The 72089-nt window shown below is 32.3% G+C and overlaps 3 protein-coding genes and 1 long non-coding RNA gene across 5 annotated transcripts; all 4 read left to right on the plus strand.

Annotated features, from left to right (window-relative positions):
• Positions 1-9093: 9093 nt before the first annotated feature.
• On the plus strand, positions 9094-32475 carry LOC132752537 (uncharacterized). Its single transcript, XM_060742870.1, has 12 exons — positions 9094-9180; positions 16393-16425; positions 19133-19165; positions 21136-21168; positions 22152-22184; positions 23270-23309; positions 27988-28040; positions 28532-28586; positions 29214-29312; positions 31569-31618; positions 32104-32164; positions 32441-32475. The coding sequence occupies exons 1-12, from the start codon at positions 9118-9120 to the stop codon at positions 32473-32475; spliced, it is 588 nt and encodes a 195-aa protein (XP_060598853.1). The 5' UTR covers positions 9094-9117.
• A 156-nt stretch (positions 32476-32631) lies between these two features.
• LOC132752538 (uncharacterized) lies at positions 32632-34825 on the plus strand. Its single transcript, XR_009628825.1, has 2 exons — positions 32632-32730; positions 33986-34825. It is a non-coding gene; the product is annotated as an uncharacterized LOC132752538 (long non-coding RNA).
• A 2735-nt stretch (positions 34826-37560) lies between these two features.
• LOC132752539 (baculoviral IAP repeat-containing protein 7-B-like) lies at positions 37561-44247 on the plus strand. The gene is made up of 3 exons (XM_060742871.1): positions 37561-37815; positions 38533-38742; positions 40431-44247. The coding sequence occupies exons 1-3, from the start codon at positions 37677-37679 to the stop codon at positions 40655-40657; spliced, it is 576 nt and encodes a 191-aa protein (XP_060598854.1). The 5' UTR covers positions 37561-37676; the 3' UTR covers positions 40658-44247.
• Positions 44248-45459: 1212 nt separating this feature from the next.
• On the plus strand, positions 45460-51538 carry LOC132752535 (uncharacterized). 2 transcript variants are annotated; one of them, XM_060742868.1, is made up of 9 exons: positions 45460-47533; positions 47971-48264; positions 48453-48661; positions 48886-49059; positions 49217-49492; positions 49788-50013; positions 50247-50446; positions 50795-51016; positions 51229-51538. In XM_060742868.1, the coding sequence occupies exons 2-9, from the start codon at positions 47979-47981 to the stop codon at positions 51490-51492; spliced, it is 1857 nt and encodes a 618-aa protein (XP_060598851.1). In that variant the 5' UTR covers positions 45460-47533; positions 47971-47978; the 3' UTR covers positions 51493-51538. The 2 variants fall into 2 exon arrangements, with proteins under 2 accessions (XP_060598851.1, XP_060598849.1); XM_060742866.1 differs by having other exon boundaries at positions 45460-48264.
• The last annotated feature ends 20551 nt before the right edge of the window (positions 51539-72089 follow it).

The raw sequence follows: 72089 nt of genomic DNA on the forward strand, positions 1-72089 counted from the left end.
AATTTAGTCGAGATAAACAAAAGGATAATCGTGTGAAAATAACTGTTGGGGCTAAAATTTTACATCAAAATACTGAAAATATCGAAATAAAAATATCGAGATAAACAAATATTTCCAATAAGGACAAAGAAGGAAGAAAATTGGAACTTTCAAAATTTCATCGAGATAACGAAATATCGAGAAAAGCGATGTCGAAATAACAATAGTTGACTGTATATTAGGCAAGTCGTTGTCAAAATCATTAGTAAAATACATTTCTTAAACATTAAAGTCATTGTTTGATCAAGAACGTGTACTACTTGTTTTCTTTTTTTCTTTGGTATATTTTCCGTTGATGTATCTTAAGACAGTTTGTACTTACTATTGGACTTATAATGATCCGACACGCAGAGCTCATTCTTTTATGAATTCTAATTAAAGAATGAAATAAAATTCGGTAAGTACCTTTGAAGATCAAAGCGTTGCTGTTGGAAATTGTATCCTTTGGAAGACTCGTCTCATTAGAAAATCATAACAGTCTTGAAACCTATTTTTATAAAACAAGTTGTTAGACCTAACTTTGCTGCCGACGGGTTCTACGAAATTGTAGTCTACAGAGATATACGTTGCCCTTCCACAAGCACCATGGATCACCTTGTTTAATACAAGAATATAAAACTCGACATTTTCTTTTAATATTTTGCTTTTGTTTTCATCGTCTCTATGTGACTCGTCTCAACTGTAAATTACGTTTTTTACGTTTTCTGAATTAATTAAGAATGGAGAATAATAGAAGAATTTTGTTGATGAATAGGTAGACATGTATCTTACCTTTTTTACAGACAAGTATCCACTATTATTCATTGTTTTCGTATGATAATAACAGAACAATAAGAAAATTAAAAAATTGCACATGAAAAGCAAATGTTTATTGTTCATTCATATTGAAGTATATACAACAACAACATTTATTCAGCATAAAGCAATATCTAACACCACTTCTAGCCTACATATTAACATCTGTAGTGCTTACACATGAAATATAAACACTGCCATAAGACAAAAGAAAAGTCACAAATAAACAAGAACAGTAATTTAAGAGAGAAACCTATTTTGTATAATCAGAATTGGAATAAATGATTTAGTGCAAAATGTAAAAAAGGAGAAGTAAAATGTATGAAATAATAATAATTTTATTCCAAGAAAAACTAGAGGAAAGCTGATAATTAGTTATTCAAGTTCTTTTCGAAGTTTATTTGCAAAGTATATGTATTTCGAGAGATTTGCTATTTCTTTTTTATTTTGTCATTATCAAATGATCAAATTTATTTAAAGATGACCATGTATAATAATTACGTCGCAGATATTTCTTTCTAATATTTGAATATAATGGACAAGTTAATAGGAAGTGATATTCGTTTTCAATCATATTTAGATAACAAAATTGACATAGTCTTTCATTTCTTATTACATTATCATACCTTCCTCGTTCAATTTCTAGGTTATGTGATGACAAACGAAACCTAGTTAGTGCTATTTTGAATTTTTTGTCTATCAAATAATTATCAAGATATGATTCACGTTCAAATGAATGTTTAAATCTACTATAAGTTAGAAGTCTCCGTTAGTTATTAATTTCCCTGTACCAAAACTGGGTGTATTGATAAAAAATTCTTTGTTTAATAGCATTCAATATATGTTCCTGGTTTCCTTGATTTCGCCATATATCTGACATCCCTAAATTATCTAACATGTTTTTATTTGAAATGCCCAATTAGAACCGTTATATGTAATATTTTTTTTATCTAAATCACTTTCTATCATGTTATATATGTGTTTAACAGCAGAATTTCCATTCAATTTTTGTATTCTACAACAATACCTAATCATATTAACATTTCTTACTATTTTCATTGGAAATCTACCGAGTTCACCATATAGTCCGATTAGGTTTGTGGAATTATTTACGACAAGTATTTTTCGACAGAATTTAGTGTGAATCAGCTCAATATCTTTACCTTCGTTTCCACCCCAAATTTCCGAGCAGTAGTTTAGTATAGATGAAATCATTGTATCAAATAATTTACATTTTTCAGAAACCTTAAATTCGAATTGATTAAACACAGAAAATAAACGATATAAAGCTTTTGACGCATGTTCTGCAATACATTTTTGCGTTCTATACCAATTACCGTTTTTTAGAAAATAAACACCCAAGTATTTAAAGGATGAAACAACCTCTAGTTTTTCGCCATACAAATAGAAATCGTGATTTGTCGGTCTTCCTTTTTAAAAAATCATGACTTTCGTGTTACTTGTCTTTATTTTCAAACAAAATGTATTGCAATAATTTTCTACATCGTTTAATAAATACTGTAAAGATTCAGATGTGGTATTAAATAATACTTGGTCATCAGCATATAATATTAAGAAAAAATTAAGTTCGTTATATGAAAATATACCGTCAATGTCAATGTTTCTACATCGTTTAATAAATACTGAAAAGATTCAGGTGTGGTAGTAAATAATACTTGGTCATCAGCATATAATATTAAGAAAAATTTAAGTTCGTTAAATGAAAATATACCGTCAATGTCCGTATTAATATGTTCCATTATGTCATTCACGAACATCATGAACATTAGAGAAGAACTCGGGTCTCCCTGTTTGACCCCTTGATCTCAGTTGATGAAACTTGAATTGATTTTTCCATTATGTTTCAATGCAGAGCGAACAACAGAATACATAGATTTTATAGCATTAATCATTTTTGTACTTATGTTTTGATTTATCAATTTTTGCCACAGTATAGATCGGTTAATCTTACGAAACATTTTTCGTAATCAATAAATACAGTATAAAGTTTTTTACTGCTATTTAATACTTTTGATATGATAGAATGTAAAATAAATATACAGTCTACTGTACTTTTTCCCTTTTGAATACCAAATTGACAATTTGATAATTTTTCATACTTTTTTACTCCATGCGGTTAATCTGTTCAGGAGTATTTGCGAGTAGATTTTTGACAAGATGTTATTTAGTGTAATACCTCGATAATTTTTCGCTTCCTTCTGATCCCCAACTTTAAATATAGGCACAATATAACCTAACCCCCATGATTCAGGATATTCTGCTGTGTCGAATATTTTATTGAAAAGAACAACCAGGTATTGTGAAATGATATCGTATGACGTTTTAATAATTTCTGCTGAAATATTATCCGGAGCGGGTGATTTAAAACTATTTTGTTTAAATACAGCATTTTTATCTCCGATTCAGTGATTGGTAAATTTAACTCTTCATCTTCGACATTTTCTGTATATAGATCTTCATCTATTATGTTTTGAGTTGTATTTTCACCTATAAGTTTATTAAAATGATCATGTTATTCTTCAATACTTATTTCAGCATTATTAGAAGTTGACTTTTTATAGGATCGTTTTATAGATTTCCAGAATTTTCTGGGTTCCTTTGAGGCTATGCTTTCTAATTTTTGCCCTTCTTGTACTTTGAAGCTATATTTTGTTTTTTGCTTGACCTTATTTTATTTATTACGGAATTTGGTGAAGTTCATTCTATTTTCTAAAGTATTATTCTTTAAAAATGCATTTCTTGCTTTTTTAAAATCTTTTTTTTGCATAATAGCAATTTTCATTAGACCATTTTGGACGTGCATACTTTTGTGTGTGTTTTCCATTGTGTCGAGAATGTTTGCCAAACGTCGATAATGCATTTGTGTGCAATAAATCTGCTAAACTTGTAACTTGATTATCAATAGATAAATCACAATAATTCCCTGAATATGTTTTACAAATATCATTTAAAATAGATGAACGAAATATATCAACTTTACTTTCATCCCACACTATTTTTGTTTCATTATCACACTTTGAACTATTTCCTTCATTTATGTTACAAAATGTATGATTTTTCAATTTTAGAGAAAAATATTAAGCTGCATGATCAGAAAAATCTGTCCATTCTTTGATAATAAAATTCCAAACAATGTTAAAGACATTTTCTACAGTTTTATGAAAAATTAATCCTTTCATAGAATTTTCTAAATTTTTTGTATGATGAGTAAAATTTAATGACGAATTTAAAAATAAAAAGAAAAATATATGTTGACGTGTTGGATTTCTTGTAAAATGGCAGTTTCCATGGTAACCGTATATCTAAAAACTGTCAAAATAGCCTAACTGTGTTATGACGAATAGAAAATGTGTAAGATAGTTTAAAACACACAACGAGCATTGTTTTATGCAAAGATAACCTTATCTAATGATTCTGTATGAAACAAATGATAATCTGAACATATTTCTTTAAAAAATTAGCTTTCCATGTTCCTCAACCGAACAAAAAATGAGAAAAATAAACATGAATTCTGAGAATAATTAGAGATATTGAAAAAAGTGTTTCAAAAAATTTTCTATTTTTTTTATATGTTGTGTAAAATTAAATAACAAATTCAAAAAGAAAAAGAAAAACATATGTTGGCGTGTTGGATTTTTTGAAAAATGGCAGTTTCCATGGTAACCGTATATCTCAAAATTGTCAAAATAGCCAAACTGTGCTATAATAATGTATAAAATAGCTTATTACACACACAATAAACATAATTTTATACAAAGCTTGCTTTATCTTAGGGTTCTTTATAAAACAAACGATATATTGGAACATATTTCTTTAAAAAATGAGTTTTCATGCTTTTTAACTAAACAAAAAATGAGAAAAATAAACATGAATTCTGTAAAAAAAATAAAGCTATCAAGAAATTTCTTTCATAGAATTTTCTACATTATTGATATATCAAGTAACATTTGATGGTGGATTCAAAAATAGAAATAAAATATATATGTTGACGTGTAAGATTTTTGTAAACGGGCAGTTTCCATGGTTACCGCATATGCCAACTGTCAAAATTACCACGCTTTCTTAAGAAATATCAGTGTTATACTAAATGTATTGTCAAATATACAACAAAAACATGTTGTAATAAAAATTTCTTTTTCTTTTGATGTTATATTAAGTAAATGATACTGAATATCTTTTTAAAACATATCTAGGGCCATATTATTTTTTTCACTCGATTAACATACGCGAACAGTAAGCAAGTATTCAGAAATTTACAAAGAAAATAATGAAATTCGGAACATTTCTTAGATATTAATTTTTTTTTTTAATTCAACACTTTTAAAATATATCATTTTAAACTTCTTTGCCCAGTTGTCTGCCAGTAATCAAGTCGCGACGCACTTTCTTCACTATACCACAAGTGGGTGGGGTAACGCGCGCAGAATTATCATCAATGCTGTCTTACTAATGCTTGGAGAAATCCTTTATGTGATGTAATCTAAACGACCTCTTATTCTGATGAACTGATCTCCTTTTGAACATTTAGAAATATCTATTCTGTATTATTTACTCATTATTTGCTTATAGCCGAAATTTAAACATTATCCGAATACTATTCAACTTTTTTCGTGATTATCTTTCTTGGAAACGCATAACGATGCGCACAGAAAACTACCGAAAACGTCTTTAAATGCATTTTTATCAACAATAAAATAATCTGGTACGCTTAAACCACGTGATGAGCTAAAGGTAAAATTGCCTAATCCACGGTCGCTGTGCATTCGGCCAATGGCTATGACATGATTAGTTGATTTACATAGTAAAGTTAATCTCCGCCCATAAGAATCAATCACGTGATCGCTAATGGTGCGGTCATGAATTATACATTAATCATTTAAAAAAAAATTATTTCATCGTCAAGAAATTTATCATATTCTATCAGATAAGTTCCCTGTCCTAGAATTAAGATCTCCAGTAATGAAGGTTTTCCCTAAATTATTATATTTTTCTATTCCCGTTTCTATTTCGTCATTAATTATACATTAATCATTAAAAAAAAATATTTTCATCGTCAAGAAATTTATCATATTCTATCAGATAAGTTCCCTGTCCTAGAATTAAGATCTCCAGTAATGAAGGTTTTCCCTAAATTATTATATTTTTCTATTCCCGTTTCTATTTCGTCAAAAAAAAAAATCAAAATCTTTATCATACAAAACTTTAGAACCAGGTGGTGGAATATAAGCATTACATATGTATACATTTTCTTCAAGGTCAAGTAAATCTTTGTTAATTTTTAGCCAAATAATACCATACTTGTGAGTCTCTACAATAGAAATATTTGAACTAAATTCATCTTTAAAATAAACAGATATTCCTCCGCTATAGCGTCCTTTCTTGGTGCCACTTGATTTATTTCCATATAAATAAAAACTTTTATAACCGTTTATTTCTAATTTAAACACGTATTTTTCACTAATCCAAGTCTCACAAAATAACAAAATATCGTAACTGCTTATGTAGTCTAAAAATTCCTCATCATTTAATTTTCTTGATAACCCGTTTAAATTCCACACAAGAATTCGTAGTTCCTCTTGCTCTTCCTAGCTTGTAATCTCGTAGAATGGTCCCTCGGCATGATCACTGACTAAAAGTTTTGCTCCAGCCCATTTGACAAATCTGCCACTTTTCTTTTCACGATCAATAATGGAATAGAGATCTTTTTTTTGGCCAGCACAGCTCTAGTTTGTTGATCGCCGACACCTTTCTTTTTCATTTTTAATTCCGCGAACTTGTCATTTGCAGTTTTACGTACCAATTCTCTATCTTTCCATTCCAAAAATTTAACGACAACAGGTCGTATTCCTTTACTTTTGTTTGTTTACCAATTCGATGGGCTCTTTCAATATTTATTTCCTTTTGGTCGATGCCTAGGTCATGTTTAATGGAATTTTGTATGAGTGCTTCGCAGTTTTCGTCTGGTGATTCGTCAAATCCATGAAACAACAGATTGTCCCTTAAACTACGGGCTTCCAAGTCATTGACTTTGTTGTTCAGTTGCACATTGTCCGTTTCTAGAGAGCTAACTTGTTTTTCAAATGATATGCACATGTCTCCGAATTTTTTAATGTCAGATTTTGAATGAATGATTAAGTATGAGTAAAAATTATTGCTAAATTTTGTGGTAAAAATGATTACTAAATTTTGTGGTCCGGATGAACAACAACAAAAACAAACCTAAAAGACATTGTAATACATGTTTGAGTTCACTAGAAAAGTTTTTTTTTTGACATTGTTATTTTGTTTTATTTAACAGTATGCGGACAAAGGAAAAGCTATTGCATTAATTACAAATTACTTAAAAATTTACGTTGTACAATTTTCAAAATTACTTGAAAATGTTGATAAAAAAATTTTTATTAATAAAAATTTTTCCGGCCTTTACGTTTTTTTAAAAACATTTATCTTTCAGCCCCGGGTTTTATCTTTTTATTGTAGTCGACATGGGAACTAATGGGGGAGTATAAAAAAAAAAGAGAGGCAGAAAGAGGTAATTCTTTATAAAATATATTTTCATATTGAGCTTGTTCAAAGTCAACATGCATTGTATATGTACTTGCCTTAGCCATGAATTCGTTGTATTGAGTATAACTTATGGCGTTTTTAAGCATTCTTGTTATTATAAAACAAACCTCAAGATTTTATTTCAAACTTATGTAACAATGTTTATTTGAAGGTATGTACCATTAATATGCTTATGTAGCAAATGCTAGAATAAAGAATGAAAGTTGAAGAGTTCTTCAGTTAAATAATGATATTTAATTAAACATATAATGCTGTTATAAATACTATAATATTTGATTTTTCATTGATCTAATAGCTCAATAGAATGAGAATACCCGAATAGTTCAGAGTTCTGACATTTTTATGTACAAATGTTATTTCGGGGATCGTGCGCGGTATTGTGGTCTCGTCATTTTAGACAAAAAACGTATGAAATATCATTGATATCACAGTTATTTCTTATGTTCTATAAATTGTACACTCGAGGACTTATCAATTTTTTAAAGTAGTGGAAAGCACGGTTTACAGGTCCCAAATACCTGAGAAATTAAACTAAAAAAATTGTTCGCGAAGCTTCTTTAGAAAAATTAGGGATACATACTAACATGTTTATTTACATGGGAAATTCTAAATTGAAAGGAAAAACCATGACACTGTTTATTGAAGTACTATATTTTTTAAAACATAGAAATTTCACAAACGTTATGTCAAAACGCCTAATGATAAAAAGATTAAATGCTCGCCTTGTGTGCAAGCAGTTCTAGACTCGAATCTTGGGCAGAGCCCATTTTTTATTATTCATTAAACGCAAAAAATGTATGTGTGATGAAGTTTAAATATATACTGGCATGAAATTCTTGATCATGACAGTATCATTATGATATAATGTATTAAACAAGTCATATTTATGATGTTATTCATCAAGTAAGCTTTTATCGTATGATGATGAAAGTACAATGAAAAAATGTAAAGAAGATTGCCCATGAAAAGCAAATGTTTTCTTAATCATTCAAATTAAAATGAGATGAGCAAATTTCATATTAGAAACAAACATCAGCAAAATAAACAACAACAACAACTCGAACATCTCAAACAAATCAAAAGACATTGTAATAAATGTTTGAGTTCATTAGAAAAGTTTTTTTTTACATTTTTATTTTGTTTTGCTTAGCACTATGCGGACATAGAAAAGCTATTTCATAAAACAAATTACTGAAGAATATTTGCCGTTGTACAAAATTAAAGAATTTGAAGTATTGAAGTAATAAATTTTAATACATACTTTATAATATTTCTATATTTTTGATTAACAATGCTTTTCAAAAGGTTACAGTACTTAAAATATATAGCAGCGAAAATAAGAACGCGTATCTTGCTCAAGAACCTCGTACTGAACTACATTACAAACCTTAGTGATTGGGCTTAGGTTCATTTTGCAATTATAATCAAAGCAAAACTGTGATTTGATTTTTTTTTCTTTCAATCTGATGTCAGCATAAAAATAAAATTGGTAAGTTAAGTGGCGTATTAAATAGGTATAAATAGCTTATGACAATGTTTTTATGTTTTGTGAAATAAATAGGAGAATTTTATTGATGAAAAGGTAGACATGTGTCTTTTTTTTTACAAACAAGTATCCACTATTGTTCATTGTTTTGATTTCTTTGCACAAACAATTTTGTTTTTCAGCGGGTAATTCACATAGATCGATATGAGATGAATACAGGCCTGTTTTATTCCGACTGGGAGTTTCCAACCCCCATGGCGTTATTACACTTGGTATGAAATTTTATTCAATATTAGATAAAACCTATTTTTTTTGTTTTCTCTCTCTATATTTAACAAGTAATTGACATAACGGCCATGTATTTATAATAGAAAGACAGGTTGAATTTATAAATCAAAGGTAAGCATTAAATCAAATCGATATCAATAATCTTACTTAGTTAAGCTAATTTTAATGCTTATAAAATATTAAAATACTAAGTAATGCAAAGATGGCAAGATGTAAATGATTTGGTTACCTTATAAAGAGTTATATACACACATGTATCAAATTATAATAACAATTCTTAATTATGTCCGTGAAGTACGCGGGCTAACGGGCTAGCAATCTAGCCGATTAACAGTGTGAACTGAGCGGGGTAGCAGTCTAGCGGGATAACAGTGATAACTGGGCGGGCTAGCAGTCTAGCGTGATAAACTCTAAATCTTAACAGATTAAACATGAAAACGTTATAATACATATCCTAGCAGTGTGAAGTTGGCGGATTAACAGTGTAGCGGGCTAGCAGTGTGAGCGGGCCAGCGGGCTAAACTTTAAAACTTAATTGAATGAACATGAAAACGTTATGATACATTTCCTAGCTGTGTGAAGTGGGCGGGCTAACAGTGAAGCGGACTAGCAGTGTGAACTGGGCGGGCTTGCGGGCCAGCCGGCTAAAGTTTCATACTTTATTGAATCAACATTAAACCTCATGATACATTTCCTAGCAGTGTGATGTGAGCGAGCTAACAGTGTTGCGGGTTAGCAGTGTAAACTGGGCGGGCTGGCGGGACAGCGGGCTAAATTCTTAAATTTAACTGATTCGACATGACAAGGTTATGATACATTAACTGGCAGTGTGATTTGTCGGTCTAACAGTGTAGCGGGCTAGCAGTGTGAACTGGGCGGGCTGGCGGGCCAGCGGGATTAACTTAAATACTTAATTGAATCAACATTAAAACCTCATTATACATTTCCAAGCAGTGTGAAATGGGCGGGCTTACAGTGCTGCGGGCCAGCAGTATGAACTGGGCAGGCTGGCGGGCCAGCGGGCTAAACTTTAATACTTAATTGAATCCATGTTAAAACCCCATCATACATTTCCTAGCAGTGTAAAGTGGGCGGGATAACAGTGTAGCGGACTAACAGTGTGAACTTGGCGGGCTGGTGGGCCAGCGGGATAAACTTTCATACTTAAAATGAATCAACATTTAAACCTCATGATACATTTCCTAGCAGTGTGAAGTGGGCGGGCTAACAGTGTAGCGGGCAAACAGTGTGAATTGGGCAGACTGGCTGGCCAGCGGGTTATATTTTAATACTTAATTGAATCCATGCAGTGTGAACAGGGCGGGCTGGCGGGCCAGCGGGATTAACTTAAATACTTAATTGAATCAACATTAAAACCTCATTATACATTTCCAAGCAGTGTGAAATGGGCGGGCTTACAGTGTAGCGGGCCAGCAGTATGAACTGGGTGGGCTGGCGGGCCAGCGGGATAAACTTTAATACTTAATTGAATCCATGTTAAAACCCCATGATACATTTCCTAGCAGTGTAAAGTGGACGGGCTAACAGTGTAGCGGACTAACAGTGTGAACTGGGCGGGCTGGTGGGCCAGCTGGATAAACTTTCATACTTAACTGAATCCATATTAAAACCTCATGATACATTTCCTAGCAGTGTGAAGTGGGCGGGCTAACAGTGTAGCGGGATAGCAGTGTGAACTGGGCGGGCTGGCGGACCAGCGGGTAAGCGGGTTAAACTTTAATACTTAATTGAATCAACATTTAAACCTCATGATACATTTCCTAGCAGTGTGAAATGGGCGGGCTAACAGTGTAGCGGGCTAACAGTGTAAACTGGGCAGGCTTGCTGGCCAGCGGGTTATATTTTAATACGTAATTGAATCCATATTAAAACCTCATGATTAATTTCCTAGCAGTGTGAAGTGGGCGGGTTAACAGTGTAGCGGGATAGCAGTGTGAACTGGGCGGGCTGGCGGGCTGGCAGGCCAGCGGGTTAAACTCTAAAACTAAACTATTTCAACATGAAAACGTTATGATACATTACCTGGCAGCGTGAAGTGGGCGGGCTAACAGTGTAGCGGACTAGCAGTGTGAACTGGGCGAGCTGGCGGGCCAGCGTACTTAACTTTAATACTTAACTGAATAAACATTTAAACCTCATGATACAATTCCTAGCAGTGTGAAGTTGGCGGGCTAACAATATAGCGGGATAACAGTGTGAACTGGGCGGGCCGGCGGCCCAGCGGGCTAAACACTAAAACTTAACTGATTCAACATTAAAACCTCACGATACATTTCCTAGCAGTGTGAATTTGGCGGGCTAACAGTGTAGCCGACTCGGACTAGCAGTGTGAACTGGGCGGGCCAGCGGGTTAAACTTTCATACTTAACTGAATCCATATTAAAACCTCATGATACATTTTCTAGCAGTGTTATGTGGGCGGGCTAACATTGTAGCGGGATAGCAATGTGAACTGGGCGGGCTGGCGGGCCAGCGGGTTAAACTCTCAAACTTAACTGATTGAACATGAAAACGTTACTTAATTGAATCCATGCAGTGTGAACTGGGCGGGCTGGTGGGACAGCGGGATTAACTTAAATACTTAATTGAATCAACATTAAAACCTCATTATACATTACCTGGCAGTGTGAAATGGACGGGCTACCAGTGTAGCGGGCTAGCAGTGTGAACTGGGCGGGCTGGCGGGCCAGCGGGATTAACATAAATACTTAATTGAATCAACATTAAAACCTAATGATACATTTCCAAGCAGTGTGAAATGGGCGGGCTTACAGTGTAGCGGGCTAGCAGTATGAACTGGGCGAGCTGGCGGGCTTAACTTTAATACTTAATTGAATCAACATTAAAAGCTCATGATACATTTCCTAGCAGTGTGAAATGGGCGGGCTTACAGGTCAGCGGGATAACAGTGTGAACTGGGCGGGCTGGCGGGCCAGAGGGCTAAACTTTAATACTTAATTCAATCCATATTAAAACCTCATGATTCAATTCCTAGCAGTGTGAAGTGGGCGGGTTAACAGTGTAGCGGGCTAGCAGTTTTAACTGGCCAGCGGGCTAAACTCTAAAACTTAACTGATTCAACATGAAAACTTTATGATACATTACCTGGTATTGAGAAGTGGGCGGGCTGACAGTGTAGCGGGCTAGCATAGCAGTGTGAACTGAGTGGTCTGGCGGGCCAGCAGGCTAAACTCTATAACTTAACTGATTCAACATTACTTGGCAGTGTGAAGTGGGCGGTCTAACAGTGTAGCGGGCTAGCAGTGTAAACTGGGCGGACTGGTGGGCCAGCGGGCTAAACTGATTCAACATGAAAACTTTATGATACATTACCTGGTATTGAGAAGTGGGCGGGATAACAGTGTAGCGGGCTAGCAGTGTGAACTGGGCGAGCTGGTGGGCCAGCGGGTTAAACTTTAATACTTAACTGAATCAACATTTAAACCTCATGATACATTTCCTAGCAGTGTAAAGTGGGCGCGCTAACAGTGTAGCGGTATAGCAGTGTGAACTGGGCGGGCTGGCGGGCCAGCGGACTTAAACACTAAAACTTAACTGATTCAAACATGAAAACCTCATGATACATTTCCTAGCAGTGTGAAATTGGCGGACTAACATTGTAGCGGGCTAGCAGTGAGAACTGGGCGGGCGGGCGGGTCAGCGGGTTTAACTATAAAACTTAACTGATTCAACAGAAACGTTATGATACATTATCTGGCAGTGTGAAATGAGCGTCTAAACAGTATAGCGGGATAGCAGTGTGAACTGTGTGGGCTGGCAGGCCAGCGGACTAAACACTTAAACTTAACTGATTCAACATGAAAACCTCATGATACATTTCCTAGCAGTGTGAAGTGGGCGGGCTAACAATGTAGCGGGCTAGCAGTATGAACTTGTTGGGCTGGCGGGCGGTCCAGTGGGTTAAACTTTAATTCTTAATTAAATCAACATTAAAAGCTAACGATACATTTCCTAGCAGTGTGAAATGGGCGGGCTAACAGTGAGCGGATTAGCAGTGTGAACTAGGCGGGCTGGCGGGCCAGTGGGCTAAACACTTAAACTAAACTGATTCAACATGAAAACGTTATGATACATTACCTGGCAGTGTGAAATGAGCGGGCTAACAGTGTAGCGGACTGGCAGTGTGAACTGGGTGGGATGGCGGGCCTGCGGGCTAAACTTTAATTCTGAATTGAATTAACATTAAAAGCTCATGATACATTTCCTAGCAGTGTGAAATGGGCGGGCTAACAGTGAAGCGGGCTAGCAGTGTGAACTGGGCGGGATGGCGGGCCAGTGGGATAAACTTTAAAACTTAACTGATTTAACATGAAAACGTTATGATACATAACCTGGCAGTGTGAATTGAGCGCTCTACCAGTATAGCGGGCTAGTAGTGTGAACTGGGCGGGCTGGCGGGCCAGCGGGCTAAACTTTTATTCTTAATTGAATCAACATTAAAAGCTCATGCTACATTTCCTAGCAGTGTGAAATGGGCGGACTAACAGTGTAGCGGGATAGCAGTGTGAACTGGGCGGGCTGGTGGGCCAGCGGGATTAACTTTAATATTCAATTGAATCAACATTTAAACCTCATGTTACAATTCCTAGCAGTGTAAATTTAAAGTGGGCGGGCTAACAGTGTGGCGGGATAGCAGTGTGAACTGGGCGGTCTGGCGGGCCAGCGGGCTAAACTCTAAAACTTCAATTAAGTATTAAAGTTTAACCCGCTGGCCCGTCAGCCCGCCCAGTTCACACTGGTAGCCCGTTACACTGTTAGCCCGCCCACTTCACACTGCTAGGAAATGTTTCATAACGTTTTCATGTTGATTCAATTAAGTATTGAAGTTTAGCCCGCCACTGCCCCGCCAGCCCGCCCAGTTCACACTGCTAACACGCGACACTGTTAGCCTGCCAACTTTGCACTGCTAGGAAATGTATCATAACGTTTTCATGTGGATTCAATTAAGTATTACAGTTTAGCCCGCTGGACCACCAGCCCGCCCATTTTTACAATGCTAGCCCGCTACACTGTTAGCCCGCCCACTTCACACTGCTAGGAAATGTTTCATAACGTTTTCATGTTGATTCAATTAAGTATTAAAGTTTAGCTCGCCGGCCCGCGAGCCCGCCCAGTTCACACTGCCTGCCATCCCGCTACACTGTTAGCTCGCCCAATTCAAACCGCTAGGAAACGTATCATAACGTTTTCATGTTGATTCAATTAAGTACTAAAGTTTGACCCCCTGGCCCGCCAGCCCGCTCAGTTCACACTGCTAGCCCGCTACACTGTTATCCCGACAATTCCACACTGCTAGGATATGTATCATAACATTTTCATGTTTATTCAATTAAGTATTGAAGTTAAGCCCGCTGGCCCGCCAGCCCGCCAAGTTCACACTGCTAACCCGCTACACTGTCAGCCCGCCCACTTCACACTGCTAGGAAATGTATCATGAGGTTTTAATATGGATTCAATTATGTATTAAAGTTTAGCTCGCTGGCCAACCAGCCCGCCCAAATCACACTGCTAGCCTGTTACACTGTTAGCCCACCAACTTCACACTGCTAGGATATGTATCATAACGTTTTCATGTTGAATCAGTTAAGTTTTAGAGTTTAGCCCGCTGGCCCGCAAGCCCGCCCAGTGCACACTGCTAGACCGCTAGACTGCTTGCTCGCCCAGTTCACACTGTTATCCCGCTAGACTGCTAGCCCGCCCACTTCACACTGTTATCCCGCTAGACTGCTAGCCCGCCCAGTTCACACTGTTAGCCCGCTAGACTACTAGCTCGCTCAGTTCACACTGTTAACCCGCTGGACACCCGCGTACTTCACGGCCATAATTTAAACAATTATTTCGCTTGCTTGCCTAGATCCGTACCAAGTGCTCAAAAATATGAAAAGATTCGGAAATTTCCCGATTATAACAACGGAAAACACAAAAAAGTCTGTGCGGTTAAGTTAAAAAATATCTTATGCTTAAATCTGATTTATGAAAATATTGATTAATGTTACACAGTCTTTTGGAATTTAAAATAAACATGTTTTGATTCCACATATGTATATTTTATATCCTACACACTATAAGTGGTAACACTATAATTATATAGTGTCATTAAAAACTAGCTTTTTGAGAAAGGACCAGCTCGACTCGACTCGTAATAAGGAACGCAGATTCCCATAGAAAGTTTGTAAGTTATTTTTATCTAATAAAGACATATTCAACAAGAATTTCATAGATTTCAATACGTTTCTGCAATAAAGATATTTTACTCGAAGATGAGCATAATTAATTTTATGCTTTTCAGTGGATTACTGATTTATTCGTGAAAATTATATTTGATAATTTCACAGTGAAAATTATCAAAATATAATTTCACACTTTTCAAAGACGAAACTACTTTTTAAGATTTTCCCCATGTGGTACCTCAATTTTATTTTTGCTGACAATTCTGACCATGTCAGGCTGTTTAAAGAAAACGCAAAGCGGAAATTGATAAATAACTTAAATGTCAAAAGTAATAAAAGGAAGAAAACATACTTCTATTTATTCAAATTCCAATCTCAAATTTTTTTGTTTCATTTTTACAGTCTGAAAAATACATTCCTTCCACACGCAAAACTGCTCTTGATGACATTTGGGCATATTAAAGTATCATACGAGCAATAACATTGTTTGTTGTGTAAATTTATTTAATCTCGTGAACTTGAAAAACAGTATTCTTATTCGTGGCTACGCCACTTGTGAGAATAATGTTTTTAAAACCCACTCGATGAAATAAAATTTCATCTTACACACAAACAAACAAATATCCTCTTTATGTCTTAAAATGAGTTAGCTCCGTTATTTCAAGATAAATCCACATTATTGTTTTCATAACTGCATTTTTATTCAAACTGTAGGTCAATTTCTCACAAACAGTATCACGAACAAAACCGCATGATTTTTATTTTTATGTTTTTTTGTTTGTTTTATTTTTCATTTAATAAACCTTATCAGCCATGGTCTATGTATTATTTCAGAATGAAATTTGATAGGCATTCAGGCAATTTGCACAACACTTTAAACACTGAATAACACACTATACTGGTTATTGAACTAAGTTATTATTCGTTTGTGCGTCGGTCATAGCTAAACAATTTCCTATTAAAATTTATTTTGATATGTTTCAGCTTCCAATGGGACTGGGTAGGGGGAAACAGTTTGTAAGTTGACACAATTTGACAATTTTGTTTGCACATATGAAAATTAAGTACTTTTCTTATATTTAATCTTTGACAAAAACATGTTTTTAAATAATTTTTTATTGCTTTTAGTACATTTGCCTTGTTTCTGACGTAGTCTCCCTGTGATAATGACAAGACAGTGTTTTATTTACGCCAAAAGATAACTTCGGTCTTTTATGTGTAACGCGCTTGTCCGCCCGTTCGTCTGTCTGTGCTTATATTTAGATACCTTGACGACTTCACAATCAATAAATCACTGTGCCTTTTCTATGATGTCATTCATTCTGTAAGATTTATTTTAACTTATAATACTATAAGAACAAAAGAGAGTGTCAACCTTAATTATTCTCATTTTTTACATGTCCGCCCTGCTTGAGAAGACATTAAATTGTAAATGTGTGTGTGTTCAATGTGTAAAAACTAAGAACTGTAATTATGGTGTGAAAAGTTAAGAAAATGAGAAAAAATCGGATGTGAAACATTGCATTTGGTTTAAAACAAGCAACAGCTAACAAGTTAATGATCTCTACTGTTTAGATGTCAGTAGGCTACAGGTCAAGTAGAAAAAAGTCATTGTCTGCATCATTACTTTTGCAAAATTAAGCATTAGTTTGTGAAATTTGGAAGGGAAATTACCCATGGCCAGTAAATAACCCATAATTATCATAAGGTCAATAGGCCAAAGATCTTGGTCACAGGGATACGAATTTACCAAATGTGAAAGTTAGTGGGAAGATTTTCAGTGGCTAGTAAATAAATCAAATACACTTCAATGTCAGTAGATGAAAAGTCATCACCACAGTGACACTTTCGTATTTTTTTCCGTTCAATTTCTTTGGAAAAATGAGCCTATGTTTGTGAAATTTTAAAGGGATTATGCCGATGGTTAGTGAATTACTCTTGGATTTTAAGGTCATATTGTCGCAAGTCAAAGGCAGTAAAAATGCACGATCATAACTCACAAGAAATAAGTCAGTGAAACTTGGTAGATACATTGATTATTGCAAGTTGGGAACATGTATGATTTTGAGGTCAGGCTAAGGTACATATGAAAAGTAAGGCAGTCCGACATTGAACTTAGAGGAATTCATGCTTCAAATAACCGACTGAAAATAGTCATGCAAACAAACAAATCTTTCTTTGCATTAACAGTGTCGTATATGCTATTTGATGATATAGGGTACAGAAAACAAACTAAGCCTTCTTGGTCATAATTTACCCTCGGCTAGTAGCTTCAGCAATACATGTTTCCCTTATTTTAGTTATAAAAAGAGAATCGCTTATTACCATAGTGATTATTTCATACATATAAGTAAAACATTTTTTGCTATAAGTCATCTACAAAACAGTCTTATCGTGTAATTTTGTACAGAAATAACCAGGTCTTAAAATTCGTATGTGAACAGAAATGAAAATTTTTAATTGTTTAGTCATAAAAACAATATTTAAGATGAGCGTGCATTTTTTAATTAAGTCATTTTAAAGAATTACAAAGAACTATTTAATCAAATGTTAAAGGTGAATTTTGCAAATATAGTTCACTCGTTTGTTGATTTTTTAACAGATCCTTTAGCAGCGTCTCATTAATATCTGTTAAGTCATGAAAACATTCAAGTCATTACTGTATTAGGTTCATTTTGTTTTAACATTAATCATTTGATATGTAATAATACTTACATATATTCATTATTAAGGTTGCTGACAGAATAAACGGGTGATGTAATTCTCCTGAGATTTATTACATTTCTGACAAAGCCTCTTGTTTAAGTTTGTAATCTGTATTATACATGTTTATAGGAACAGATACCGTACTTTTGGTATTTGCGTCTTAACAATAAGTAAAATTTTGATTTTAAATTGATACATGAAGTGACGTATCAATACACTCAAGAACTTGTCCTGTCATAGATAACTATTTCGTTTTGAAATACTTTCATGTAAAAAAGTGTTTCCTGATTTGTTATTATTAAAATGTATTTTATTTGAAATTTTTCATATGTGAAATTGTTAATGTAAGATGGGCTGTTATCAACTAAAAAACTGAAAAAATTAATCATTATAATAATAATGATTTGCTATTAAAAAGCAAAATAAACACACTATCTCTGGAAACACTAAGAATATAAAGTATCAGTAAAGAACTAGCTTTTATTGAGAAAGGACAAGTTCGACTTGACTCGTAATAAGGAACGCAGATTCCCATACAAAGTTTGTAAGTTCTTTTTATCTAAATAAGACATATTCAGCAAGAATTTCATAGATTTCAATAAATTTTGCAATAAAAATATACTAATTAAAGATGAGCAAATTATCCCTTTTTATGAATTAATCCCGACTCTGCTCTCCGTTATTTCAAGATATATCCGCATTATTGTTTACATAACAGCGTGTTTTTGTATTCAAACTGTAGGCCAATTCCTCACAAACAGTATCACAAACAAAACCGCATTATTTTTATTTTTATGTTGTTTTTGTATTTTTCATTTCATAAACTATATCAGCCATGGCCTTTGTATTATCCCAGAAATGCAATTTTATAGCCATTCAGCCAATATGCACGAAACTATTAATACTGAATAACACCATATACAGATTATTTAAGTCTCGAGAGGGCTAAATTATTATTCGTTTGCCCGTCGGTAATAGTTACACGATTTCCTAGTTAAATTTATTTGATGTGTTTCAGCTTCGAGAGGGACAGAGTAGACGGGAAAAGTTTGTAAGTTGATACAATTTGACAATTTCATTTGCTATTATTTTATTTTATCTTTGACAAAAACACGTTTTTGTATTGCTTTTAGTACATTTTTAGTACATTTCCCTTGTTTCTGACGCAGTGTCCTTTTAATAATGAGAAGTCAGTGTTTTATTGATGTCCAAAGATAACTTCGGCGTTATATTTGTAAAGCGCTCGTCCGCCCTTCGTCTGTCTGTGCTTACATTTAGGTACTTAGACGACTTCACAATCAATAAATCACTGTGCCTTTTCTATGATGTCCTTCGTTCTGTATATTTTTTCACTTATGATACTATAAGAACAAAAGAGAGTGTCTACCTTAATTATTCTCATTTTTGCATGTCCACTCTGCTTGAAAAGACATGAAGTTGTAAATGCGTGTGTTCAATGTATAAAAACTAAAAACTGTAAAGGGACACGAATTTAACAATTTATATTTACCAAATTTGAAAGTTAGTAAGAATATTCTCAGTGGCTAGTATATAAATCAAATACATTCCAAGGTCATTAGATCAAAAGTCATGACCACAGTGACACTTTCGTAATTTTTTTCCGTTCAATTTCTTTGGAAAAATGAGCCTATTTTTGTGAAACTTGAAAGGGATTATGCCGATGGTAAGTAAATCACTCCTTTGGAGTTTAAGGTCATAATGTCGCAAGTCAAAGGCAGTAAAATGCACGATCATAACTCACAAGAAATAAGTCAGTGAAACTTGGTAGGTACATTACTTATTGCAAGTTGGCAACCTATTTGATTTTGAGGTCAGGCTAAGGTACAAATGACACTTTGATATTAAAAGTAAAGCAATCCGACCTTGTTCTTAGAGGAATTCGTGCTTCAAATAGCCATGCAAACAAACAAATCTTTGTTTGCATTAAAAGTGTCGTAGATGATCTTTGATGATATAGGGAACAGAAAATTAAGCCTTCTTGGTCATAATTTACCCTCTGCTTGTAGCTCGAGGGTCATATAGATCTTGAAGATAATTTCAATGTATATCCCTTCAGCAATACATGTTTCCCTTATTTATGTTATAAAAAAAGAATCGCTTATTACCATAGTGATTATTTCATACATGTAAGTAAAACATTTTTATGTCATCTACAAAACAGTCTTATCGTGTAATTTTGTAGAGAAATGACCAGGTCTTAAAATACGTATGTGAACAGAAATGAAAAATTTGAATTGTTAAGTCATACAAACAGTATTGAAGATGAGCGTACATTTTCAAATAAAGTCTGTTTAAAGAATAACAAAGAACTATTTAATCAAATGTTAAAGGCAAATTTCGCAAATATAGATCATTCGTTTGTTGATTATTTTAATAGATCCTCTAGCAGAGTCTCATTACTATATGTTAAGTCATGAAAACATTCTAATCATTACTGTTTTAGGTTCATTTTGTTTTAACATTAATCATTTGATATGCAACAATACTTGCATATATTCATTACTAAGGTTGCTGACAGAATAAACGGGTGATGTAATTCTCCTAAGATTTATTACATTTCTGACATAATCTGTATTATACATGTTTATAGGAACAGATACCGTGCTTTTGGTATTTGAGTCTTAACAATAAGTAAAGTTTTGATTTTAAATTGATACATGAAGTGACGTATCAATACACTCAAGAACTTGTCCTGTCATAGATAACTATTTCGTTTTGAAATACTTTCATGTAAAAAAGTGTTTCCCGTTTTGTTATTATTAAAATGTATTTCTATGTTTTTTTTTTAATTTTTCATTTCATAAACCTTATCAGCCATGGTCTATGTATTATCCCAGAAATGCAATATGATAACCATTCAGGCAATTTGCACAAAACTGTTAATACTGAATAACACCATATACAGATTATTTAAGTCTCGAGAGGGCTAAATTATTATTCGTTTGCCCGTCAGTAATAGTTACACGATTTCCTAGTTAAATTTATTTTGATGTGTTTCAGATTCGAGAGGGACGGAATAGACGGAAACAGTTTGTAAGTTGATACAATTTGACAATTTCATTTGCTATTATTATTTCTTTATCTTTGACAAAAAACACGTTTTTGTATTGCTTTTAGTACATTTTTAGTACATTTCCCTTGTTTCTGACACAGTGTCCTTTTGATAATGAGTAGTCAGTGTTTTATTGATGTCCAAGATAACTTAGGCCTTATATGTTAAAAGCGCTTGTTCGCCCGTGCGTCTGTCTGTGCTTACATTTAGGTACTTAAACGACTTTAGGATCATTAAATCACTGTGCCTTTTCTATGATGTCATTCATTCTTTATCTTTTTTTTCCTTTATGGTACTATAAGAACCAAAGCGAGTGTTCACCGTATTTATTCTCATTACTTGCGACGTGCCATGCCTAAGAAGACATTTTATTGTAAATGCTCGTGTTCAATGTATGAAAACTGTGCTTATGGTTAAAAGTTTAGATAATGAAAAAATGCTTATCGGATGTACAAACATTGCATTTGGTTTTAAAACAAGTTAATTGTCAAGATTACAATGCCTATGAGAAAAAACGTAATTTTCTGCTTCATTTCTTTTGCAAGTATACTCAAAATGTATAAGGCTCCATTACACCGGGTCTCATTACTAACTGTTAAGTTATGAAAAAAAAACACATCATTTCTGTATTAGGTACTTCGTTTGTTGAACACAATATGTATTGTACATGTTTATTGTAACTGATATCGTGCTTTTGGTATTTTTCTTCTTAACAATAAGGGAACTTTATTTTTTTAGATTTTTTACATGAAGTTCAATAGACACAAGAACTTGTCCTGTCATAGATAACTATTTCGTTTTGAAATACTTACAAGCAAAAAAGTGTTTCATGTTTTGTTATTATTAAAAAGTCTCTTATTTGTAATGTTTCATATGTGATATTGTTATTGTTAAATCACTTCAAATTATCGAGATTTATCATTATAATGATTCACTTGTTAAAAACCTTTTTGATGTGTTTCAGTTTCGAAAGGGACGGAATAAGCGAGATCAGTTGGTAAGATGATAATATATATATATATATATGACAATTTCGTAAATTCATATGAAATTTAAGAAATGTTTTATTAAGTTGGAAAATCATCATTGTTTTGAATGCATTTTCCTAGTTTCTGAGGGATTGCCCTTGTTATTTTGATAATAAGACAATTTTTAATGAAATTTTGGTCGTATAATTTTATGACACTTGGCCGTCCGTCCATGTTTACATTGAGATACTTACATGAAGTCAAGATCAATAGGCAACTGTATTTTTATATCATGTTATATATTTTGCAAGCCTTTATGTTTCTTTTATTCACTATGAAAACAATGCAGAGAACAAATGAATGCCCGCCTTTATATCTCATCCATTCTAAGAAGTCATTTAATTGTAAATGCTTGATTTTAATACAAACATACTGTACCACTGTAGACAGAGAGAAAAGTTGCTTTTGGGAGAAAAAGTCTATATACAAACACATCACAAACTCAATTTGTAATTATTTAAGAGCGCTAAAAGATACACACTTTTGCTTCATTTTAATGCGAGGTAATTTATATTGGGCCGTTGCGCAAATTGTTTTCTGTCAGGTTCGTTACAGTGGAATTTGATGTTTAAGGAATAATAAACATGATGTTTGTTAATAGAAGAATAAAAAAGAAATATGAAAGGCACAGCAAGTTCAATAGTGCAGTCACTCCAAAAATAGCAAGTAAAAAAATGCAGCAACTCAAAATAGTACCCCAAATGAAAAAGGTTTCGCAAGTCCAAGATAATAGAGGAATTACAAATAATGCAACCATTCTAATTTGTGCAGCAAGTTCAAATATTGCCGCTGCGAACCAAGCCGGCACAACAAATTCCAAGAGGCGCAGCAAGTTCAAATAATGCCACAAGTCCAAACGCACAGCATGCCCATAATCGCAGTAAAAAGCAAATCAAAGTTATGTTAGAAAGCAAATACTCGTATATATGATGCAAATAGAAATGAGAGTCTAGTGAAACGAATGACCAAAAACTTATTATGACTTTTTCTGCAAATAAACATTAAAGCAGTAAAAATGTATATACTTGTCTATAGTGTTATTTTCTTTTCCTAGAAAACTGTCAAAGAAAGTACATATATATGTGACATATTGGGTGAGTATACTTTTGCGTGACTTTTTGTATGTGTGAACCATACTCACTGCGGTATACCGTACCCCGGATATTGGTCGATATTATGAGGACTTTCATCCCACTTCGCGACTTTGAACGGGGAACGAAGATAAGTTCAGTGACGATATTTTCCAAACTAATGGCTATTTCATATATCTGAACGGGTTTTTTTTATATCAAGAGGTATTTTTGTAGCTCTAAAAGACGTAAAAGTATTAAAGGTATTTGTAAAATTGATTAAACTACCCCTAAACGATCCGCTGCTTACTAGAAAATCCTGACCGCGATACTGTAGAATCGTTAGAAATTATGTTACCGATATAAAAAAAATTGAATCGAGTAATTTTTTTTAAATTCACATCCCGTATGCTTTGTCAAACTTTAGGCAAAAAGTAATGGAAAGTAAAAAATGCATACAGGCAAAAGATACAAGAAAGTGTACGAGTCTTGATTTTAAGTGTACAAGTATTGCAAAATAGCCCAACTTTGTGTACAGTGTTTGTGCAAACAGATGAGCACAATTGTCTGGGAAATCGATATTTTTTGTTAAATTTTACGCTTGTTTTCGATTATTTCATTTTGCTGATAATGTACTGTTTTTATGTGATTTTATTCCAATATTTCAAAATTTCAACAATGATTTTCCGTGTTAAAATGTTTTTTCCTACGGGCAAAATACAGAGTTTTATTTCTATTTGATTGAAAATAGCCACTATGGATGAAATAAAGTGTGTGCAGGGTCGAATGAGGGCGGGAGAGGGTCGAAGATCAAAATTGACGTAAATATTAAAATACAATTGTCTCAAGAACTGTAATAAGAGAGACCCATCTCTGAAAAGAAGAAGAATAACAAAACATATTTAGATGACATTAACAATAGATTTTTACAGAGCAAGTTTGTCTTAAGAAACATATCGACACACTTAGTAAAGTATTGTCCCACGTGCATATACCGTCCAAGCATGCCGATATCGTCTCAACCTTTTACTGCACGAGCATTGCGATCATTGAATTAAGCCTCTTGTTACAAGTCTAAGGTTTTCGGCGTTGATTACACGGTACCTTTAAATCGGCCTGAGGCAATTCAAGCCCCCACACAAGTCCCAAATCTTCTCGGCGATTAGATGGGGCTACAGCCCCACTTCAAACCCCCAAACAGAAGGGGCACATCCCCCTGTGACACCCTTTTGATGTACCCTTTTAATAGGGGGTGGCGCCGAAAAAGTGATCACTCTTTTGAACAACATTTCTCAAAGGGAAAAACAGTGTTTGGGGCCTAAATAGCGCATGTTTTACACTATTTGAGGCCTCAAACTGGGTGGGGTGTAAAGCCTTCAAAACAAGCCTTTATGAGGTAAAAGGATATAAGGAACATAACCTTTTTATTGAATCTACTGCCCTTTATCAAAATCCATTATTCGGGTTTTTGAGCTGTACCCGCTCGGCAGTCATGCTAATGACGTAACAAATTTCATTTGCAGACGGTCTGCCGTTGCTAGAGTGCAGGAGCAAAATGACCGAAAGTAACCTTTATATGGATTTTTGGCATAGTAGGTTGATATTAGATATCGGCACACTTGCTCAATACCGTCTAATATTGACAATTTTGAGGCAGCATTAATGCACTTTGGATGCATTTTCTTTTACTATTTACTATTTAAAGTAAGATATGCAATAATTATTAACAAATTCTGGAAAGATTGATCCTTCGATAGCACCGGGAACTTTTTAAACACAGAAAATTGCTGAGATTTTCATGAGCAGGAATAAAAATCTGGATTATTCGCAGATGTTTCCAATAAAGTACATCCGAACTCTGCATATTCTGCACATATAGTGTAAATAAGTTTGCATAATAAGAAATATTTATGATACTATGTGTTCACTACTTGCATTTACTCGATATTGATAACCAATACTCGTTACACTAAAAGGCAATACTCGTGACACCGGCGGGCAACTCCAACGCAATACTCGGTACACTGACATGTGTATTTATTCTTAAAATGCACTGTCGTCTGAGGTTCTATTGTTGATTGAACATTTACATTATAAACATTATCATATTTCACTCGATTCAAGTTTTTCTTTTATGGAAGTATATGCACAAAAACATCAAATTTGATTGATCCGATCTCATTAATCACGCGAGCAAGGAGACGAATTTTATCTCAAAGCTATTTCTCAACATTTTTGGGTTATCAGTAACTAGGGAAATTATCGAAGTATTCGTATTTCTATAAAATCTATATCAAACCAATTCAAAATGACTACATATCGTCACTGAACGTACCTTCATTTCTCGTTCAAAGTCGCGAAATACGATGAAAATCCTCATAATATCGAGCAATATCCGGGGTACGGTATACCGCAGTGATACTTTGATATGTAACATTTGAATTCATGGAACTTAATCCTAGTAGAAAAATTTGAACATAACAAGTTAATAGTTAACTGTAAAAAATGTATGCGTTTTCCCACTGTTATTCACCCTTTTTATTTATATACTCTGAATTTATTGGGGGTACAAAATGATCGGTGCTGTTAGTTTTTGTTCAAACCAAAAACACAGATTATCGTCCATTATTTGATATGAAACAATTTTTTATCACGTTAATTTTCATATATTCAAGGAAAAATATGTTGCAAAAAAGTCTTAACGATAAATAAATACCCCTCAAACAAATTTTGGCGGGGGGGGGGGGGCAAAAGAACAGAGCGAGTCGGTCTGTCTATAACCCTATCGAACTGTGGGTCATTTTATGTGGTTTCTAGACGATTACTCAAGTGCGGATAGAGATACTGTAATCAAACTTGATACAAAGCAAGCTTAGCGGAGACGTCACTTTGGTATGTTAAAAATGACTTCCGTATGACTACCAGATTAGACATGAGGCATTGTTATCTATTCGGTATACAGCAAACTTATGATGAACCTGGCATTGAGTGTACTTTGGTTTTTCTTTTTGACCCCCCTGTGGTCAAGGCCAAGGTCACTGTTACCAAAAAATAAAATATGGTTATCGGACGATAGTTAGAGTTAGGAATGAGATGTCGTGAAGCAAGGCTATGTAGAGATATCTCTTAAGTTTTCCTTAAAGACTTCCTAGGCTTAATGTCAAGGTAAAATTAAAAAAGGTTTCCGGACGATAACTTGAGTTAGGAGAGAGATATTGTAATCAAATTTTGTATAAATCATGGTTGTGTGATATTTCATTTTGATCCGTAACCTAACTGTCTGCCTGGGCTCCTTGCTTACTGGGTCGTATGGGTGTTGCGTTCATTAAACGCCACCTTTCCTTGATGTTCTTGTTTATCATATTGGTATATAGCATGCTTACGTAGAGACTTTACTTGGTACTGCATTTGGACATCATAGTGCAAAGGTCAAGACCATTGTTACAAAAAAATAGGAAAAAGGTTTCTGATTATAACAAGAAAAGTGGCCGAAAATTGATTTAAATGTTTGCATAAAGCAAGCGAAGATGGAGACCTTGCTTGGTTCCGCCCAAAGTAAAAGATATTGTGACAATATTGCGAATGGTGTATAATGTTAGGACTGAGGTATTTTGATCAAACTTGAAACAAAGGCAGGCCTCGCTTGAGATTACTTTTTATCTCTAGGACTAGAATCATTGTTACTTTAAATTGAAAAAGAAGTTTTCCGGTCAATAAATTAAGTTAGGAATCAGATATTGTAGTCGAACCTTGTACATGTTCATAGCAAGATTTTGAATAAATTTTGCCTTAAATTGCTTTCGAAATCACTGTTCTAAAGATCGATGTTTCGTAAGATAAAACATGATTTCTGGTTAATAACTAGAAATGCGGATGACTTATTGTCATCAAACTTGGTATATAGCAAGCGTGTGTAGTTACCTCACTTGGATCACCTAGGTCACAGAAGATAAAAAATAGAAAAATAACTTCCAACGATAACTAGAGCACGGACTAAGCTTCCAGAATCAGACATTGTATACAGCACTTATTAAGAGACTTTTGGACATTTTTGGAATAGAAACATTTTGTCCGAGTAATAAAGTTTTGTACAACGGTGTTACTTCATACTTAAATTTGGTTTAAAACCACTAATAATTTTACATATTTTTGACATTTTTACAAAAATCAATGTCGAAAAACATTGTTTTCAGATGATTATCCTAACAAGGCAATGAATATTAATTGTTTTTGTACGCAGTTAAAACATCATAAAATATTGGTCGAAATCGACACACATGTATGATTACTTATTATCTTTATTATACCAACTGCTTTCCTTTTATTACTCTTCAGTGAGACAATGTATTGCAATAACTGTTAATACAAAGATATTCCATGCTCATATACAATTTTATCAAAATATGGCTTCAGACGGCTATTTTTTTACATAGTTGTTTCCCTTTCTTGACACAGATAATTTAAACGTATGATTTTATCTTTTAACATGGCTGATATTTTGTTCACAGATGAAACTTCGTAAAATATATGTCGAATTCGAATTTGACGTCAGACTCCTTATTTTCATATAGTTGGGGTGGTTTATAAATCACTTTTAGTGAAAGCTCTTGTTATAATAAGGCAATGAAGGAAACTATTTTAGGAGGAAATTCTTGATATGAAATAATAGAACATGTACTTAATTTTAAAACTACATTTACAGAGCTCGGGAATCTCGGGATACGCCAGTTTGATGAACCATTTTGGATAAAAAAGGTAATATAGAAAATCACCGTTATTATAACAGATATATAATGTGCAACTTACAGAATTTCCATTGCATTTATCTGTTATAGTAGGCTTACGTTTTAAATGTCTATTTTATCCATTTATTTGAATCACTCACACCAAAATTACAATATATTTATTGTATTTATATTAATAACACAATCTATGAAATTCAGAAAAAATGTTTATAAGTACACCAGATATATGCACGCACGTAGCCGTTTTAGTTCTTTTTGCGCGCGGGCAAGCATGCACACATATACACAAACAAACGCACATATTGCATTCTCATCGGAACATTTATGATTTTGTGTTAAAAAGTTGTGGTGGACTATTAAGTTAACACTTTGTTACAACTTTAAATGATCTCCGGTGGTATAACAAAATATACATACACTTATTTTGACCAAAGTAAACCATAAAGAAAGTGACAGTACTAAGACATGAGTTTTCATTTCAAATTTCTTTTGATTACTTAGAATGGCAGAACTAATGTGGATGGACTCTTTGAGAACTGGTTTAGAACAGAAGAGAGTAAGTCACTATGAATTTGTTTTTTCGGATATTTGTGGATCGTACCTTTAAGTTTTGGTAATGCCTTGACCAAATTAAAACATTAAACGGGTCGATTGATACTTACACATGTATTTATTATTTATATTCGGTTCAAATTTACAGATTAAAAACTTACTGTGTCTGTCCAAATAGGTATGTCTCCTTTTAAACCTGCAAAAACAAAAAGGAAAGTGTCCTTTGAATATTAATTACATTTATATGATAAAAGTTCTTAATAGTATGTATATATATCTTACAATGCACAAATGGTAGTTTAATGACATTTATGGTAGATTTAATGATAAATGTATAATAACTATTACAAAAGAATATAAGATATTGTCTTTATGATAAATCATCTGTAAACAATAATGCGTACTTATGAGGCAGGAAAACATCTAATGGACAAAAGTGTGTAAAAAGGATATCTAATTGACAGAGAAAGTATTTTGTTCTCGAATGCGGTATTACTGTTCATTTATAATGTTTGACTTCCATTATTTTCATTTGAATTATGTTTTTTTTTCTAAAAACATTTTATGAAAATTATAATGCTGCTTTTTCAAATATTTACTCAAGTCTATTCTCTATTTGTCTACTAACTAGGAAGACATGTAGTCGTGCAAGATGACGCCCAAAAGGAAAGAGAAAAACTAATCGATAACCATGCAGAATTAATCAGCGGGTTGGATGATGCAGAAAAAGGTATATTGTCGAAACTTGCAGAAAAAAACTTGTTTTCGATGACATTATCTTCGATGAGTTAAAAAATAATGTCATTGCAAAAACATTTGAACAGTTTCGAATAAAACTGAAATATATTTTGTTTTTGTAAAAATTGGTACCGTAACGTTTAATGTTTTTGATAGTGATATTTTAAGGTTGGTTTAAACACATTTATTTCCTCTTTCATCTATGTTTTCAATGCGAAAATACAATACATAAATTACAATCAGGATCGAGTAAAAAGTTGCTGCTTATATCAAACTCTCGCCTGGAAAAAACAACAACATTTAAACAACTTATATAATTAAAACAATTCAAATTCTGCAGTTTATTGTGCTTGCTTTTAATTCATTTTAATTTTTTACACGAAGATAATAAATATTTACTACAGAAGTATAAACTTGAAAAGGATCTTAAAGAAGAGTTGAGCATGTCCAATGTGAAAGATATAACCCATGTGTCAAATTAAAAATTTCTCTACATGGGAATAGGGAGATACATGTAATTAGATTAGACGTGAAGTAGATTAGAACAGGATGACACAAAGTTATATGGAATGATCACTGTGTTCTACTGCGATAAATAGGCCCTGTTGAATGGACTTAAGAAATAAATCTTTCATTTTCCCAAGCATTAGTCAATTTCTACCTTAAACGCCTTACATATCGGTTGCTTGGATCCCTTAGTGTCATAGGATCAAGAACAAGATCTCTGTCACTAAAATAGAAAACAATCCGGAAATAACTAGAGTGAAAATAAGACATTGTAACCTAACTTGGTATATAGCAAGCTTATGTAGAGACCTTGCTATATTGCATTTTGATCCCTAGTGTCTAGGTCAAGATTACTGTGATAAAAATGGAAGAAAAAAAAACAGTTTCTAATCGATTAAAAGACTTGTGACTGAGAAATTGTTAAAAAATATTTTCATATAGCAAGCTTAGATAAAGACTTAGTTTGGGATTCCTTTTGGTACCCATATGGTCAAAGACATTGTTACTAAATTCCGAATGGTTTAATGTGTTAGAAGTGCGATATTTCCATTAAACTTGAAACATACCAAGATTATATGCAGACCTCGCTTAAGATTGCATTTTAACCCCTATACGGCTAAAGTTACTGCTACTTTAAACTGTAAAAAAGGATTTCCGGTAAATAACTTAAGTTAGGAATCAGATATTTTAGTCAAACCTGGTATGTCTTGCTTTTGATTGCTTTTGAGATACCTTGGTTGAAGTTCAATATCAATGTTACGTAAGAGAGACAATGATTTCTGGTTAATAACTAGAAATGCGGATGACTTATTTGAAAAACCAACCTTATGTAGATGCCTCTCTTGGAATTGCTTTTGGATACCCGAGGGTCGAAATCATGTCACAGTTTATTAAAAAAGAGTAAAAAATGATGGTTTCAGGACGGTAACTAGAGTAAGGATTGAGGTATTATGAGCAGACATTGTATACAGTAAATTTATTTAGAGACCTCGATTGGGATTGCGTTTGGAGCTGCTTGGAATAAGGTCAAATAGAAACATTGTTTCCGGTTGATAACATTTTGTACCTAGATGTAACATATTTAATTACAGGTAGAGGAGCTCCAAGTTGGCTTTAGAACAATATTATTTTTTTACATAGTTTTTGTCATGTTTAAAAAAAGCAGTGACGAAAAACATTGTTTTCAGATGATTAGTCCCTTACAAGACAATGAATATTAATTATTAATATTTTTGTACGCAGGTTACTGGTCGTGGTCGAATTTAGCATCAAACCACTAATATTACACAAATGTATGGTTACTTCTTGTCTCAATATAATCCACTATTTTCTTTTTATAACTCGCGAATGACACAATGTATTGTAATAATTTTAAAATATATCTATGTCATGCTTCTGTACAGGATGAGGTCAAATTGGGCTTCAAACAGCCATTTTCTTAAATAGATCTCTCCCGTTTTGTCAAAAATAATGTTTACAGAAAATTATTGTCGTTTTACAAAGCTCTTAAATGATATTTGGTACGAAGGTGAAAGATCATAAAATATAGGTCGAAATCAAATTTGCCTTCAGACTCCACATTTTCATTAAGTTGGGATTGGGGCGGGGTATAAAAGACTTTTAGTGAAAGCTCTTGTTATAACTAGGCAATGATTAAAACACTGTTTTAGTTGAAAATTATTGAAATGATTGTAATTAATAAATGAAAGAATTTTGCATAATTTTAAAACGGCATTTACAGGTTTTGGGCAATCCCCTGATTCCATTTGGTCAAGGGAGTTTTATGAAGAGGTAATGTAAAAAAAATAACCGTTATTTTAACTAATATACATGTTCAATTGATAGAATTTTATTGCATATATCTGTAATAATAGTTTTACTTCTTATATATTTATTTTTTTCGCTTATTTTTTATCACGTTTGCAAAAAATAAAATTTCTTGTACTTTGTCTTTCATAACATTCAGAAAAATTTGTATGAGTATACATTTAGCTAGTACTAGATGTATATACTGATAAATCAAACGCACAGTGCTGTTTTAGTTCATTTTTTGTAAGCGCACACATGCACAAACATGTACAGAAATTCACGCATGTACTGCATTATTATAATAACATTTATGTAAAATTAAATATTGTGTGAAAAAGTTGTGATTAAAACTTGAAATGACTATCCGGTGTTGAAACAAACTATGCATTTTGACATACCATAAAGCCATAAAGAAAGCGACAGTACTTAGACATGAGTTTCATTTCAAATTTCTTTTGATTACTTAGGAACTCAGGACTAAGACAAATTTGGACGAACTCCTTGAGACCAGGTTAAAAACAGAAGGGAGTAAGTCACTATATTTTTGCTTCTTGTGATAAATGTGAACCGTACTTTTAAAAGTTGTTAATGTCTTGACCCAATTAAAACTTTAAATGTGTCGATGAAGTTAAAGAAGTTCTTAATTGTATGTTTATTTATCTTGCAATACATAAATGATAGATTAATGGCATTAATGGTAGATTAATATGTAATAACAATTACAGAAGAAATCGTTCATTCAATGTTACACATTGTCTGTATGACTAGATCATCTATTAACAAATATGCGTACTTATGACGCAGGAAAATATTTTATGGACGCAGTTGTGAACAAGTGATATATCTAATTGATAGAAAAAGTAATTTTGTTCTCGAATGTGGTAATTATGTTCATTTATGATGTTTGACCTCCATTATTTTCATTTGCATTATGGGTATTTTATAAAAAAGAATTTTATGTGATCCATATTATTGCGTTTTCAAATATTTTCTAGGCAGATATGTTGTCTTGCAAGGTGACACCCAAAAGGAAAGAGGAAAACTAATCGATAACCCTGAAGAATTAAGTGGCGAGTTGGATGATGCAGAAAAAGGTATATTGCTGAAACTTGCAGATAAAAACTTGTTTTAGATGACATTTTTTTCAATGACCCCTAGTATCTCTTTATAGAATAAAGAAATTAATTAATTAATTAAAATAAAGAAATTACAAAAACATTTCAACAATTACGAATGTCGAATAAAAAGTAAAAAATAATAACTTAGTAAATATATTTTGTTTTGTAAAAATTGGTACCGTAATGTTTTATGTTTTTGATAGTGATCTTTTTAGGTTGGTTTAAACATATTTATTTCCTCTTTATATTTATTTCCTCTTCATATTTATTTCCTCATATTTCCTCTTTCTTCCATGTTTTCAATGCAAAAATACAATACATATATTACAATTAGGATCAAGTAGAAAGTTGAAAGCTTATATAAAACTCTTGCCCGGAAAAAAAATTAAGACCTTATTTGAGTAACAAAGATAAAAGTTCTGCAGTTCATTGTTTGCTTTTAATTAAGTCTCACATTTTAACAAGAAGATAAATAAAGGATTCTAGAGAAAAGTTGAGCTTGTCCAATGTGTACGATATAATTCATATGTCTAATTAATAATTTATCTACGTGGAAAAAGGGAGATAATTAGATGTAAAGTAGATTAGAACAGAGGGACACAAAGTTAAATGGAATGATCACTGTGTTATAATGTGATAGATATAGCCTGTTTAATGGACTTCAGAAATAAATCTTTCATTTGTCCAATTATAAGTGAATACCTTAAAAGCCTTACATATGGGTAACACAGTGATGTGCTTCCCTTGTTTTGACAACACCCTAAATCTATTTTATCATAAAATAAGTTAAAACATGGAACTAGACAATACATGCAACAAGAAATAAAGGGCAACATATCATGCACCATACCTTATATATTTTCTTTTTAAAAACACATAGATATACCAAATTCAACAGTTTAATGGTGTATTCGCACAATATTTATGTTAGCAATGTAAGTTATGCGTTAGACACTTCCATTAATATTTAACTGTTTTTCATATGCAGGATGATAATATAATTTCTCCAATCTCCATATGATTAAAAAGGTTTTGATTTATAAATCATTGAGCAAAACTTTGAAATTACCACAAAATGAAATTTAACAGACATTTGAAAAAAAAAAGAAAATGGGAGATTCAATGCACACCAAGGAACGAAAATTCAAGTTACATCAATTGTGATCATCAAAAATCATTTATATTTAAATACAAAATGTCACATATTTGATGCACTTATAATCTATTTCAGAGATACTAGAACTGGAGCAACTTCTAAGGTGTAAAGTATGTCTCGACAGTGATGCATGCATCGTCTTCTTTCCTTGTCGTCACATGGCGACATGTGAAAACTGTGAAGGTTTTCTTCATTGTTGTCCCGTGTGCAGATCATTTATCGAAGAGGCAGTAAAAATAAATGAGGAGTAATTGACTTATCGAAAGAGAAAATGAAATCAGCTTTCTTGCGGTTTTGGGAAATGCATTAACTGTGTCAAGAATTCTTATATTCATTTTTGTACATTTGTGTATTCCTGGACGTATATTACTGTAACGAATATATATATAATTATGTGTAATTCTTTGCTTAATTCTATCGGAGAACAATTATGAACAAAATATTTGCATGAAATGAAAACGTTTATAACTGTTTTAGATTAAATTGAAGAAAAATAAGAAAGATCGAATAAGATTGATCGAAAGATCAAATAAGTTTTATGAAAATACTTTAACTCAATAAAAATGAACTTTAATGAAATTTTAGTTTGTATAAGAATATGCTTAAAAAGTACCTTAGTTAATATTATGGTAACACTTTTTTGAAAAAGAAGTCGACTAAACAAGCTGGCTTTACATGCATATTACAAAGCGTAGAAATTTGACTAAGTCAACAGAATCGAGTACATAATACAAAACATTCAAATTGTAGAATTGAAATAAAAGACTTCTATTTATTTAATCACAGAAAATAAAAAGTTGAAGGTACATTTTCTCTAAAAAATGATATGTTTAATGTCAATTCTCATTAACCAAAACTGAATTATATTTCTTTTCTTAAGAGAACATAATCTTTGAATAAAGTTTCTAAAATTCATATTATCTTATGTTGTTTTATCCAACCAATTATCATTTAATGGACTTTAATAACCTATTAGTATTATGCCTATCTTTTCTAGAAAAGCCGCCTTTTTAAATATTCATTAAGAACGTATTATTCGTATACTATGTTATTACCCCTCACTTTTTTTTGTAAAGTCAATTTCCCATAGACCGCTGGAGGTTATTCTTACTTTTAAAGCAAGTTTACCACGTGATTTAGAAATTGTACTATTTCAATACTTTTTAACAGTATAAACATCTGGTCACATGTTTTCTTTCAACTTACAAGGTAAGGATAGTTGAGTCATATATACACTTGTTTCAATTTCGTTTCAGTTAAATTTAGTTAATTTTTTCAAATGATTTGTTCGGGGTAATAAAATTAATTATACATGGGTTTTTTGGGTACTAACTAAAACTATCATTCCTCGTGAAAAAACTGTTACCCTAAGTTAATGCCTCAGATAACAGTATTTTCTTCGGGATGATATTTTTTTTACTGTAACCCAAAAACCCACGTGTAATTTATATACATGTATATTCAATTGTTATTCATTGAACATTTTTTGTTTGGTACTGTTTTGTAAACGATTTAAATCTGTAAGTGTTGAGGTTATTACAACAGATCAATGACATAAATATGGCACTTAATAATTAGCCAGTTAGAAGATGTACTAAAGTAATATGATAATTAATATAGTTTTCATTTGTTTAAGTTACATGTTCAGAAAATCTTTGGCTGTTAATCTAACGTGATCTTTTCTATTGATGAACATTTTAACTGATAATAACTGCTGCAACTTTGAACGTTACTTGTTTTATCACATAATCTTAAGTTTATTGCATCTGCTAGTGCTATATGATTTTTTTAAATTTCTCATTAATTCTTTCGTGTTTATCTCTGTTTCCGATTGAACCAAAAAAATATCTCTAAAATGGTACAGTTAAAAATGATATTAATAATTATATTGAAGTACAATGAAAGTATTTTTAAAGTTATTATGTCCTAAAAATTAAAATAACCTGACTTTTATTGATGAGTTGATAAAATAAGTAATACAGACGTGTATTAAAAAAAGGATTACACGAATCATTTTTTTACCTGGTTGTTAGGGAAATATTTTTTTCAAAATACATGTACCAATTACTTTTGTGCATTTTGTTGTTCACTAATTTATTACCAGAATAATTATTCAGTCTAATTGTGAACAATAATCCAATGGTGAAAAGCTTTGCAATGCTTTCAATGAAATCAGACTAAGTACAGCACAAAGACATTATTTTTAATTCATTTCTGTTTATGTTTCTTAATAATCATCTTCGGCATCTTTTGTATTTATCTTAAATACCTCAGCATATCCATATAAGAAATTCAAATCTTCTGTTTTCGGCATTTGGACCTCAGTGGAGCCCCTTTCAGATTTAACGGTAATTCATCAATTTGCAAAAAAGAAACTAATGAAATCGAAGACACTTATTATATTGACATTTCAATTGGAGACAAGACATGATATGCAACAAGTCCACAAGAAGAAGTTAGCCAATTTTATAAATTTTGACACCAAGTAAAGATTTAGAGAACTGTAATTATTTTTAACACATCAAGAAGTATGAAATAGAAATAATTTATAACTTGACAAAATTAATTTTCAGATGTAACCAAATATCACATTATCGTTTAAAGTATACACATGATCATAGTTTGAAATCTGTCTGCATGAAGGAATATGGAATATGGAAACATTGAAATCCTTCAGCGCAGTCAAATTAAAAGTGTTGCAATGTCGGTTGAAAAAAGCATATATATGCGCATATTTCTGTGCACACAGTAAAAAAAAAGGCAAATCTCAAAACGTCTGTTATGACATTTTTAATGAGGTATTTTAACATCTTTTTATCTTTTATCAGGTTTAACTATGTTCATAGGCAGTATTGGTTAATGCGGTTAATGCGAGATACCGTTGTAAGGCAATATGACATTTTTCTTTTAGAAAATCAAACCTCTAAATAAGCCAACACTGATATGTCCTTTAAATGAGAAGCCTTTTTGCTTTTTTAAAAAAAGTGTCCTGTGGTCTCCAGTTATGTCCCAAAGTAGTCAACAATTTGTTAACTATCACCGTGTATATCCAGTGATGCAGGAATATGTAATTAAAGAAAATGTAACACAACTCACTCTGTGAAAAGCTGTGACTAAGAAAAGTATCAGGGTAAGTAAAGGGATAACATTATTTTACAGTGAAATATCTAGATGAGACATGAGAGATATGTCGCAGAAACGGTTCATTTTTTTCAATTTGATTTCCAATAAATATATTGGTTCATTTACTTTACGTGGTACTCAATTTGGCCATTTTGTGCGTTACTTTTGCACAATACGTTTTTTTATATACAAGGTGACTAAGAACAATGTGAATGACAGGGTTCGCAAGCTGTGAAACGTGTATAAATGAGACAACTGTCCAAACACATATCTGAAAATCAGTCAAAAATTTCTTTTGGATAAAATTAAACAAAGAGAAACAAAAGAAGCTATGAAAACGATAAACACATGAAGAAATATCAACACATTAGAATGAAAACTCTTCAAATATAATAACATATTTTATTTGTTTATTTTTTTGAGATTTAGAAACGATCGTTATTTTTTACAAGCAGTCTAAATGAATTAAAAATAACCTACCTGAAATATGCATAAATACTGGTTTCCCAGTGTGGGTTCATGTAAGTTTGGCTGAATTGTGTCGATGGCTAGGTTCTGTGCCTAGCCTTGCTGATCTGTATCCTCATTATTTTAAGTAATTGTTTAAGGAATTAGAAACAGAACGTAAAGAAAGTCCTTTAAAATGTCGGACAATATTCATGGACGCTTTTCCAGGACATTGCAGAAATTAATCGACGAGGAAGAAGAAAAAGAAGAAGGAGAAGGAAAACCACGTAAGAATGTCAGGGATATGTTTTCTGAAGCAGGTTTTAGCCATACGGGTATGAAAATTTTAACCACCTACTTTTTACATTTAGAATTCCTTTGATTGTCATACTATGTCTTGTTTTGAATATAATTAGATATTTTTTCTAGGTCGATAAGTATGTGTCTTTAAATGGACTACTAGAAAAATACCTCAAGTCAAATATCTAATCTTTATGAAATCATCAGCTCGAATTTGACAAAACGTGATTGGGGGCACCTTTTGCTAGTGCATTCTGTTGTTGTTTTTTTCTTTGGAAATTAAAAGAATGTGCAAGGGTAACTTATAGATACATAGCCGAATGAAAACTGCATATTTGAATTTTATTTAATTTTTACACAACTAAACAATTATCCTCTATGGAATCGACCATCACTATTCCTCGGAAAACAAACTCACATAGAAAACATGCTTTAAAGGTTTTCTTATCAGCAACTGCATGCGGTGAAGCTTGATGAGTTCCCTTGTTGACCTCTACAAAAAATTATTGTAATACAATCCTCTGTCAAAATATTATTTAAATTGCTATTGTTTGTGGTTATGTTTTGTAAATTCTAATTCTTTGTTTGTGTCCCTAATGTCAAGTATGACTGTGTTCCTGAGTCACCTATTTTGCAAAGATTATGTAGGACAAGAAAATACTTTAAAACTGTTTTTCTATAATAAGATAGAGCTTGCGTAGGTATTTACCAGGAGTCATCTTTTTAATTAGAAAAAATATCATACATTTCAGGTGGAGGAAAGCGAGCAATTTGTGCAGACTGCTATTTAAAACCCCGTCCTTGTCAGGCTGATAATCTTCTTGAAATACATGCCGAATGCAGACCAGAATGTCCGTTTGTAGTAAAAGTAAAAGAACGGAATGCGGTAAGCATTCAGGACCAAACTGATTATGTGGCTACACAAAAAGTTCCCGGTCGTGAACCAAGTGTAGATATCTATAGTAAGTATATTAATTGTACTGAACTGCACTAGTAAAACGAAGTTTAAGTTAAGGAGAAACTCAGAAAAAATCAGTACATGTATGTGAGAGATGTGGGCCTAAATTTGTGTTTTCTTCCCTGACATTATGCAGAGTTTGTGGAGATTAGGGATATTTTCTGGTCTTGAAAATGGATAGTTGAAATAATCTTTTATATTATTATACCATGTAAATGGATCCATTGTCAACTTATTGGACACCATAAGGCGAAAACAAATAGTACGTTTATGTTTAAAAGTAATCTTATTTATTGCCTATCGAATGCTCGAATTTCTATAAGTGTGTAAATCATTGGGACATGGGCTTCCGTGGCCGTGGTTAAGGTTGTTGACTTTAAACCTCTTACCACTCACCGATATCAGTGCGATCCACGCCAGTATTTTCGAATCTTTCATTTGGAAAAGATATCAAGCTAGCCCACGAAGGTTGGTGGTTCTACTCTAATGCCCGTTTATTGCAAAAAGTTATACATGTATTTCAAAAGTTATATTAACAAAGAATTATATATGTATATAATTATGCAAATAAAACAATTTTCAAACATCGAAGAATATGGAAAATGTGTACTGCAAATATTTGTGCACATTATATTTTATCAATAAATTATATGCATTCATTTTTTATTGGAAAATTTGACTTAGAATTTATAGAAAATAAATTTCTAATTACCTCCCTTAATTTACATGCAAATATTTGTGCACATTATATTTTATCAATAAATTATATGCATTCATTTTTTATTGGAAAATTTGACTTGACATTTATAGAAAATAAATTTCTTATTACCTCCCTTTATTTACATAAAATGTTAAATTTGGTAATAACTTTATAAATAATGCTTATTGGAACTTACAATATTGACAAATCTTAATTTGATTATCATATTTATGAAATAAAACCATGAACAAAATGTGTTACAGGATCTTTAACACATATTTCTTTCCTTATTAAACTGCAGGAAGTATATATCGTAAGTTTGAAAAAAGTCAATTTTAATACTAGTTTTTGTGTGATTATGTCCAGAAAAGAATATGAATAATACCATTATCAGTAATGCAATTTAAAAAACACGTGTGTGTTTTGGAGCTTTAAATAATAAAAGCCAGTCTTCTATAGTCCGCATAAGAACTTATAAGTGGTCTGTTATTTAACTGTTCATACACCAATGTAACCGTTTAATACATATGATTATAACAACAGCTGAATTAGTCACAATTATTGGTATATTCTAAACAATCTGTACACAATTCTCGTTGATTTATGTATTTTTAATATATATGTCCCGCGATCCGTAAATAAGTTATTTGCAACTTTTCGCAAGAAACAAAAACGTTCATTCTCTTGATAAATATTACACAGAAAAGTATTAAATATCAAAATATTGGAAAATTTTGTTTTAAAAATAATGGATTTATTTACATGTCAGACACAACCATGTAGAAATACGACAGAAGGGGTGTCAGTCTTCAATGTCATTGTAATTGTAAAAGTAAATAGAATTGATGCAAACTATTTTTTGAGTATTCAACGAGAGTATAATCAAGGAAAAGACGTAATCACGATAACAAAACGACAAAAACACCATCATTGAAGCAACATACATATCAGATTATTACATGTACATATATCTTTTTGTATATTAAATTTAGACAGAAGACAGATGGTAGCTAGAAGAACAAGGCAACCGTCAATTGGAGAACGTCTATCAACTTTACGGGAAAGAAATCTCTGTCAGGTTTGTAAAACCTGCCCTCGGAGAATACTGTTCACACCATGCAACCACTTCTACAGTTGTACGTCGTGTGCAGAGGAAGTAGAGAAATGTATGAGGTGCCATAAATCAATTTATGATAAAATTGACATCTATCGATCTTAGATTTGTTCGTGTGTATGCGTGCGTGCGTGCGTGCGTGCGTGCGTGTGTGTGTGTGTGTGTGTGTGTGTGTGTGTTCGCTCGCTCGTGCGTGTATTTATATGTGATTGTGCTTCTATGTGTTAATTTAGTTTGGATTTTCATTTTTGTCTGTTAAATGTTGTTTTTCTTTTACAATATGTCTTTTCTCTGGTGGAAACGCGCCTTGCAACAAACACAAGTAATAAAACGTTTTGCACCAAATCAAAATAAAGTTTGATCAGTGAGATAAGTAAAACTGAAAAAGTGACATTATGTTACAAGACAACTATGTTTATAAATACATCAAGACCAACAACATATATTTACTCTTTAAACGTTTAAATTCGAATATGCTTTTGTTTAGATTTTCTTGCAAAAAACGTTCATGAAAGCATTTCTATGAATTTATTTATATTTGAGACATAAATGTATCTTTAAGCGTATTCTCAGAAAAAATATGTAACTATTTATGTGGTGCTTTTTTTTCACTTCAGTATTATTTTGACGGTCAATTACTGTTACTTGATTTTGATGAGTTTTTATGTGGAAATAAAAAAGATATTTCTGCGAATAAAAGAAAAAGGAAAAACGAATAAAAAACCGACAATAATTACTTGTTATGCGCAGAACCATTACGTTTATAATAATTAATTTGTTATACATTATCATTTTGATATGTTTTGATTGAATACTTTTTTAAATTTATTACTTGCTTTTCCTTAATTCTAGGTTGCTTTAATTTCTTGCTTTATATTTTAAACCGATTTTATTGTCAAATGAATGTGCGAATTATTCGAGATTATGTTAATAGGTTATTTTTGTTTTATTGTACTCATGTGAAAACATGTAGAGAAACATCTTTCATTATCGATTTATGAGGAAATAAATTATCTGTTTTCTAGGGATTGCATTCGCAGTTAAGATCTTTTCAATATTGCATTAGATTGCGTTTTTCAAAATCTTTCAATGAACCTCATTTTCTTTGTTTGTGTACGTTTCAACCCAACTTGTTTTAACTTCAATAAGAAAATGACAATTATTTTATGCTTACCATTATTAATGTTAACTTTTAATGTTTTCCTGAATTTCTTCTCGCAGAAAAAGCAGAAAAAGAAGCATTCTTTAACGATCTTATCATTCGATGGGAAAACTAATACTGAAGAATGTTTTAATTAATTTAAGAGTAAAAATTGATCAAAACAGAACTATTTATGTTTTTGTGTGTTTGTGTGTAAGTGTGATTTGCGGCTGTGAATGTGCGCGCGCACGTATACGTATGTCTGTATGTATGTATGTATGCGTTATAGTATGGTTTTTGATTTCTGTCATTCATGTTGTTTTTCGTTAGCTTTTCTTTAGAAAAAACGCGCCACGCAGCGAAACACACAAAAGCAATTAATATATCAAGTTTTAGTTTTTTGTATAAAGTTTCGATAGTACGATATGTAAACATAATATAGTGACATTATGTATACTTATATATTTTAAGATCAACAACATATATTTACACTAAGTTTATAAGTTTAACTGCTTATATGCTTTTGTTAGAATTTATTGCAAGTATCGTTCACGAAAACATTCAAATGAAAGCATATGTAACGGAATTTGTACATGCTGGATCTTAAAGCGTGTTCTTAGAAAAAAATTTATTAATCATGTGGTGCATGTTTTATTTTCTTTGGTAGTATTTGTAGATCTATTGCCATTAACTGTTAACTGTAATAAATGCGTTTTTGATGTGAAAATGAAAAGAAAAAGAAGAAAAAAATCATAGAAATAGATAAATGAATGAATAAATAAATAAAATTTTCAATAATGCCTGATTTTGTTTGCATCACATTTTGTAAATTATTAGATGTAATAAAAACCAGTTTTGCAATAAAATATTACAATAGCATATTTCTATTGAAATTATACGCTAGACATTATAAAGTTTATCTTTTAGATAAGAATTGACATGCAGGGATTATATTTGGAATTATGAATATTTACAAAAACTTACATTTTAAAGAGTCATTTGATTGTAACATAGCTCGTTTGCATTCTGTTGTGCTTTTTTATATTCATGCTTTCACATGTTTGCAAGGTAATTTTTATTTCTAATATGCTCATGATGAATGTGAAATCATTTAGAAAAATCATGTTTGGGCCATTAATGAGGAAAAACATTATCTTTTCCTATAGATTACTTTCGAATATATATTTTTTTCTAAATTGCATAATCTTGTGTTTTACAAAATCTTTCAATGAACCTCATTTTCTTTGTGTACGTTTCAACCCAACTTGCTTTAACTTCAATAGAAAATGACCAAATTATTTAATGCATGCCATTTTTAATGTAACTTTCTTGAGTTTTACTGATTTTCTTTCCCGCAGAAAAGGAGACATTGCTTATACAACCTTATCATTCGATGGGTGTACTTATCCTGAAAAATGACCTAATTAATTTCTGCAATGCAAATATTTTATCGCCATTACCTTAACAATAAAGTAAGTTCCCATTGGTCCAGGCAGTTGATTTTTTTTCAAATTAGTTTCTAAATTTATATCTGCATATTTTTGTACATTTAGAATGTCCTACTGTACGTCAGTAAACTGGAAAAATAATTCGTTTTCGTTTATTGATATTGTCAATGTAATTGTAATGCAACTAATATTACAGTTAAAACTCCTTTATTTTTTTATTTGTATTAATATGTAAATGTATTTTTATATGTTAATTGTGCACACACAATATGTAAGATTTATTATCATAGCTTAAAGTGTTAATACCTTCTAAGCGGTTCTTAGTATGTATTCAAAATTCTTACTCCTCATTTGAGCAGTTTTAAGCAGATACGTGTATGACTATGTTGTTAAAGTAATAACTGTATAAAAACACAACAGCGACAACAGAAGCCATAACCAATTTGTTTACTAAAAAAGATAATTACAGCCAATATTTGTATCAATCTTACATGCGACGTAATTTTAACGGTAGATTTTGACCAATTAGTAATAAGAAACAAAGGTTAACTACGGCAGACCAACAAAGACCTCTTTCTCTGTGGTTCGATTCCGTTCTTGGCTTCAATTTTCAAAATTTACTACGTAGTATATATCTAGATTATACTACCTCTGACACTGATTTGCGTATATTTAGATTTACTTATACTTATTTATTATTCTCTTCTGAACTGATTGATTTTTATACGATTTTATTCTTATGTAATAGATAGCTAACCATATTATAGAATGTTCACCATATGTAATCTCATTACATAAGTTGTCCTCTGAGATATTGCATGTTGTTCATCATTGTGACTTTGTACGATTTAGTTATATAATGTGTTTGCTCTTGAATTTGTTTATATGCAAACTGTGCTGATATCAATAAACGAAACGAAACGAGTGTAGGGGTATCCATGTCCTATGATCACATTGTTCATTGTCTGTAGCTACTAGCTTTTTATTTTATTTTATTGATTGAATTTAATTCATGTTATTTAATCTTATTTGCTTATTTTTTTCAACCGACATTGACGTTACAAAGCATGTCAGATATCAAACAAAAAAATCAAAATAAAGACTAAATAAATAGGTAAAAATAAAAAAATAATATTTCTGATATACAACTGGTTTCCGTTGGAATCGCATATTAATTATCGCTTTCCCTGATATTTTATGCACAAAATGTAACTTAGAAGGAAAAAACTATGTATTGTTAATTTTCTAACGGATATAATCAGTAAGATTATATACTATATTAAGAATATATATACTTATAATTCTTACGTACAGATCATTTTCAAATAAAAATTCATCAGATATGTAGCTTTATACACTTTTTATCAATTAATTTATTTTTAAGATCTTCACTTACTATAGGTTATAAAGTTCCTGTCATCGTTTTCAATGTTATATTATTCAAGCATTTGAAAATATGTTTGAGACATCATTATTTTGGTATAGTAATAATGTAACTATTAATAATGTTACTTCAATTTACTTCACTACAAATCTACCTATTATAAGATCTTTTTATTCTAGATATGTATATAATAATTACGTTTTATTAGAAATGCAACGCCTTTTTGTTTGCTTTATTTTCACTGATTAAAGCTTTAATTGAATTGTTAAGTGAGTTTCGCGTAACGAAAATAACAGAAAAAAGTTGTGAGTTTAGGTATTTAAAGAGTTGTATTTCTAAACCCTCTAAATTTTAGCAAAATTATTGTTATTTTTAGATTAAATCATAATGTCATCAAGATAAAACTAAGTTACTTTAGTTCATATGTTCACAAAAACAAAAATAAGAAGGTAATGACGGTTGTTTGTCACGTGAAAGAAAAAAACATGTAATTTTATGCATGCATATGTTCTCTTCAAAATGTGTTTTTCCCTTGTAGATTGTGTATATAAGGAAACGAGTTTTGAATACAACAATATTATATATGATTATTTTTACCATAAAGTTAATAACTATTTTTGCGCATCTTTCTGATTTTGCGTATTACATCCTACGCATCCTATTCATACTTTTATTACAATTATTTTTTATGAAAAGATCTTAAATTTTTTAACTTTTTGCAAAATCTCATACTTTATGTTTCCAGCATTGTAAATATAAATATATAGTATTTTTGTTACTTGAAAGGACTATACGTGTTTTTATTCAGTATATGTAAGTTTACTCTATTTTAATTTTGGAATGTTTTTGTTAAAAAATATGGATGTTGGAAAGCGAACATACCATGTTTAACTTTTATCAGTTTTGTTTTTATTACCTATGTAGAGAAGAACGATAGCTATATATATTTTTTGTTGAAAATATTCAGCTTTAAAATAAATAATTTGAATTTCTAAAATAGTCATTGTAAAAAGTTTTTGAAAAAAGTAGTTTTTACAAAGATATATATTTTTTCAATTCTTTCACACAAGTGCTTGTAAATGAGATTATAATGTTAATTAGGCTGTAATGAATCTAACATTTTTAAATCACAACCCTTGTGTCAGAATTGGCCTTTCAATGGGAATCAATTGTTGTTGTTTTTTTACAATGAATCATATAGAAAAATCTTTAAAAAATGTTTTCTCTTTAAATGCAGGGTCAACTGCTTAGGCATTTCATCCGTAGCAGTGTATAGTTTTCCACGTCTACTTTTTTATGACCCTGTGGTCAAAATAGGCATTGCCCTTTTGATCTAATGATTCAATATAGTCACATTTAAGAGAACCTTACACAAATCCAAATATCTAGAGCTTAGGTGTTAGTTGTATAGCATATTCTAGTGAACCTTTTAAATTTGAACAGGTCATGAAATACTGTCAATATTGACTTCTCGTGCATTGTAGAAAAGGCCACTACCAAGTTTGATTAGTGCTTTTCCCGCTGGTCCAAATTGGACCTACCCACGGGGACTAAGTAACTACTTTAACATCATTAATTTACAGCTTTGAAATTTGGAAGATTAGCACAGTTTCAGGTGTAGATTGAAACTCTGATATAAGCCTACATAGATTTTTTTAAAGATTTTTTACAGATCATGTGAACTATTTAACTCTCATATAATATGGCCTAGAATTGATTTAGATACCTACTTTTATATAAAAACTATAAAATTTGAGCATGTGTAATGTTTAGGATGCAGGACTGAGTTCGTTATTTTGATTAAGTGATCATTTTGTAATTAGAGCTTCAACCTTAAAGTTTGCAAAATGTTCCTAGAAGTTGAGGATTATTTGACACAGATTTTGACCTCGTGATTCATGTTTTTAATTGTAGCTACATTTTCGGAAATTTGGAACATATGCACACTCAGTATTTATAAGATACTGAATTAAATTTAGTTATCAGTTTATAAGTACCGATTACAATAAAAAGGCCAAAGTAATAAAGGTTTTGATTTAGAAATGTCTTTTTTTGGTAGCTGATAAAATTATGATATGGATTATATATGCCACTAAAGGAGATTTTGAATGATAATGTGGAACATAAATGTTAATCTTGTTCAGAGGAAATGTGTCATTGTTACATGTGTAATGCTTTCAATGTTAGGTGGGGAGAGCATACAGTCGCTGCCTTGTCCGTCCGTCCTTCCGTACGTTTGTATATCAGCCCTTACATTTTCGGGGTTCGGTGTGGCTATGGAAAAAGTGGCTAAAAGCTTAATAGAATTATTGGAAAATAATGTAGAAATGTACATGTTTTGAGAACAGTATAGCTTACAAGTGTGACCTAAATTATGCATTTGCTATCTATTGAAGGCATATGCTTATGTTACATATAGTCATAAAGCAGACAGGAAATTGTAAATGAGATATTATTTAAAATTCCAATAATCTTAGAATATGACAATTGAAACATTTTAACCAACCGACCTCATAATCGAGTTATCAGCCCTTGAACTTACCTTTGTCGTATATCAGGAGCTTTAAATGACAGATGACTTATGAAAAAGTATGACAAACATTAAATTTATAATTTTGGTTTTAGATTTTCATATCATTTTTGGTCATCCTTGATCAAAATACCAAATTCGATAAAATTCCATTTATTTTTTGTTTTGTTTTCCCTTTGTTCTGTTTAGGTATACTGGTTTCCTAGCAGTTTCCGGACACTAACAGTTTTCCGGCCGTTTATCATTTTCGTTCATTTCGGTTTATTTTTAACTATAAAGCATCTAGAAACTTCATCAAATCATACAGACGTTTGTTTTCTAGACAACGCAGCAAATAAATAAGAACAGCGGTCTATTTATTTTGAGGAATTGCCGGTTGTTTGTAGCTACTTTACGGAACTTGTCGCATCACCTATTAACAACACCTGGGGATTTCCAGCTTAAATGCGCATGCGCAATAAATGAGGCCCCATTCGAGGTAAATTAATATTTACGAACAATTTACTTGCAGACGATGTGTGAAAAAAATTATTAAAATATGATTCCAGCATTAAATATACATGTTAAATTATTACTATCACAGAGAAAGATTCACAGAAAGTCAAATGAAGTTTTTTACAGCAAGAATAAATAATATGGCATAAAATCGATGCTAGTTTTACTTTTACGGTTATATATATATTACAACCGCACTATTTCAACAATCCTTTGTGGCCGCGAGGTATGATGACTGGCGTTACACATTTGCGATCCGGGTTCGATCCCAACTGTTGACCTTTTTTTTTTTTTTTTTTTTATTATTTATTTTTATAGATCTACAAGCTGTTTGCGCTGAAATTTGTTTTACAAACTTTAAAATTTATTTTATTTCCGAAATAAAAATTATTATTATACATTACTGGTTAAACGTTTTAGGTATTATAATGCCAAAGACATACACTGAAGATCAACTAGCGTCAGCTTTGTCAGCTGTGCGTCAGAGAAAAATGAAAATTACAGCGGCTGCTAGAATATTCGGAGTACCAAAATCAACTCTCTCTGACAAAGTTAGACACAAGTACTCGGGAAACAGACCTGGACCAGAAAGGCAACTACTTCAACACGAAGAGGACTCCCTTGTCCAGTATCTCTTATACATGGCGAATCAAGGCTTTCCACTTTCCAGGGCTATGATCAGGTGTTACATACAAGAGATAGTTATACAATCAGGTGTGTTTTTTAATATAAAATGTTCAATGTTTAATTTGCGGGTTTAATTTTAGAATCTACTCGACCAATAATAATGTGTCTATCATAATCATATTTTGGACGAATTTTAAAGAATTCTTACATCAATATCCAAGTACAATGAAAATATAGTTCTGTTTAAAGTACTGTAATTTGTTGCTATTTTTCAGGCCGTACGTCACTATTTAATCTCCAAAAAGGACCCTCTGATGATTGGTTTACAAAGTTTTTCGGGCGGCATCCAGATTTGGCTCAAAGAAAGGCAGAAAACATGGACAATGCCCGAGTATCCATGTCATCTACAAGGATGCTTGACAATTTTTTTCCTCTTCTCAAGTCTGTTCTTGATAAATACAACTTGAAAGACAAACCAGAAAGAGTAAGCATTGTTTATGTTGGCACTTATATAGAATAATCGTTCTATAACGAACTAATTATCTCTTTTACATATATTACTCTTTTTATATATTATGGCATTTAATACATAAAATATATCCATATGAAATATGAAAATACAGGTAACACAGAATATTTAACAACGGATCGTTATAATAAGCATACCGTGTATGAATAATTTAAGTAACTGTTATGTTTTATTATTAGATTTTCAATTGTGACGAAACTGGATTTACAGGAAAGGAGGCACCTAGGTCGAAAGTAATCGGGCCTCGTGGAGGGCATTTGTTTAGAAGAAAGACATCTTCAGGAGATCACGTGACAGCACATCTTTGTGTCTCAGCAGATGGACACTTTCTACCACCTCTTATAATTTACAAGGTATTTTATTAAGTCTGCATTTGCTAGCGATAACGCTTTGAAGAAAGAATAATTCTATTTACATGTACAAGATAACTGTATAAAATTATCATGTATACTATACTCTATACTGATATATAATGATGATACGTTGTCTATCGTGTACTTTCTATTATAGGGTTCATTACCTCACCAGAATTACACAGATAGTGTACCGTCGTCATGGTATTTTGGCCACAGTGAAAACGGCTACATGGACCGTGAACTTTTCACAAAATGGTTTTTCAGCGTGTTTGTTCCAAACTGTGGCAGAACAAGACCCGTCCTACTTATCATGGATAACCACGACTCTCATATTAGTATTCCAGTAGTTGAAAAAGCGATAACTGAAAATATTGTTCTTCTTGGTCTCCCTGGTCATTCCACGCATATTCTTCAGCCATTGGACGTGAACGTAAGTTTGTAATAAGCTTACCACATCATGTAATATACAAGTTTATGTAACCACTATTTGCTTTGGGAAATATTATTTGATGTTTTAATAACATATTTTACTTTAATTGCTATTCAGTACTAACAAAAATGTGTACATCTCGCTTAGAAAAGAGAGTCGGACGTTCTAAACAATCTAATCATCCAACTAAATTATCATTTATAATACATTTAGTATTAATCAGTTTATTGTAACTGCACACATGTGCAACTTTTAAATTTCAAACATTTTAGATGAATGTGTTAAATACTTTCAGATTATATCACCTTTGAAGGACGCTTACACCAAAACACTGTCAAGTCTTGGATATCTAAAAACTGCAGTAAGCGTAGGAAGGGCAAAATTCCCGGTGTTATTAAAGCACGCAATGGACAAAATAGCTCCTGCAACTATAGCTGACGGTTTCACGAAAACAGGGATTTGTCCATTTAACCCCTCTATCATTGATCAATCGCAGATAGTGAAGCCAACATTTATTGAAGGTAAAACTTGCCGAGTACGATGCATTTGTTTGTAAATTTAATTAGTAACGGTAAGGCCGTTTTTCTGCAAAAAAAAACAACAACAAACAAACAAACAAAAAATAAACAAAAAAAAAACTGCCGGATAAAGTAATTCTTTTTATATTTCGTAATATCTAAACACACTTCAAGAAAGCAGTAAATATTTGATATATATTTTTTTAATACTTTAACAATATTTGCATTGTTTTTAGAAGAAGATGAGGTAAGGACATGTAGCACCTGTGGGTCGTTCCTTACCAATCCATTGGTAAGGAGAGGCATGATATCAGAGTCTCTGGCAAATGTTCTTCTACCTCCGCCAACTAAACCACATAACACACAAGCAAAAAAGTCTAGAGTGGTAACAGAGGGAAGGCTCATAAGTGGTCAAGAAATGTTGAATCAATTAAAGGTTTGCCCGCGTTGTTTCTCGATTAACTAATAAACGCTATGGTAGTAATTCGACTGCATGTCGTATACATAACTGTCATTGCGATAATTTCAAAACATTTCAAAACATATATCGTAACCCTTTTTTAATTTATGGGTAATTGAAGCTACATATCACGAAAGTTTATTTTATTGCGATATATTTTCCAGAAAAGTTGAATTATCTAGATTTTTGTAATCATTTCTATGCTTAAGTATGCAATTTTTGTGAATATTCGTATCTTAACAGTAAAGAACGATAGAAAACATGTTTTGTAACAAAATATCCCAACATACAAGTTATACTCATTTTCAATTCCTATAAATGTAGGAAAAAGAGGACCTAGACGCTAAGAAGAAAGAAGAATCAGAGAGGAGAAAAAATGAACAAGAAAGAAAAAGAAAGCAGAAAGAAGTTGATGATGAAATGAGAAAAAATAAAAGACTGAAAGAGAAGGAAGAAAGGGAAGCTAAAAAGAAGAAAGAAGAAGAACTGAAGAATGAGAGGAAACAAAAACGTATAGAGGAACGTGACAGGAAGCAGAAAGAGAAAGTAAGGGTATTAATGTGTATTTTTATCTAGTTTCAAGTTTGAAAATAACCAAGTATCGAGTCGATGATTTTTTTCGAATCTTTATTTTGGACATTTAGCTATAATATGAATGTGTGTGTGCGCGCAGGCGTGTGGTTGCGTAAGTAAGTTTCCTTACGTATATGCCTGTTTTATTTTCCTCTTATTAAATGTGATTTCCTTATTTATTAAAGGAGGAACGGATAAAAAGAAGGTCATACACTGAGGAACAGATCATGATTGCAAGTTTGTATGTATGTGATGCTTGTAAAGGGAAGGGTAGCCCGGCTGACGAGGAAAATGGAATTCTATGGTTTGGATGTGATGAGGAAACGTGTGGTTTATGGTTCCACGAAGACTGCTTGACGCAACAGGCCAAAGAATACTTATGGGAAAGTATGGAAATGGATGAGGTCTGGTATTGCCACAGCTGTAAACCATGGTTGTATGAAGAATAGAACTATGAAACAGGAAGTGTCTGTTATATACATGTTATATGTTTAACAGGATAAAGCTCTATTACTGTAGAAAATAAAATACTTTTTAAAGTTCGTTGACTTCACTGTGATCATAATTTAACTGTGATAGTATGTATACTTTAACATACTTTTATTTACATGTAATGTATACTGTTTATTTTTTGTTTTTATTCTTTAAAAAAAGTATTTTTATTTTTAATCATTGTTATGTAGATTGTTCTCAAATGTTGAAAAGGTAAACTGAATTTATATATCTAGGTCTAATGAAGTACGTAATATAGTAACATCAAATCACCTTTAATATGCGTTTGTTGTTAATTTTATTACTCCCTGCCGGGCCTCAACTTTGACAGAGCTATTTATAGCTCATATGACGTAAAAAAAAACAAGCAGTTGTGCGTATTGTATGACAAAAGGGTAGAACAATATATTTCTGAAATAAAAACATCTTTTCATCGTTTATTGGGATAAACTATATGTAAAATGAAAATGTCCGGAAAACTGCTATGACATTAAGAAAAAAAGCTAGAAAAGGTACTTCTTTTCTGACCCATATTCCATTAAAAATAAAAATTAAAATTAAAATAGAATAATCGAAAACACGATACTGCTTGGCAGGAACCTACCTATGTTCTATCAAAATTTTATATTTATCCGTCGACCGATATTTATACTGTTTGTAAAAAAGTGTATTTTTTGGCCGGAAACTGCTAGGAAACCAGTACAGTAGAGACTTAAAAAAGGCAGTCAGTCTGGCGAACTTAAATTGTGAATTATTTGACAATCTCCTAATTCAAGGACAGATAACTCAATAAAGAGGTACCCCCCCTTATTTTAATTTCACTGTTTTAATTTATCATATCTGAGACCCTGTTTAGTTTAATAAGTTTTGTTTTTCAATATTCAGTCTGCTTTAAACCTTTATGTATCCAAAGCATAAATATTAAGTAAACAAAGGTCTTAATGTTACAGTATAGAAATTACTCAATAACATTTATTTGTTTGATGTGTTATCTTAAAATATATATAGCATAATTAGATAAATCAGTCATTCAAGATTTTATTCTGTTTTTTATTGTTTTTTATGTTGTTTTGTGTCATTTTATGCGCCCGTCTGTATGGCTTCATAGTGTATAATGCCTTAACGATTAAATGAAGTAGACCCTATACCCGTAATAGATACACTGGCTCATGCAGAATACGAAACTGTAAACGTTTAGAGTTATATTACATCTGCAGATGTTTGTTCATTAATTATCAGGAAATAAAATATGAAAAAAATAAGATGATCAAGAAAAGTCGGCGCTCAACGAATGCAACCCCAACACGACCGATTCCGCAACAAAGGGCCGCATAAAGCATAACTCGGGTGCTATTTTGCAACCATTTCATCTCTGCAACTTCTTCACGTAATGTCCCTTGATATGAGATTCTAAAAGCCAGACGGACCCATTATTTCACTTTATGATTAAACATAGTTGCCCAGAAGGATGCAACAACAAAGGACAAAAACAGGACAGGACATTAGATAAAGCAAGACCTTCAATGTGGTACTCTTGTGACATTCAATGAAACTATGGAAATGAGTGATCGTTAGAGGGCAATTTTAACAATGATAACAAAGTAAATAGTTGACACAATTTTGCTGGCTATGTTTGATGTACTATGTTTATTAGAAACAAAGTAATGCGCGACATCTCTCACGTCCTCCAGCAACGGCTCAAGCATAATTAAATCTTCAACACTGTTTAATCAATGCTCCCGAAGGACTGAAGAATTTGATTACACCGTAAAATACATTGTATTAACACGAAGTCTGAATCAATGTATAACGTTTGAATCATTTAGTTAAATTAATTATGAATATACTTGAAATAAAAACAATGTTTATAAACCTATATTTAAGGGAACAGACAGGCTCAGTCATCACTTACCCTCACGTTAAAGTCTTTTTTTTATAGTTTTTTCCTTCGACCATGCTTCTTGATTAGCCTCTCTTGCATATTTCTAAGAGATGCAACCTTAATAAATTTCGACTTATCCAACCCTTAAAGGAAAACGTGGCATATCATTTTAGAACAGGGCCGGATATAGAATATTTTACAAAAGTGGAATTCATGTTTCATTGAAAGTTTCCTCCTAATCATTGAATTGAATTAAATGTCTAATATCCACTTAAAGAATTGTTTGCCATAAATAAGTCTACGTCACATTACAAGCGAGGACTTCCGAGAAGGATCGAAGGGACACTGTTGATAATTTGAGATCGGAGTGAAACATTTCAATCAAGTTCGGAAGAAAGGGTTGGTTATTAACCCTCTTTTGTCCGGTAGGTGTTTCAAGGGTTTCGCTGTGATGTCTTCATTTCAGTAGTAAGCAAAGTCTTTATTTACTGAGGCTACACATTTTGTTACCCAATCTTCCATGTGGGCATCAAAACATAAATATACACAAAATTACATAATTTACATCATGGTTATACAGTGAAATTTTCAAATCACATACATGAAAACAGAAAATGCATAATATATACATGAAAACAACAACAACAAAAAACAATGTACATTCAAACAAAATACATACCCAAATCACAATGCATGTATATACATTACTTAACACTAAATCTATGCAAGATCAAGCTACTTATGTGAAATTCCAACTGATATTGGAAGCTTGGAAGTTACCATTAGTTTCAGATTTACGAATAGAATGAGGGATATTATTCCATAGTGTAGGGCCTGAATATGGCAGAGATTTTCTAAAAAATTCTTTTTTAGGTTGTGGCACAAACAAATCTGAATTTTTGCTGACCTAAGGTTGAAAAAAATGAAAAATTGAAAAAAGGATGCTAATTTAACGCGCGTAGTGAATTAATCTGTTTCACATTTAGAAAATTGTTTTGTTCAGGAATATTTAATTCTGGTTTCTTATAAAGTCAATGTGCACGACATAAGACGCGTTTTTATCAAAACTAAAAAAAGGACCTGATAACTGTGGCAATAACGTGACTCAAATAAATGTTTTAGTATAATTAGCAGTATATTCGTATGTTAAGATGACATTCAATGTAAAAATGAACTTGACTGTATACCGATAATGATATATTGTTATATTGATAAAATGTAACACACAATATGAGCTTTATAAATACACTCACATACAATGATTTTTCTATCATGATTTATTTAGTGTCATTTTTTTTTCAGAAAATAACGCACTAGCTTTGTTAATAACTTTAATATAAGATAAGAATGAATAATTATGAATACTTTAATGTACATTTTCCTCATGAAAAACGTTTGTGTGTATTTAAACGTTTGTTAATTTTGTTATAGTAAATCAGAAAAACGTCTATTGTAAACCAAACAGCTGATTAGGTTAAGATTTTAATGGAAATGGTGCTGCTGTTTTGCAGTATGTTTGTATTTTGAAGTAACACATATGTTATTATGTTGTTTATTGTAATGTTTTGTTAAAACAATAAAGTTGCTATAATTTATTAACGAAGATTAGTGATGATTCATTATTTTGTACGTCTTAGCGTTTGCATGGTTTATTGTATAATATTCTTTGTAATTTCGTTTGAGTCTCAATGTATGTCTTCACAAGGACTTTTGTTAGATTTTTTGTCAAATAGTGATTGATAAAGTTTTATCATCTCTTTAAGTAAGTGTTAAAAGAAGAAAGTTAACACATGAGTGAAATATAAATTCACCAAAGCACAATGTATCTATGGAAAGAGTAATTTATGTGGATTCATAAGTTCACTGTTAAAATGATACTACCCCATTGTTGCCTTTGACGCAAAAGTAGTTTTCTATAGGACTAATTTCCATTAAGGCAAATTTCTTTAAGTCGATTTTAGTGATAAACTCCAGTTAACAAACAGTTGCTTTGGTCGTTGAACTTGATCTCAGTACTATATACTTATGGCAAAGAAAAACGAAAACTTTTATAGAAAGAAAGTAACTTAAGGTTAAGAACAAAACAAAGATAAATTTTTGTAATCGCTTATGTGGCTGTTTAAGAAGAATATTGGCAGTCAACACAATTTATTTGTGCATAGCTTGCTTCGATTTAATAAGATTAGTTAGTGCACTGGTGGCTAAAAAACAATAAGTAAAGAGTTATTACGCTCGTCGGAATAGTTTTGTATATAAAGTAAAGACTGTTTAAGTGACCCCCTGTTTATAGCGACATTCTGTCTTTAGTGACCATAGTTAAGTGCGCCGAACAGTTTTTACTATATAAATGGTCTGGATGTAGCGACTTCCTGTCCAGTCCGTACAACAACCATGATTTAGTGTCTCCCATTACGGTATATAGGCCGTGCAAAGCGACTTTTTCAAGGGGAGTAACTCGAATAAATCTATTGTATTATATTGTTGGAGTTATTTGTCCTGGAGGAATTGCATTATGGGTTAAAATGGGTTAAAATGGCGGCGAAAAGAAAATTTCTTTCGTTAGAAAAGAAATGTAATGCCATAAAATTACTTGATACTGGCATGCCGGCATATAAATTTGCGGAACTGCTTGGCGTTGGCAAAACGCAGATTCAAAACTTACTTAAAAGAAAAGCTGAGGTAATGAGTGATGTTGAGAACAATGTACCTTTGTTATCAACACGACGTCGACATTGCACAGGTAACAGATTATTCATTTAGAAAATAAAAGAACTTTACTGCTTTCTTGTTTTATTGAATGCATTAATAGTGAAATGGCGAGACCCAGTGTTCTTAACCTACGAATCACAAGAAATTAAAATAAACACGTTCTTGAATTGTGTTTGAACACTTGTTTGTTTGAATTTATTATGTATGCATGTAGGCTACATGTATTATTTTCTTACCAATATACCTTATAATTCACAGGCAATGAGGAAATCAATGACCTTACATATGAATGGTACAAAGAGCAGTTAGTCGGAGAATTCCAGTTACTGGTCCCATGCTACAAACCACAGCGTCCGAGTTTGCCAAGCAGCTTAAAGTATATACATTCAAGGCTTCTAAAGGTTGGCTTCAAAGTTTTAACACCAGAAACAGTATATCATTTGGTACAATGAGCGGCGAAAAGGGTGATGTAAAGGAACAGACTGTTTCGGATTGGAAAAAAAAATTCCCAACTTATGTGAAGGTTATGAGGAAAAAGACATTTTCAATATGGATGAATCTGGGCTATTTTTTAAAGACACCCTTCGCAAAACATTACATTTTCAATCCCAAGACTGTACATTAGGCAAGAGATCCAAGGATCGCATAACTATAGCCCTGTGTTCCAGCATGCTTGGGGAAACACTGAAAGCATTAGTGATTGGTAAATCTCAAAGCCCAAGATGTTTGGGAAGTATTGATCCTAAAATGTTGCCTGTTCATTACTATCACAACAAAAAACCATGGATGACGAGCTATATCTATGAAGATTTTTTTAAAACAATTAATAGAGAAATGACAATGCCCCTAGCCACCAACACTTATCATTAAGCAACATAAAGGTTGTGTTTTTCCCACCTAATACAACCTCACGAACCCAGCCGATGGATCAAGGAATCATCCAAACTACAAATCTGAAATTCAGAAAGCAATCTGTAAACAGTTATTACGCTCGTCGGAATACTTTTGTATAGACATGTACTAAAATCTTCAATAAGTGAGTTTAGGTGCTTAATTAAACTTTAATGATAAGACTTGTCTTACATTTTGTATAATGTGCCCAAAACTAATTGATAGGCCATTTTTATTGACTCTCGTTTAAAATCTGGTAGTTTTTAGCAAAATTTCAAAATTATTTGCCAATTTACACGTATAGACCTGCTTATTTCTGGACTGCATCCTTGCCACACATAAAGGCTCTGTCACACTAGAATGCGATTTCACTGCGTTTGCACGGCGTTTTTAAATTTAACAAAGCGCCGCGAGGTCGCAATTAAAAATGTAATATTGTTGATGTCATGAAGACTGCACGGCGTCTTCACGGCGTGCTCACGGCGATCATGGCGATGCTACGGAGCTTCGATGGCGTTTTAGTTGGCGATTGTCTACGTTCGGACTGCGCTTTTATGACGTTCTTTGCGCTTTCACTGCGCATTTACGGCGCTCTCGCGGCGCTCACACTGCGTTGAAATCGTAAAGCTCCGTGAAAGCGCCGTACACACGCAGTTTAAGCGCGGTAAAGACGTCGCACAGTCTCCGAACAAGCGCCGTGGATAACCACGGCGTTCATTCGGCGTTCCTTTTGCGCTTTCGCAGCGCTCCTGTTGCGTTGTAGGAGATGCTACTGAGTTGCTACGGCGTCCTTACTGCAATGCTACTGCGCTCATTTTAGAACGCCGAGCGACGGCGTTTGTTTTGAGCATGTTCAAAATGCGCGCCGTTGGTCGGCGTTCTATGCGATGCCACTTCGATGCTACGGCGTTGCTGTGGCGATGTTTGCGATCTTACTGCGCTCACCTCGGCGTTCTGAATTTTCTTTGGACGCCATGAGAACGCCGTCCTAGTGTGACAGGGGTTTAATCATCTAATTATGGTGCAAACTCGCAATCTTAAAAGCCCCGGCTCACACATTTATACCCGATTTTTCACGGAGTTCTTGTGAAAACTCTGAAAGATGTCCTAAAGTTCTTGTGATTACTTTTGTTACTGCAAGTGTGTTTCTTGCTCTACATTACGGTACGTTTTAGCGGTTTTCATTATTCAAATAAGGTTGTTACTCATGACGAAATGTAGTACGTTCATCTTTTGCACAAAAATGAGTATATATAATGTTGGTTTTGAGTGTATTTTAGTTCAAGAGATATTATTTCTTCTTACCTCCGTTTCTTGTGCAATGTTTCATTTTACGGTATTTTTGCTTTGATTGCGCATAATGGAAAAGGGATTGATGTAGAGTATTGACTTACGTGATAAATCAACACGCAAGCAAAGTGTCAACATGTATACATTATAAAGGACTTTTTGTTACAATGGTGCAAATATTTGGAAAACAATACCATCTAATAAACATTCTCTGACATATTTTAAAATAATCAATATAAAGAACATATCTTGCAAGTCAAATAAATATCTTCATAACTCTGTCATTATGTTGTTAAAGTTATTATGCATTTAAACTGTTAAAATATTTGTAAATGCAAATTGTATATTAAATGATATCTTTAAGGAGCATTTGTAAAAAAAATTAAGGGGCAAAATCTAAATTGAATAGTTTTTATTGTTTAATGGTGTTTTGTGTTTGTGTTTCTATTTAGTGTTAAGAATTGAGATATATTATTTGTTTTCCACAATGGTATATCTTCATGTGTTACCTGCTATAAATAAAAATATAATTATAATTATTATTATTCATGGCATTTTAGAGAACATTAACCAACTATCCCATCGGTCTGGAGTAGCATAACATATTACATATAAATATTTTGCAGCAAAAAAAAAATCAAAAAAATCTGGAAACAAAGTGATCCCTTGGAAGCATTAATCACAACAAAATTGTATGAAAAACGTACACTCGGTTTGATTGGTCTGTACATGATGGATAATGAATAAGTGCAACATTCCTCACGCCCCCTAACACCGGCTTGAGCGGTACTCAATTCTCAACACTCGATAGTGCTGGCATCAATGATCCCGAAGGACAAGAAAATATAACAACGCTGAAGTGAAGTACGGGGCAACTTTTTACAGCTGCCACACAGCACTTGACACCTGCTGTCGTGAAGTATAAAAATCTTGCAACAAAGTGATCCCTGAGAAGCAGAAAATGAAGTAGTATGCACTATTTATATCTAAATTAAATGAGGTGGGTCTTCTTCAGGTATTCTACGTATATAACATTTTTACAAGGTATCAACTTTTGCCATAGAGAGGCAGAAATTTTATGACAATATGACAATACAAAGTAAGTATTTATTAATTAAATATATGAGTCACCTTAGGATTCATGCCGGTAATCGACCTTTTTTCTTTCTTTGTTAAAGCCACATTAGCATCACGTGACTTACATTATGGTAAAAATGATAAAACATACTAAGCTCTTAGGTAAGGGAAGTACAACTTTATATTGCATGCTTAAGAAAGGTGGTTGCTTAATACATCTGTAACTGAAAACAACGTGTAAGTTTTGAGGCATTTTTGTTTTGCGGTTAAAGCCATGATACTGCTAAGTATCGGTGACCGCTGCTTCAATTTTTATTGTAGACGATAGCCTATCATCTGTTTATTGCAGCCACTTCAACTAACATTATATATTTTCATTTTCGTGCAAAGGATGAGCGTTCTGCATTATGTAATGATTTACAACCATATTGAATAATAATAAACGCTGAAACGTGCCGTGATTTAGCTCAAGAAACATACTGGCAATAACAAAAGTTATCACAAGAACTCTAGGACATCTTCAAAGTTATGACAAGAACTCTGTGACAATAAATTATTACAGAATTGGGTTAAAATTTGTTAGCCGGGGCTTTATTTTTGCAACTTTGCAAAATAACTAGGTCATTATGTTTGGCAAGGATGAAGTCCAGAAATAAGCAGGTCATACGTGCAATTTGGCAAATAATTTGGAAATTTTACTCAAAACTACCAGATTTTTAACAAGAGGCAATGAAAAAGGCCTATGAATTAGTTTTTGACACATTTTACAACATGTAAGGCAAGCTTAATCATAAAGTTTAATTCAACACCTAAAACTCACTTATTAAAGATGTAATTACTATTTTTGACGATTGTTTTTTTTTGTACATACAAAAGTTTCCGACGAACTCTGTGACAGTTATATAACAAGAACTCCTGACAAGTTATCCCTTGTTTAACAGTTCCTCCCCCGTGAAAATGAAAAAAATATGACAAACACCTATTTATATTTTGTGAAAAGAAACGGTCGGGAAGTCTTGTTTCATATTTGTAAATACGCATGTAAGGCTGTTTGGAGTGAGTGATTATAATCTATTTGAAATTATTTTAAACGAGTGATTGTTTTCAATGCGAAAAGACACTAATATACAAGAATATCTAGAACAAATTATACAGACTAGAAGTTCCTTACTTTTTAATTTAACAATGATTATGAGCCATAAATGTTACAGCCATTTATTTAAAGACTAAAGATATCAATTGTTTGTGTTTTCATAATAATATTAGTTCAGGAAATTGACGAGTCATTAGCACAAATTTATTATGTAGGAAAGTTCTAACAATAAATAATAAAAGTTCCATATCCACAGGAATTTATCATTCAACACTGTACTCAAAAGCACTTATATATAAATATATCAATCGTCTATAGAACAGGGTTCATCCAAATGTTACGTAGACTAAACGTAGAAAAAAGCTTATCTGCAGAAATTACAATCTCCTTTGGCTTGTGTGTAAGTGTCAAATCGTTTTATGTACTGTTTTATTTTTGTTTTAACAAAATCACACTGTTTGCAAAATTTCTTATAAAAATAGCTTTCTGATATACAACATGTTACCGAGCTTTAAGGAATTAGAATAAACGTTTAACTGGGGTGATAGTGCCATGTTTGAATATCATGTTCTTTTATTATCTATTTTTATTTACCTTATAAATAACGTGTCAATTAGCCAGTATATATTCTAATGACGGGAACCAACTACGGTCAGGGAACAAAGGGTATGACTAAAATACGCAACGCAGACTTTTTTTGGCGCTAAGGGTGCAACGGAAATACTTTGCAATACAGGCAAAACTATGCTTATTCATGAAAATAATTAATATTTTAGTTATGAAACAGATTAACTGAGTGAAAAAGTAAGTTTGTTTTAAAACGTATCACAAATATATAAAATAGATTATTTTGAAGGATTCTGTGACGATTGTTTTCTTTTGCATAGATTTTTTTAAATTATATTGAGTAGTTTTATATCTAAATTCCAGGCAAATATGCAATCTTGTGTTTAATCAAGTAATTTAATCTTTTATAAATAAGTAAGCAATACGTAACTAAGAATTGGTTATATGTAACAATTTAATAATTACTATTATTTTATATTACAGACATATTTTTGCTCTTTGTCTTGATTTCGTTTTAAGTATACTTCTAATTTTTTTACTTGTTATCCAATTTATTGTGCTTCGACCAAACCTTTCAATCTTTGTTGCAACAGACAAACATTTCAGACATGGCATTACTATGTGAATTTATGCATAAGGTTCTTCTTTTTCACAAAAATATGCAACTTTATTATTGAACAACGAGCACATACCAAGAACATGAAGAAAAAGAATTTTGTGCTTCGGATATTCAACTATAATAGAGAACAATTGACAAGGCTTGATTTTGTACATTACCTGTGACTGTTCACATCATTTGGCAACGTTTTTGATGTGCAGCATCAACATTTAACTTGTTATTTTTATCACTATTAGTATAATCATCATCATCATTATTAATATTATTATTATAATTATCGTTATTATTATCATTATTATTATTATTATTATGAAACAGGTATAATAAACAACTTTTCGCACATGATTTCAATGATATATTTCATTTATGACGAACGATCATTTATAAACATGTACATTGGATACAGATATGTATGACATAACTTCTCTTGTTTTCTTTTTAATAAAACCATTGGTATATCTGTTCTATGTAAAGCGTCTTTTATCAATGTAAATTTATAAACTATATTAAATTCAATACAGAATAATATTTTATTGGAAAAGTACTCACATAATCTTTTTGAGCGTATGATTTTTTCAATGTTGTACAGTGATATTCAGTAAATACAAAAGTGTAATACTTCTCATCAATTGAAGACATTTTTACAAAACGATATTTCCAAAGAAACGGGTGAAGTTTCGCCAATGCGCATTCTGTGTCGGCCAAAACGGTATATTTAATCAGTTTCAACATTTTTATATGGAGCACTCGATTGACATAAGAAACTTCGTACACAAGCATTTGAGCTTATAATTACTAAATGAACTTGCAATTAAGTGTGCTGAAATACATCACTTGGATATATATTCCTAAAATATTCTCGAAAAAGATGTACGTAGGCAAGCAAGACAAGTGTAATTATTGAAATACTTAACTCAAATTTGATGTCGTGAATGCGAAATTTTGAATGTATGTGCAATATTCTCTTTTTATTATGATACTTAAAAGGCTATGATAAACATGATTTCAAGTTATGTCTCCCAGAAGAAAAAAAAGTCATTTTGGCATGGCTGAAAGCGGTGAGTACATAACATGTGACTTGATATTTATAACAGGTATAAGAAAATATGCTAGACTAATAATTCAGTGATCTTAAGATCTTCTGTTTAAAGTCAGATAAGACGACTTTTTCACCAGTTATTTTAATTGAAACAGCAGGGTGTTAAGTTATAAATTAATTACCCGTGTATAATTAATTTGTTTCACTTTTGAAGTTTATTATTATCATCATCATTATTATATTATATCAGTGTCACGCGCTATGTATTCGTGTATGGAATTCCGCTAAATATTAATTAATTAATTAATTAATTAATTAAAATAACCGAAAAACTGAGCTAAAGTCCGTGGTACGATGTACAAATTAGAACTGGGTATTATATAACGTAATGATACACGTTAAGTACTGCCTTTGATTATGTGAAATGGCTTAGTGGTGAGTGTAAACAGATGGACACGTGACATGTTGTTTATTTTCCAGCTAGCTTGCAAGAACACTTTATTAGTAACAGTACCATGATATTCATAATAACGTACAATTAATTATCTACGATTATCGTAATTTAAATTACTTTTATATGTACCTATCTAATCAATGTTTGGTATTTAATTTAGTTTTGTGAAGTGACAAATAGGGTTGGATGCATTAAACTAGGTTTTGAAAATGTGATTCGATAAAATAGAAATGTGTGTTATTTCGCTATCCATCTGGGAAGTGTTTTTAACTATTCAAGATTTTGTAAAATTACTAAAGGTGACAACGGAGTCAATATTCACTGAAAATACCTAAAATGAGAGTTTTTGCTTAGAATATTTATCAAAATTTTCTAAACACATTCTTGATTTAAGTTTGGAAGCATTTAGTCCAAAAAATGTATTTTAAACGTTTTAAAACGATACTATACGTTTTTATGTGCTATTAGCGTAACCTGCCAATTATCGATAACGCTCCGCCCCCTGTTGAGGCATCAATGAGGAAATCAGTAGTTCCATATTTCCGTGAATAACAGGTCTATACTACTCGTAGTACATGTATCATACAAATACTGTACATCTTTTATGAATATCTCGACATTTATCGTCTACCTTTTGATTTAGCCTTTTATAAATTAAGAAATAGTCAGCCAAGATGTAACATAAATAATTTAGAATAGCGGTAAACCGCACGACCATGGGGATGGCTAAAACAATGTAGCTGCCTATTATATCAATAATGTGTGAAATAATAATTTGTTTGTCCCGTAATCTGATTGACATATTACATTGAGTTTATCTGAACGGAGCCAATAGCTTGCTGCATGTACATTCAACCTCGTTTTTTCTTACAATATAAAAAAGAAACAGACAACATTTTTCTTATGTAAACGCCTACAATTAGATATGGTGATGACAAATTTCTAAAAAGTTTTATGATAATCTGCGGATGACATTTTTTATGAATCGATAGAAAAATCGGACAGATATGGAAATATATTTTTAGTGAATGTTTTGAATATCATGTTTGCCAGTAAATCGATCACAGTACCAATAAACCTGAGACATGTATTGAATTTATTTTGTGTCTCAGTGCATAGATGGATATTCATGACAATAAAAATCAAGGTCAGATCATAGTGATCGAGGGATACCTTTTTATTTCTATTAAAATATGTCAGGCATTTAAAATGAATAGGTCGGACAAAAATATATAATATCTCGTTCTAATTTGTACATCGTACCACGGACTTTAGCTCAGTTTTTTGATATTTTATCCTTTCTGTTCCCGACACTGAAGAACGTCCTGCAGGGGAGAACACTTTGATGATTTGGACGCGTTGTCCTACGCGGTGCAAGGTGCAATTTCAGAAATAAATAATGGCTCCTACTTTAATAGTTTCATGCCATGGATCAACCGTTGTAAAAAGTGTGTTTCCTTTCACGGAGAGTATTTCGAGAAGGACTAGGTGCGTGCTTTGGGTGACTCTCATACATGCGTTGAGCGTGACGTCGTTACGAAGTTGGGCTGGTTTCACTGCGATTACCTTAGAAATACTTGAAATTGTACTATTAATTTTTATCCAATTTTATTGAAATATTGTGTACATGTTTATTATATGTTTATTTACAAAATGTAAAGAGAACGTCAATTTCCCATGAATATTAAAAATATGGCAGCACTTTTCCGCGTATTTACTGAACAGCCCTCGTATTTAGCGGAATTCCATACACGAATACATAGGCAGCGTGACACTGATATAATATTATAATGATGATGATAATAATAAAACTTCGAAAGTGAAACAAATTAATTACCCGCTAGCGTTACGCACGTTAAATGCGTTCCATTTACCCCCACAGAGTGCCCCAAATCTTTCCAATAGTCACGTGATATTTTGCGACAGATACCAGACGGACAGTATATCACGTTAACATTTGAAGAAATTTCTGCTATAAAATGATATTTATCAGCAGTTTTTTAATTGATCAAATGTCACTGGGTCACAAAAAGTTTTTTAAGTATGTAACCGCATCTTGTGACCGCCTTTGGTGCGATATTTGCGTGTAATGCAATAATTTAGCGTGAAACGCAGGGTCTGAGGGAGATAGATAGATAGATACTTTTATTTCCTCCAAAGATGAAGAGCATAACAGTATTTACAGATACAATATTTACAGTAACAATACATGTATAATACCATTTAAATATTATGCGATAACATTACAAAAATATATCATAACAGAAACAAAAATCATATATATTGTGGGATCTATATTAAATCTTTCATTCTATGGCAAAAGTAATTCACACCTGTATTTAATTTATTGATCTATTATTTAACAAGAAAACATCGTCACTACAAGTGTATCCTTAATATGATTGTAAGCATTTCTCCTTTATATAGCTTCAACGAAATCGAAACTAAAGCTTTTTAAAGTGGGAAACACCTTTTATTGATTTCTTAAAAATAATGGAGGGGAATTGGCAAAAAGTGCTAAATAAAAGTCATATCTTCTTCTTAACAGAAGATATAGTTAATATAAAGCTGTAGTTAATTATTTTAGTATTTTCTTCATTTATACAAAAATGAGGAAAGATTATGAAAGGAAACCCCGATTTTATACAGTTTTGAATAGTTTAAAACTTTAATAAATAATTCATGAGATATTCTACTTATTCATAGAAGTATTTATATTTTAGTTTCCTAGCACTCGAAATTAAATCTATCATGGTTTGTTTCTTACATAATTACAGATAAGACATACGTATCAGAAAACATTTCTCATTGGTACAAATACAATATACACATATAACGTTAAAAAATGTATCACAATTCATGTCAATACATTATTCAATCTAATTAACGTAATAGTGATTTAGTTAATGAGAAGTTTATGAAAATGCGTTCGTCATTTTTCACGGCGAGCCCCATTATAGTTGTACATTGTTCAAGAGGACAATCTGTTATTAACTCACGGAACCAAGTAAATCCCAGACAGTCTATCAGCATGTTCCACTAATTTTCACGTTCTCGGGTATTTCTGATACAGAAACAGATCTGGTGTAGGATAATATTTTCTGTATTAAGTTTACATTTTGTGCACTGACAGTCATATTGTCGTGAAACCAATAAAGCAATGTTTCTTGAGAGTTTCCTGCAGATATGTGATAGGGAAGGAGTGTTCCTGCTTACGAACCAAAGGCTCGAACACTGGCTAACACGAATAAGATTATTACAAACCCATAAATGTCCAGCTGAAACAATACTATCTATTTGATATTATTTTTCCGACTTAAGCACTGCTTTGACGAGAATATCTTTCCACTGCCATTTACTCGGAAATAAACTCGATTGTAAGTAATTGTACATTACATCAGTCAGAGAATATTTGCAGAGGATCCTATATATATCAGGAATAAAACCAAAACGTTCCGGAAATCCATTATGATATCTGGTTAAACAATAATTGAATATTTCCTTCGCTAAAAATATGCCGGACAATCTACACAATTGCCCAAAGAACTGCAGTTTCCTATATTCTATCAGGGTCTCAACACTCGTAATATTAAGACAAATACGAGTATAGTTTGAAGATGCGTTTCTTGGAAGCTGTTGCATATGTTTTAAACAAACGTTTTGAGCAGTCTCGAGTAAACGTATATCGTCTTTAGAATAGGAGCTCCATATTTCACAACCATAAAGTGCTCTGGGTAGCACCACATATTTGTATATTTTACTTAAAGTAACAGGGCTGATAGAACCCACATCAAGACTTCCGGCTATGCTGAAGTACGTTTTCTTCAGCTTTGAACATGCGTTTTCAATGTAGATAGAATCTTTTCACTGATAACACCTAAATGACAGTAGCTTTCGATTTCAGAAATAATGTAAGGCCCCATACTAAATTGTCTGCAGTGTATTAATTTGTGTTGTTCATTAATCACGACAACTTTACATTTTTCTGCATTATAATATTATCTCGATTTCTTTGAATAGTCCCAACATGTGCCTTACATTTCGTCTAAACCAGTTTTTGATAACGAAACAAGTACCATATCGTCTGCTACAGTTGGAGAACACACATTGAAATTGAAGATGCACATTCCTTCGCCTCTATCCTCAAGTTCTTCAATTAATTCATTGATATAGACTAGATACATCAAAGGCGAACTCTTACCGCCTTGTCTTGTGCCTTGTTGGACAATAAAGCTATCCGATATCAATCCTTGACAACGAACTTGACATTCTGAATTGACATACAACGAATATAGAGATGCAAATGTAGTGTAGTCAACACCATACTTAAGAAGTTTGTAAAACAGTCCGTTATGCCAAACATGGTCAAAAGCCTGTTTTCCATCATACCTTCGAGGAATTTTCTTTTGCAAAGTGGATGCATTCTCGATACATAAAAGAGGCCATTAAACATCCAAGACCCCGTTGGAAACCACATTGCTGCCTCGCTAACTTGTTTTGTAAGTCTTCAGCACATCTATTCAAGAGCATTAGTTCGTAAAGTTTAAGAATACAGGATGATAAGGTAATTGCTTTGTAGCAGTTAGGGTCGTCTTTCTTTTTGTTCCCTTCTTTGTGTAACGTAATGATTATACCTCTCTTCATATATTTTGGTATAAAAGCGTGACGTAACATGTTCGTAAATCAAATAGCTAAAATTGGGGAAATTATCTCTTTGCTTAATCGTAAATGCTCGTACACGTACACGATACCATCTGGGTCACCATATTTCCCATTCGGAAGAGTTTTGATAGCGTCCTCTACACAAACAGACGTAGTATGCGCTCTTTGATCAGTTCCATATGACGTCATCACTTCATCAACTGTCATATCTACAAAGTCTTTCCAATTATCATCAAAGTATTCGGATTCAGAACATTTATAAAGGTTTTCAAAGTATAATTTCCATTGTTCAACTAGATTTTCGCGACTTCTATACATTTCGCCATTAAATTTTATACCTGCACCGGATGTTTTCCCTGCGGATTTACGAGAATTAACTTCTTTCCAAAATTCCATAGAATCAGTCTCTGCGTCACTTTCCAATTTTAAATCCAGTGCTGCAAGATAGTTTTGTACATGCATTCTGTGAGTTTTTCTATATTCAGTTTTCACTTTCTTATATTCCTGCTCTTCAAGTGAAGTACGACCACGTGGTCTTCCTGCTCTGCACCACGTTGCACGTGCAGTCAACATCTTTTGGTGTAATGTCTTAAGCTCTTGGGACCAATATGGTTTCAAATATGATCTAAAACACTTCTTTGGAAATACACAGTTGGCATGTGATTTTAATTTACAACACACTATTTTATATGCGTAGTCTATGTACTCCGTAGACATATCAGAATCAAGTATTTGTTGTATTTGAACGTCATCGGATAACAACGATTGATACTTAAGCTTCATTTCATCAGTACATTTTTTCCAATTTATTCTGACAGATTCTGTTTGAGGCTCTCACGTGTTTATTTGTAATTTTAAACATAATAATATTGGTCTTTGTCTAGAAATATTTAAAACAAGCGTCATCATGCTTGAATCGGCATAATTTTTTTAATAATCAAGAAATTTACATGCGGTTTAAAGCACATGAAAGGGAATTTATTTACGGAGGGAACCGTGTCAGGGATTTTTGTTAGCTTAATAATCTTTAATTACGTAATATATATGGTGAAAAAAGTCGCATATATGTTTGATGTTTTTTGTAGAAAAGATAGAAATAATCTGAGACACTGTCTCCTAGATATTATAATTATGCTTATATTCCAAAAGTTTGATAATAAAAAAATGACTTTGATAGGACGATTCAAAATAATACGATTTTTGTTCAAAATTTATTATTTACAAAATGCAATTTTTCAAATATGTTGTGTTTGACAATTGACAATCTTTGACACGATCAAGGACATTTGAAACACAAGATTTAGATAAATAACAATTACTACTACAATAAGTTTGTTTAAATGGCATTTATGGTAGTATCACGGAAAGTGTCTGTTGTCCCTTAAAAATAATTTTTTGACTGTCAGATTATCTGAATACTAAAACATGTTCATGAACATGCATTGTTCCATGTCCTGACCTTTTTTCAGAATAACAATAAACTTCGATTCGATATGTAATATAATTTTTTTCAATAATATTAAAGTTGAACTCTTTTCTTTATAAGAAATAAAGTCCCACCTGTTTACACCAATTATCTTAATGCGTTCTAAGTCCGACGTGGTGGCAAAGGAAATTTCTTTTCCATATTTCTTATGGCAATTTTGGCTACAAAACTATAAATGCATCTTTTGCTATATTTTTTTGTAACAGGCTATTTAATATACTTGTATATGATACATATTCTTGTATTTTAAACCATCAACTAACTCAGAATTATCTTTGAACATCTACTACAGTTCTATGACTGTAAAAATCGTAACAAAATAAACAGTTTCTAAATTGCACTAACTTTGTATGTTCACAAGTTCTAATATTTGTGTGTCATCCCATGGCTATAACAACGTATAAACACCTGTCTGAATATTTCTCAAATCCTAAACAAGTCCTTGCTCGAGTTCCAGTAAATTGTGGGATAAATTGAGCAGGCGTGTGAGAAAACAACCAGTAGCCCCTCGCAATTTGCTGTTTCTCGAGCAAGCCCTTGTTCTGGAATGGATAAATATTCCCCGAAACCAAGAAACTACGTCATATTCACGAGAGGTGTCTCTACACGTTGTTATAGCCATGTGAAGACACACAAAGTATTAGAACGTGTTAGCATACAAATTTAGTGCGATTTAGAGACTGTTCATTTTATAATGATTTTTATAGCCATTCTGTGATTGTTCATTTTACAGTGGCCTATTTGGTTTGTTATTCTTCCTTCTTTTATCAATGAATATTATATAATTTCTAAGTAGTAAGTATGATATGTTGAATTTTGTATTGGCGAAATCTGAACAATATCCGTCAACAGATAATCAATTTATACCGAAAAACGTATCTGTCGGATAATTAGTGCCTCTGAGTGTAGACTCAGTGAAAAGGAGTTAAGACCTTCAGTTTCAAATTGATGGTTGTAGGTTGAATCTTAATGAAACATTATTATGTTTTATCACATTTTGCGGAACTTGACTACTAAGTATTTGTGCAAACCAATCACCTATTGTACGACTATACAAAATGAACATATGTACATCTAATATATCAAATTTATGACTTTTTCTTAAATTTAAGAAGACATCGGCAATTAAACAAATGATTCATCCACTTATGCTGCATTAAAATTGATATAAAATAAATTAATGAAATAAATGTGAAAAAATAATAACTTGCAACTTCTCGATTGCTATTTTTACCTCCAGACACTCAGAACGTTAGTATCAATTTAAGTACCAAGAACTTTACAATCATAAATCAATTAGTAAATCGTAATATATTACTACGAAAGACCGGTAGTGCCATTTCAACTTCATGATTTCCTGACTTCATCTTCAAGAATTCACATTTTTAACTTCGTGAATTCACGTTTTCAACATACGGAATTCACGAATTCACGATTTCAGCTTCATGAATTCGCGATTTCAACTTCACGAATTCACGATTTCAACTTCATGAATTCATGATTTCAACATCATGAATTCACGATTTCAACTTCACGAATTCACGATTTCAACTTCACGATTTCAACTTCATGAATTCGCGATTTCAACTTCACGAATTCATTTTCGTGAATTCACGATTTCAACTTCATGAATTCACGATTTCAACTTCATGAATTTACGATTTCAAATTCACGAATTCACGATTTCAGCTTCATGAATTCACGATTTTAACTTCAAGGTATATGCCACATGATCGTGACGTCATTTGTGCCATATTGGATAGCTAAGAAGTTGCGTGAAAAAATGGTCAGTGATCTTTTACTTTTATAAGTTTTAAATATATCATTATTTTCATTATAAATCGGTTAAAAGTATTAATAGGAAAATGAAAATGATTTATATTAGTTGGATTAAAAACAACCTATATAGGGATGTAGAACACATAAATCCGCCTGTATCCTGAATTAGACACAGGGGTCTCTAAAGCAATTTTTATTTTAAAATACTGTTTAAAATATACATTAGGGTTCAATCTGTTTGTCAGAATTGCATTTGCGTGTAAAATATATAATATTTTAAGTAATTTTATTGTTTCATCTTATTGCAGATGCTGGTGTTATCTTTCATCATTATTTCTATGGCGTTTCCTGCACTGGCAACAGGAGAACGTGTTGCGAATCAAGCGATGATAGATTTGATAGTTCATTATTTCTCGGTGGGATATAAATACAAAGAGATATTAGCTAGTCTTCTTTTGATTCATGGAATAAAAGTTAGTTATCGTCACTTTAAAAGTCATCATAAAGAAACTAATTTTTCATGGTCGAACAGTAGAATCGAATAATGAAGATATTTTTTCGTGCATTCTTGCAGAACTATCTGGGGTGGTAAATGTTTTGGTTTTAAAGCAATGTACATCGTTCAACAGTGATAAGATTCATGAGGAAAGCAGATCAATATTACATGGAAAGAAGAAAACGGAAGCGGCGTCTGTAGAGAAAGTATTAGAGAAAATATTCGTGTTCGGGTCCAACTGCGTATGGCACATCGATGGATACGATTAAAACCTTTTGGGTTTGCAATTCATGGGGCCGTAGAAAAATACAGCCGTTCAACTCTATGTCTTGAAGATGCAACCAGTAATAATGATCCACTGGTTGTTGCAAAATGCTACTTGGACACCATAACCAGCTTATGCGGGATCGTTCAAACAATAATGAGTGATCGAGGAACTTATGTCACTGTCACTGATAAGGACATAACGTGGACCATGCAGCGGAGAGAACTTATGTCACCACTAAGCTG

This window comes from Ruditapes philippinarum, unplaced genomic scaffold (genome assembly GCF_026571515.1).
Source record: "Ruditapes philippinarum isolate M1 unplaced genomic scaffold, ASM2657151v2 ctg2907_1_1_1_1, whole genome shotgun sequence".
Taxonomy (NCBI): domain Eukaryota; kingdom Metazoa; phylum Mollusca; class Bivalvia; order Venerida; family Veneridae; genus Ruditapes; species Ruditapes philippinarum.

Bases quoted from the DNA above. Each gene is read 5' to 3' on its own strand.
- LOC132752535 (XM_060742866.1), top strand. From the start codon at position 47,979: ATGCCAAAGACATACACTGAAGATCAACTAGCGTCAGCTTTGTCAGCT. The intron at 48,265-48,452 runs GTGTGTTTTTTA...GCTATTTTTCAG, and splicing joins AGAGATAGTTATACAATCAG to GCCGTACGTCACTATTTAAT. The intron at 50,447-50,794 runs GTTTGCCCGCGT...CTATAAATGTAG, and splicing joins AAATGTTGAATCAATTAAAG to GAAAAAGAGGACCTAGACGC.
- LOC132752537 (XM_060742870.1), top strand. From the start codon at position 9,118: ATGAATACAGGCCTGTTTTATTCCGACTGGGAGTTTCCAACCCCCATG. The intron at 9,181-16,392 runs GTATGAAATTTT...GATATGTTTCAG, and splicing joins CCATGGCGTTATTACACTTG to CTTCCAATGGGACTGGGTAG. The intron at 19,166-21,135 runs GTAAGTTGATAC...GATGTGTTTCAG, and splicing joins AGAGTAGACGGGAAAAGTTT to ATTCGAGAGGGACGGAATAG.
- LOC132752539 (XM_060742871.1), top strand. From the start codon at position 37,677: ATGTCGGACAATATTCATGGACGCTTTTCCAGGACATTGCAGAAATTA. The intron at 37,816-38,532 runs GTATGAAAATTT...CATACATTTCAG, and splicing joins AGCAGGTTTTAGCCATACGG to GTGGAGGAAAGCGAGCAATT. The intron at 38,743-40,430 runs GTAAGTATATTA...TATTAAATTTAG, and splicing joins ACCAAGTGTAGATATCTATA to ACAGAAGACAGATGGTAGCT.